Here is a 72,089-nt window from a genome sequence, read left to right on the forward strand (position 1 = left end):
TTTTCATAAACTGTTTAATAATATTGTTGTTACGTCTCCCCACGCTGACAAAATTGCGAAATTGACACCGTGTTATTTAGAAGCAAAAACATGAAATAGATATACCATATTGAAATAAAATTAATATTTTATTTTTCTCCAACAGTAATATATTCGTGCTTTGAAGACCGCAGTCATGATCATCAAGTGCGAAGTCATCAGTTGCCCATGATGTGTTACGGTTGCGACGTGGGCTTTCTACAGCCCCCAATTTGTAATGCAGCACTTACGCAGCGTTTGTAACCAGCACTTTAGTATTTAATAATATGCTGAGGGTACTTTTGCATGAGCAAGTGTGCAATAAGAGATATACCACAATATTTTGATGGTTGATCTCAGCTGTTCTGAACTACTGGTAGCAACACGATCTGTACTGTATTTTTCAGCATCGTCATTGTGACAGTCTGCATCACCCTTTGGCTTCTTGTATGATCCCACAAGACAGGCTGCGTCCCTGCCATTTCTTCCTCGGTCAGTTGCTGAGGTTCTGCAAACCCCGTGGAAGTCAACTGTCACCCGCCTCCAATGGGAGGAATGCATTGCTGCGGCCTTCATGATTCATGTTAAGCCGAAGCTACAACCTGAGCAGAAACAGCATAGGTTTTGAAAAGATTTAACACTGTATACCGTTGGGTGCCTGCCTTTACAATCCTATTAACACACAAGATGACGTGTGTACTTTTCATATATTGTTTTAGAAGTTGGTACTTGGACTGAACAGAAATAATTAAGGGTACACACTGTTTTATTAAATATGCCTCGACAAAATAAAACGCTGGATGAAAAATACGAGTTCAGCTACAGGGCGTCTATGAAGGCAAATGCACGCAGTCAAACTGGTTTCAGTGGTGATGTTTGAGCTGGTAGGATGTCAGAAATGAGATAGACGTCTTAGCCACAATAGTGTGAGAACTATTGCAGTGCAGCTGGACACATTAACTGGAGCTCTCCTGCACTTGCACACCAATGCAAGTGCAGTGCAATGCAAGTGCAGCGTGGTTCCTGCGTAAGAGAAGGGGTAGGTGATAAACATATAATGGTGTTAAGCCCCATGAAAACAAGCTTAGGTACTGTATTTCTTTTCTTTAGTTTACTTTTCGTATCTAATATATTCGTTCTAGATTTTTGTGTTCGAGAACACGAACTTCTTTTTTTTTTACACTGATCAGCTCAGACTGTTATTATTTATATTTCCAAAGAAACATTTTTCAGCTGGTCTGGCGTTGTGCAGTGAGACAGAGATACAGTGACCTAAAACTTACCTAATGAATCGTCTAATAGTTTGAATGTTCGCAACGAAGATATGTGAGATATATCTGCTACTACTTGTTAGCAATGTCTCTATTAGGAGCTGCCACTGCACAGCGACAGCTTATTTTTATCACAATAAAAAGAATGTGATGTACAAAAACTATGCTTTGTTATATGGTTATTCTGCGTTTTGTATTCAAATATAACATTCCATTTACCCGTGTATTTATGCAGGTATAATTCTGAATTGTTTTTCATGGTTGGTCACTTCCTCGTTAGGCTCGGAGGTTCATAGGCATGATTTGGTTATTAAACTGAGCATTTTGAAGCATGGCTACAGAATTGTTGCGTATTTGTTTATTTATTGATATATTTATTTATTTAAGTTATTTTCAAGGCCAGAAGGCTGTACAGAAAGGAGTGATGTAAAAAACAATATTGCAGTAAAATACAACCACAAATATTAACAAAAGGCATTCTTAACAGCCGTCCTGAAGTTGGCAGAATCGGTGATGAGCGCGACTGATGTGGAAAGGCGATTCCATTTCGTCCTTGTCCCACGCACGAATGAGTCGCAGTAACGGTTTGCGTGGAACAATGGCACCCCGGCTTTAATAGACGGAGGGGCGACGAGTGTTTCTTTGAAACGGGGGTTCAACTGAAAAACTTTGTGAAAAGGGAGAGACGGAAAATTTGCGGCTTGACGAAAGATAAGGTAAGTTAAGAGTTCGTTTCCTTGATGAGATACTTGCACAGCGAGTACAATTAGGCAAGACAAAGCGTGCACCTCGGTTTTGAAAACTTCCCCGAGTAGAAACTATTGAAGACTGAGTTGGATACCAAATGACTGAAGCATGCTCCAATTTGGAGCCAACTAAGGTTTTGTAAACAGATAACTTCAGGGAGGATGGGGACGAGCTAAAATTACGGCGTAATTACCCAAGCATGTGGGTAGCTTCATTAGTGAGATAGACAATATGCGAATGCCAAGAAAGGTTATTTGATATGTGTAGGCCGAGATACTTGTATGATGTAAATGACGTCGCAGGAACATCATTAGTAAAGTACGTGTGCATGGCAGCGTTACGACATATTCGCATGACCGTGCAGTTCTTTTAATTAAGTTGCATGCACCAATTAGTACACCATACAGTTACATGGTTAAGGTCTTCCTGCAGTCTTTAGGAATCGGAAGGATGAGTAATTTCACGCGAGAGAACACAGTCCTCCACGAATAACTTTATCGAAGAAGAAAACGCAGTCAGGGAGATCCTTAATGTAGTTTAAAAAGAGGAGTGGATCCAGGACTGGGTCTTCAGGAACGCCTGCTGGTACATTAGGAAACCTAAAATTACAATTACAGCTTATGACTTTAAATTTCACCAACTGCACTCTTTCCATGGAAAATCACAGCACGTTTTTCTTGCATTTCCTGGCGCTTTCCCCTGGCGGCAGCGAGGGCAGCCCGACAACCTAGTGAACTTTTGCTCTTATTTTTGCCGCTCGGACCGTTCTGGCGGTCAACTGCGTACCTAGTGCTCCGATATCAGCTTGTGCGAGGTGTGGAGACCACGCGTGACTACGGGTGAGGTCACGCCCACCAGGGTGAAGCTACACACAAGCTACGTGTGGTTTGTTTCCTTGTATATTTGCAGGTTAGAACCATTTTTCCCCGCAATCAGTGCACGAAACACTCTGATCTCTGCCTTAGTTGCTACCGATACCAGTGTTTGTGTGCTTTCTTTTATTGTGTATGCTATGTCTGATTCCGCCAAGTTTCAGGAACTCGGGAAGGAAATATCGGATTTCAAATCTAAGCTAGAACGCGAACTAAGAACTAAGAGAACTAAAGACAAGTCTTCACTTCTGTCATGAAGAACTCGAAAAGGTCAAGCATGAAAAAGATGAAATTGCAAAAGAAGACAAGGGGCTCAAGGCAATTCACACGACACTTGCAGGTGATTGCTCAGCGCTGTCAAAGAAGTTGATCAGCTTGAGAACCGCGTTACTGCGTCTGAGCAGTACTCAAGAAAACGCTACATTGAGACAAAAGGGGTACCTTTGACTGAAAGTGAAAGCTTTCCTAAAGTTCTGCGCAAAATCGGTGCTGCTTTAAATGAACCTCTCGCGGAAACAGAAATTGAAGTGTGCCATAGTGTGCGACAAGACATGCCGATGGAACTCTAAACATAATGGTGCAATTCATGTACCGCGTAACACGCGATTCTATCCTGCGAAAAGCTAAGACATGCCTGTCAACGCGGGAACTTGGATATTCTCCCGGTGCCCTACTGTATGTTAGCGAGCACCTTTGCCCAACGCGTAATCGCCTTCATGGCGTGGTGCTTGTGCAAAAGGAAGCGAAAAACTGGCGATTTGTTTTGACGAGCAACGGCAGGGTTTTGGCCAGGAAAGACGAAGGATCACCGGCCGTGCACATTTGAAATAACCACGATCTGGAAAAGATTAACGATTGCACATTTTGTTTCCCTCAATCTGCTTCGCAATGGCCCTGTCATCACAAGATGTCAATAATGCATTTCGAATTTTTAAAAATGTTTTCACTTGTTCTCACTTGAATGTGCGGTCCCTGGGAAACAAGGACGATGAACTCTCAGCTTTCTTAGATGAATTATTGTCAGTTTTGATATGATACTGTTGACACAGACATAATATTCTTCCAATATAAGCATTTTTAAACGAAGAGGTTATGAAAGCTTCTTCTTTAATAGAGCAAACAAGCAACGTGATGGTCTAGAAATACTCTCAAAATTGATTTACATTGGAAAATAGACACTTACGTTTCCATTATATCTGACGACGTAGAGTGTGTGACCCTAAGATCTGTCATATCTGTTTACATACTTATGTACCGGCCAATAAAGAGATGAATTGAACATTTCATTGAATATCTTGAAAGGCTTCTGAAATATGTAAATTAAAAAAAAACATGAAAAGAATTGTTGGTGGAGACCTAAATATTGAAATATTAAAATCTTGCCACTAGAAGAAGCGCGTTTTGCAGCAGCAGACTCATCTGGTTACGCTATTGTAACTAATGTGCCAACACGTGTTATATTCCACACAGATTGACCTTTTTACTACCAATATTGTCACGTGGTGGTGATGTTGAAGAACACACTAGCAATACCGTGAAAGACAAAACTAACTTTTGTTGGGCGAACCTGTGCCCACAAAAACAGGCTACACTTATAGCACAACGATAGCGGCGAACGCGGTCGGCGATCGTCGAAAATCTGATCAGCGGGTCAAGCACGTCAGCTTTTATGCATCAGTCGTCGAATGTTCCAGAGTAATCGCTGAGACCCGCGTGCCTTCCACAAGGTTCTACATTATTCGCGTCGCGCTCACATGCAATCAGATCACACAAGGTTCGGTCACAGACAGCGGATGGAAGCATCGATAACATTCCAGAAACCTCCGATACATGCAGGCGCGTCCTGCGCAGTGCGATAACACTTGTTAAACGGTGAAACATCTCGCCCAATAAAGACAAACAAGTACACGTGTCAATGTATACGAACAAACTCTGACAACTGGTGTCCTGTGTTGCGATACAAGTGACCCATTACCATTTATTTGTTTGTCAAAGGTGAAAAGTCAACGCATGCGCAAATGAATTATGTAAAAACAACCCAGAATATCGCGCCGCGACTTTATACGCCTTCTACGCGTGGCTTGAAAAGGAAACTTAGATTGACGTCTTTCACTTCTTAACTGCAGGTGTTCCATATGAGGCTTTCATTCTTGTTTTCAGGCGCATTCATTTTGAACATTTTAAAGCAAAAGATTTGCGAACATATATCAAAATCCGGAATCCATGGATCAACCGTGAATGTTTACGAAAAATGAAAAAGAAAACAAGATTGTTAAGAAAATTTCTCAAAATGAGGTTACCAGAGGATTTTAACAACTATAAAAATATCGAAACAAGCTACACAATTTTCTGAAAAATGAAGAACGCTGCTTTCTGCATGACCAGTTTAGTAAAGAGTGCTGTAAGGGCAGTGCGCAGTTGTGGAATAAACTCAACACTTTGCTTAATTGCAAACCAATCTCAGCAGCAATTCCTGAGTTAAATTTTCGAGGACATCTTATTGAGGCATCTGAACTTGCAGAATAATTTAGCAATTTTCTCACACATATTGTTACGGAGCAACCAACGGTGGCGTTAGTCAGAAGGAGACAATTTGACGTGTAAAGATGGATGGCGTCAGTCTCACTGTGGGTATGCGCCCCCGCCACTGACGAGGAGGAGGAGGAGGACGATGACGACGACGACGACGACGACGACGACGACAACAACAACAACAACAACCACAGTGTTTCAGCCCTCATTGACGCTGGCGCGCATGTATCCGTGATGAGTGCCCAATTGCGCCGACGCGTCAACAAAGTTCTCGCACTCGCTGCATCACGCACCCTCCGCGTCGTCCACGGAAAATAGCCTACCGTGCTTTGTTGCACGGTAGGCGCTTTGATGGGCCTCTTTGATTCCACATCTAGTGTCATTCAGCTTGAATCGCCCCCGGTTGCTATTGACCACCCCTTACACAACCACGGGTACCCTCTCCCGAAGACATACGCCTGTCGCCTCAAGCCACTACGCACGTCAATCTACTCTCCTTCCCATCTGTTCGTGACGGCGCCTATGTGCTATGTCCCACCGCTGACATACTGCTTGAGAGAAATTTGGCCGTCCCCCATACCGTCCTTGATGTTACAGGTAATGAGACTTCAATCCCTCCTTAATTTTAGCTGCTCGACTCAAATTCTTCCCAGAGGCATGTCTTTGGGCGACATTTCGCCTGTCAACCATTGCGAGATATTGGCTCGAAACGCCGAGATTCCATCGCCCTCTACAAGAACCTCCGATTCCACCTCTACACGTCAAATCGTCTTCTCACTGGCGCCACTCTTGGTTGCTGCGCAACAATATTGTGTCCTGTCCTCAAAATCAACGTGTGACTAAACATTCAATAAATAGAGAGCCTTTAGCTTGTGCCTTCACCTAACAGATGAGGCGGAAATTTGTGTTATATTTAACTCATTTAAGAATAGTAAAACACGCTATATCGATGACATACAGACCGCTCCGGTTAAACGCATGGGTAAAATAATAGATCCACTCTTGACTTACATATATAACATATCAATATCTCCAAGTTGTTTTCCAAAGCTAATGAAAGTAGCTAAGTTTAGCACGCTTTTTAAATGTAGTGACAAAAACGACATGGCCAACTATAGGCCTATTCCTATCCTACCTATTCTTTCAAAAGGTTTGGGGAAGGCAATTTGAAGGTAATTTAGAAACGACTTATAGAGTTCTGCATGAAATTCGAGTTGATCAGTTTATCGCAGTATGATTTCCTACCAAATAGGTCCACAGAAACCGCTCCGTTAAAGCAAAAAGAAAAAAATTCTAGAAGCATTTGAAATCAAAGTGTGTATTAGTGTATTTATTGATTACTCAAATGCCTTTGAACGCAGCAATCATCAAATACTGTTGGAAAAATTGGAATTATATGGCATTCGTGGAATCGCAGCGCTTGTCTTGCAAACTTGTCTTGTAAACACGGAGCAAATAATTGCTACACAGGATTCGGCTCGGCGTTGCTTTCACCCGTCGCTACGCGCACCTCATCGGCCAATCGAACAGCCCTGATTGTGATCACTGCCAGACGCCTGAAACACTACAACACCTACTGTGCGACTGCCCAGCATATATGCTGGAGCGAAGGACATTAGAAAGTTTCTTAGCCAGCGTTGGCAGGCAACCACTGTCGGAGGAAGCTATCCTCGGCCCATGGCCTGACACTGCAATTTCAATCCGTGCAACAAAAGTATTGTTGAAGTTTCTGCAGGACACCAAGCACGACGAGCGGCTCTAGCAAGACAACTGTCTCATGTACATAAGCACTCACCACTTCTCTTATCATCATCATCCATCCCAGTGCTTTCACTCCCCTTCCCTCTTCCCCAGTGCAGAGTAGCAGACTAGAGCGGACTAGCTCAGGTCGACCACCCTGTCTTTCCTATCAATAAATCCAATTCAATTCAAATACCTACAAAATCGTTGTCAGTGTGCGGCAATAGGAAAACATGTCTCTACTTGTCAGGACATCATCACAGGTGTCCCCCAATGAAGTATTCCGGGTCCATTAGTGTTTATTTTGTATAACAATGATATAATGTCTATTTGCGACAAATCGAGCTGCATATTGTATGCATATGACACAAGTATCATATTTACAAGCAGCAACACACAGTCCCTTATCCCAGTTATCAACAAAACAGTGGAATAGTTCAGTTCATGGAGCGCTGCAAACTGCTTATTAGTGAATCGAAAAAAAACTCCAGTAAAACAAAGGCCGTGTTATTTCATGTACGTCAGAGCTATTCATCATTATAACCTGTGATAAAGTTTGAGAACTTCAAAATTGAAAAGGTAGATACGGGAAGTACGCCAGGAATGCTTTTTTTTACATAAAGATGAGCTGGAATCCTCACGTCAGCTAGGTTGTATGTTCTTTAAACAAGCGCATTGGCATGCTAGCAAAGTTTCGCACATACCTATCTACAACACGCTGTTCTTATCACATATGAACTATTGTTTCTTGGTATAGGAAAACACCACATTGTCTAACATTAACAAACTTTACGTAATACAAACTAAAGCGTTACGTCATATGGCCAATGCAGATTATAATGCACACTGCCAAATTTTTAAGACGGCTTGAAATTATTCCTGTGCCTAAATTTCACGAATATTCCTCATGTATTTGACACAAGAAATCTGTATATAACTGTGAGAACGCTTTTCAAGACATATCGTCTTTGAGAACTAATACCGTTGTATATTTATTTCGTCACAGGGAATATTGGTGCGTTCCATTTTCCCGCACTGAACATGGACGACAAATGTTACGTCACGTACTTCCGTTTTTGTAGAACAAATTAATGTCGCAAAATCTTTATGTTGAAACATGCAACATACGTAAGTAACGTACGAGAGAACTTATTGATGTGAAAATTTTTCTTTGTCACTATTATTGTATATCTTGATATTTGGCACATTAATTTGAAGTTGTTCCTTTTTATTACGTTGATTAACATGTGAAGTTGTTTTTTTTTCATTTTATTCAGTAATATTGCACCATTATTATCTATTGTAATCTTGATTTAATCCTTGTTGCATGCCGTGTAAATGGGGGACTCCGGCGCTCCCAAGTGAATCGATTTTGACTTTTTGCCCGAGTATACCCGCGTTGCAATTTTGTAAATAAACAAAACTTCAAAATATAGCTGCATGAACTTAAGGAAAATTGCAAAAATTGAAGAGAGCCTACCTGCTCGTTTATAGAGAAGCTCGCCTTGCTGCGGTGTGCTTCGCCGTCCTTGGATTAGTGCAGTCAGTGACGACCTCCTCGAGTACAAACCGCTCGGGTGGACCTCGCGCAGCCAGAACCACATCCAGCAATCGAATACACAGGCAATACACGCAATAATGATAGGAATCTTCGCAGTTGCTTTCTTTACATAGGTTTGAAGTCCGTTGCAGTTATGTATCGCGCCGTGCTCGAACGCGTGTGGCTTCGCACGATCAGCCCCGAGAAAACGTGAATCTACTGGCACCGATAGTCCACTTTTGGAGCACTCGCACGAAGAATACCCGTATGCAGATTATCAAATGGCTCAAGGAGCAATGCAAGGAGCAAGGTGACAGATCACGGCACTAGCTGGTAGTCTTCTTGACAGGACGGCCGACCTGTCTCGGCGCCGCAGTGCAACTATTCCGTTGCCGAAGCACTCCAGAGGATTGCACCGGTCCCTATAAAGCGATGCCCTTGAAAATGCGCAGCATCGTTAACGAAAGAAAAGGTACGGAGGCAACTGGTGTCCATTGGAAAACGCCGAATATGACGTAAAGCATTTTGATTTTGTTGCCAAACCCAATAACAAACGCGCGCTATTCGGCTTTCTTAGATATGAGAAAATGATTCTGTTGACGGTAACATAGAATCTACAGTTTTATCCCCACCAAAACATGAAGGAATCTTTGGAACTTATTACTAAAGTACTGGAGCGTAGCATTTCTTCTAATCTTCCACTCCCTACGGTGATTTCTCCTTTTCATGAATATTTTACGGAGATTTCTGTGGATTAATTGTCAAATGTCTTAGGGAAAATTCCAACTGCGGGTCCATGCCCTGATGGGGTCACTTCGGCAATGTTAAAAATTTTAAAAGAGTCGCAAGAAGATCTACTAAACATCAAGTTATATTCTGAGAGGGGCCTAGATTCCACCAGAATGGAAAATTACAAAGGTTATACTGTTACTTAAGATCCGGGAGGGAGTTATACCTTAGACAACATCGGGCCAATCGCGCTAGCATCAAATTTTGTAAAGTTGATAGGAAGAGCCTTACATATTCACGTTATGAACACTATTAATAAGAGAATGCTTCTCACCCCATGCATATTTGGATTCAGCCCGGGATCCTCAGTATGGCCAGCGCATATTGACTTGGAATGTCGTAAAGAACCTGCACGGCGCCAAGGCCAGTATGCGGAATTGGTTACGCGTGTTATCAACAAGGCATACGATAGCGTTAAACACGGGATATCGGTAAGATAGCTGCGGAAACTTAAGTTCCACAAATATGTACAAGCATGGATTACGCAATGTTTAATCATCAAAAAATTTTATTGCTTTCACAAAGACTTCAACGAGTACATATAAGCGAGAAAATGGAGTTCCACAGAGACAGTGCTATATCCAGTAAATATTTACTATTGTGCGAAGCTGTGTCCCATCCCAACAGGACGTGATTATTCCACAAGTAGATGCTCCCCAGCATCTTGCAGTTGTATATGACCGCTCTCTTTCGTGGCGTGTGCGCATATATTTAATTGCAGCAAAGGACATTCGAACGGTGGGGTTATTACGTGGACTGAGCAGCAGTCGATCAGCGTTGCGCAGGGCCACCTTGTATCAATCTTGCGCCCTGTCCTGGAATTCGGGTTTGTGTAAAAATTTGGGGCGCTTGCCCATAAGCATCGCCCCCTTGTTTTTCTGGAAAAGTAGGCATTGTTGTTGAGTTTTATCATCATCATCATCATCATCATCATCATCATCATCATCATCATCATCATCATCCTATTCATGTCCACTGCAGGACGAAAGCCTCTCCCTGCGATCTCCAATTACCCCTGTCCTGCGCCAACCGACTCCAACCAACGAAGTGCACTACCTCTGCAGGCTTGGAGTGGCGCCTGACACCGGCGAAGATGCCGAGAGTGAGTGGGGCTAAACTAATCAAGGTACAGCCAAATTATGAAGGCCCACTAAGCTTGACCAAAGACACTCCCTCACTAGAACAGGAATTGGCCTCCCTGGTTCAGTATTCGGCCACAACCTCCCTAATGAAATGATCTCCTGATCTCCTCAGATTGAGTTTAGGGCTACGTAAATTTGTAGGAAATACTGATTATTTATTTATTTACAATACATCACAGGGCTTCCGAAGAAGCATTGAGTGAGGGAGTGACAGCGCGATGCAGATAATTATGTCAGCAGACCACTGAAGCAAAGCACTGGTGTGTCATCAATGTATTATACAGACCTGTTGAGTGTGCAATACAAGTGGGATCATTGCACAATATTAACATGTCTTCCCAGTCGCTCACGAAAATGGTTACGGTCAGTGATCACGACGAAGGCTTCAGGAGGATCCTTTCAAAGTGCAATGGTGCGTGGCAGTGAAGATGAATTAAAAGCTTGAGTCCTTCCAAAAATTAGTTTGATGGTCAGGTTATTATGTAGGCGTCGCGATGTGAGCGTGAGAGGGCGAATTGGTAAGCGACGAGACAGTAGGATATGAACGTATTTATGCAGTAGAGATAAAAGTGAAATGGCCCGATGGCTATCCAACGAGTGGAGGTCAAGCTATTGTTTAAGTTTAGTAACACTGCAATGGCGGTCGTAGTTCGATTTATAAATCGAGCGGCCCTATTTTGGATCGAATCTGTCTGGTTAACCAAGCACTTCTGATGAGGAGACCAGACTACTGATACGAATTCTAGCTGTGGGCGAGCGAAAGTTATACAGACTAATTTGCGTACGTTAGAGTTAGAGTGGCGCAAATTACGACGCGAATGACCAAGTGTCTGAGATGCCTTAGCAGATATGGTACTTATGTGCTCCTTCCAGGAGAGGTTAGTAGTTAGACTGATTCCTAAGTAGATGTATGAAGAAGCATGACGTAACACTATTATTTCTAGAATAAGGGAAGCTAGAAGTGGAGAGCTTACGGCCGAACGAAACTAGCTTGCTTTTAGTTGAGTTACGGGTCATTAGATATTTATCGCACCAGAAGTTAATAGCGTTACGATTGTTGTGAAGGGTAAGATTATTATTAACATATTTAATAACCCGGTAGACAATGAAGTCATCGGCAAAGATTCTTATACTGGGAGTTATGTTAGTGCTAATATCATTACTGTAAATTAAAAGCAGCAAGGAGCCCAGGAGGATACTCCGCGGCACACCATATCTTACGTCACAGAAGCAAGACGAAAAGTTATATGCGACTGTGAATTGAAGGCGACAAGATAAAAGCTTTCAAATGCACGACAAAGTTAAACTGTCAGTTCCAAGAGCTGATAATTTTCCATTAAGATGGCGATGTGGTACACTTTCAAATGCTTTAGAGTAATCTAGAATGATGGAGTCAGTTGAAAGGTTAAAAACCATGTTTCAATGTAGATCCGTGGTTAATTCCAGTATTTTTGTTTCGCACGATAAAGTTCTTTCGAAATGCATTCTGGTTACAGAAAAATAAATTATTGGACTCAAGGTGGTTGTAAAGGTGTGATGAAATAATGTGTTCGAAAAGTTTGCAGCAGATACGCGTCAACGAAATGGGCCGGTAGTTTTCAGCCGCCTCTCGAATTCCATATTTTATATGGGAATAATCTTAGCAACTTTCGAGTCGGCCACTAACTGTGAAGATGTAAATGATTGCTTAAATAGGTGGGATAATTTAGGACCTGAAATGAAACAGGTATTTTTCAGAGTCTTAGAATTTATGTTATCCATGCTACTAAATGTAGATAGCTTAAGGTTGGAAATCAGACAGCCTATGCCTTCCAGCGAAATTTCAATCGGGTCCATACAGCAAAGATCCGTTTCGGGAACAGATCACACACTGGAATGATCTGCTCGAGTGAAAACAGACGAAAAAGAAAATTAAGCTTTAATGCACAATCCTGACCAGAAAGTTGTGTTAGTTTATCGCGGTGTAAGGAAACACCGCTGCCCATACCAATGGAAGAAATCGTTCTACAGAAGATTTCAGGTTTAGTGGCTATGGTGGGTGGCTGTTAAGCACGAGGTCGCGGGATAGAATCCTCGCCACGGAGGCCGCATTTCGATGGGGGCGTAATGCGAAAACACCCGTATATTTAGCTTTATAAGTGCACGTTAAAAAACCGCAGGTGGTCCAAATTTCCGGAGTCCCCCCCTACCACGTGCCTCATAATAAGATCGTGGTTTTGGCACGCAAAACCCCATTATTTAATTTAATTTTAAATTTAGGGTTTGACATCAAGATAGAAGGCAGGCCATACGAGTCATATTTATTTATAGCTGTCTCTATAGCCTAAGAATGGGTTATTAAATATTCTTTGTAATCTGCCGAAAAGCACAGTGTTTCGAGACGTTTTGTACTCGCGTAAAGACGCTTCTTCTTATTTTTTAATTGCATGAGTTTCTTATTAAACTATGTGTTAGCTTTATCCTTAGTCATGTTAATTAAGGGAACATACTTATGCAACTTAACCGTGATTTTTTCTTTAAGAAAATCCAGTTGTCATTGACAGAGCGAGACAAAAATAAGGGCAGAAATATTCGATTAAGAAACACCGCTAACTCTGCATTTATTTCGTTAAAGTTGGCTTTATTATATTCACGAATATTTTGAATGGTAACTCCTGAAGATCTACGCGGGAAGTCAAGTTGAAGCTGTAGCATATCATGATCACTAAAGCCATATATATCGGCCCTACGGTAACATGATCATTATTTCGTAGGAGATCGAGGATGTTGGAACCACAAGTGGGTTGGTTAATGACTTGAAACAAATTGTAATCCGAAGTTGGGTTGATGAAAGCTTTCGTAGCACGGCAAGAGCATGACAAGAGGTGACAGTCAATATGCGGAAAGTTAAAATAACCGTAAAGATAAATATTATTCACAGGGCATCATTTAGCAGCCTGAGATGCAGCGACCGTTTCCAGGATCCAGGACGAGATTTGAGCACTCATCGACGCATATTTCGTCGTGCGGCCTTTGATCGACCGGAAGCTGACCAACGCACCTGGAGCACCGAGACGGTGGATGACATGTGGCGCTAGCCGAGTTGCTCGTGCGACATTAGGAGCTTGCTCGATGACGTGGGATCCGCGTTGAGGGTGTTCTACCAGTTCCAGAATTTCCAGAGCGGCTTCTTTGGAACCAAACGGGACGGTTTTGACAGCCTCGTTGAAAGCATTTGCAACTGCTACAGACGAAACCGCAGGAGAAGGGAGGCGATGGCCATCGTGATTGCTGCCTGTAGAAGTCAGCTTACACACAGGTAAGAGACAACGACGTTTCAGTTCTCCCGTTTCAATTACCCATAGTTATTCTTTTCCCGTATGGTCGGTAGTGCCTCGTAATCACAATATTTAAGTGAACACGACGTAGAAAAGCTTTTTGCAATGCCAAGTTAGGCTGTCTGGAGACTGTCCTTTAATGCTGATTCAAATAAGTTTTGATAGTTTGCAGCATAAAGCTGAAAGCCCACCGAATGACGCACATGGTAAATGCACACACTCTTTACGTTGGCCTTGAAGCATTTTGATAGTGGCGATTTCATTTCATTTCATTTATTATACCCTCACGGCCTCTGAAGGCTTTACAGAGGGGAGTGGGTTACAAGTGAATTCAAACAGTAAGTCTTGCAAAAGAAAAATATACAACATAAAAGTACAATTTGACAAATAATTCAGTAGGAATACAATGAGCAATTACGAAAGACATTACAAAAAAGGACAAGATATACAAGCACATTAAACAGCATTCTAGCAAGTAACGTTGGTTAAGGCATCACGAAACAAAAGATTATCACTGATGGACACAATGTTTGCGGGAAGGTGGTTCCACTCTAGTGATGTCCGAGGTACGAATGACTGGGAAAATGTATTTGTGCTGCTAGAAGGGACGTGAACCTTGTAGGAATGATCGATGCGACGAGATATGTAGTGTGGAGTATGGATGAGTACATCACGTAGTGTTGTGTGGTGAAAAATTTTGTGAAATAATGATAAACGGGAGACTTTACGTCGAGCTGCAAGAGATGGAAGAGAAAGGCTAGTTTTCATGGCTGTTACGCTGGCAGTTCTGTTATAATTCGAAAGAATAAAACGAGCAGCGTTATCCTGAACTAATTCTAATGCGTTAATTATGTTTAGGTTATTAGAGTCCCAGACTGATGTAGCGTATTCTGATTTCGGGCGTATTAGTGTTTTATGAAGTAATAATTTTAAGTAGTGTGCAGCCTTAAAAAAGTTTCGCCTTAAGTAACCAAGAGCGCGGTTAGCATTGCTCACTATATTAGTAATGTGAGTTGCCCAGGTAAGGTCGTATGTAATATGAATTCCTAAGTACTTGTACGAAGTTATCTGTTCCAAAGGAAGACAATTTAAATAGTACACCTGAGAGACGTTAGGTGTCCTAGATACAGGAATAGCTTTACACTTGTTAACATTTAATTCCATTAGCCATAAGCTGCACCAGATAGATATTATATCAAGGTCCGATTGAAGACAGTTAGTATCACAATCCGTAGTTATTTCTCTAAAGATAACACAATCACCCGCGAAGAGATGAATGTTAGAAGTTACTTGTGAAGGAAGGTCGTTAATATATATTAAGAACAACAAAGGACCGAGAACCGATCCTTGGGGCACTCCGGAAGCAACAGAGCGCATCGATGAATTGCAGCCGTTAGCACTAACGTATTGTGAGCGATGAACCAGAAAACATTCGATCCATTTTAAGAGATTAGCATCAATATTCAAATGGGTTAGTTTGTCGAGTAGAAGTTTGTGACATACTTTATCGAATGCTTTTGAGAAGTTTAGAAATATGCAGTCGGCGCATGATGAACGATCAAGAATTCGATGCAACTGATGAGTGAAGGATACGAGTTGAGTCTGGCATGAGTATGATTTCCTAAAGCCATGCTGTGCAGGTGAAAAAAATGAGTTATCTTCAAGAAGGTCGACGAGGCTTTTGAAAACAATGTGTTCTAGAAGTTTGCAGCACGTGCTGGTAAGTGAGATGGGGCGATTGTTGGTTGCTATGTTATTGTTTACATAGAATGGTCATCAAAGTTCATTAGGAATGTGTCAAGAAACGCATGTACCTCGTTATTGATGGTCCTGAAGTTTGCTCTACTATAGTCGACTATTGTTTTCTTTTTCTTGATATTTTTCGGATGGTTGGCACTAGTGGTAAAATGCATTGCACAATGGTCACTTAAAGGCTGAAGGAAGGTAATGTTGGAAGTTAGTTTGGGTTCAGTAGTAAGTACTAGGTCGAGAATGTTCGATATAGTAGCAGTATTCCGAGTTGGTTCAGTGACCACTTGCGAAAAGGAAAAAGTGGAACACGAATCTAAATATTCCTTCGCCTGAGACGAAAAATGGAGTAATGAAGGAGGCTGAGAGTTACATTTAATGTTCGGGAAGTTAAAGTGGCCTAACAAGTAAAGGGGCGATGTTGGAAAGCGTTATGATACGTTATTAATTACATCATGCAATACACTAAGGAATGTGGGCGAGGAAGAAGGGGATCGGTAGCATACGTCTATAATTGCCTTCTGGTGACGAATGTAAAATGAAGCCCAGACAATTTCGAGGTCAGTAGCAACAGAAATTCGCAAAGAAGGAATGTCGTTAGAAATGGCAAGTAGGACGCCGCCTCCACGACTCACCAGCACGATCCTCCCTATATATAACGAAGCGATGGGCATCCTCGAAGATTTCATTATTATTACTGTTGTTCGAAAGCCACATTTCTGTTAAGGCAACTATCTGTGGAGAACAAGTGTCAATCGCTGAGGCCAATGAAAAATATTTGTTCGGTACCCTTCTAATGTTGGTAAAAAAGATGGACACATGGTGTTGTGAAGACTGTCCACTTCCCCTCTCGCTCCGCTAGGTTAAATTACCTGCAGGAAGTATGTTCCTTGCGCGTTGGCCCTGCGACGGCTTTTCTGTCACGCATTTCGTTTCGGCGTCAAAAACGTATACACCTGTCATTCATAAGTAGTTTGTCGTATCTGAGTTTAAACGCAGGTGCACCGGGCTGATTTTTTTCCAAACTCGATAAGATTTCCCCGAGCGAGACGGGTTGCGGGGGAGTAATCTTCACTAAGAGTGATATTGCTTGTTTTGAGCTGATTACGTAGTGAAAGAACATTTTCTTTTATTTTGAAACTCGAGAAGTTTACAATTACGGTTCAGCATTTTCCCGGTCAAAAACTCCTAAGCCATGGGCGCGTTCAATTGAGTTGGATGAAAAAGATGGAAGTACGGTTTTAAAAGCAGATATAGCTTTGTTCTCGGTTTGTTCCCATGTTTGTTTAGCGTCTGGAATGTTGCGAATGATAAGGTTATTTCGCCGAGATCTGTCTTCAAGGTCATGGCGCGAGCCCGCAGAATTGCGTTTTCTTATTTTAGGGCCCCGACAGTGCTCTTCATAGTAGACAGTACTACACCCTGTGCCTCTTAATTATTGCATTTTTCTTCCATGCCATCCATCCGTTTGCTCAACACAGTGAATTTCGCTTCCGTGTTTTTTTGGCCATTCTTTATAGCTTTAATATCGGCGGCTTGTTCGGCTAAAGTTTTTGAGGAGTGGAGTGAGCGAGTGTGTATATCTTTAATAAAGCGAAACATTATCTTCATTTGTTCTGCAGGGTCGCCAGGCAGTGTTTTAATATCACAAAGTGCGTCCGTCCTAGTATTAGGCCCAGGGTTTGTCTCAGCATCCCCTGAACAGGTCAACAATAAGGCAAACGACGAAGTCAAGCATTCACAAATGGTCTCACACAACACCCGTGGGTACGTGAACAGCACTAAGAAGCGGTCATCACTTTTTCTCGCGTATAAGGAAAGTTCAGCACACACCAGCACAGGACAGAAGCAGAGGTTACGGGCCATGCCGAAAGTGCTGCTCGAGTGCCCACTGAAGGTGAAGTTTCCAGGGAAGCCGTTTAAATGTGCCCTGATGGATGATGCAGTGGTCGATGTGGTTGGCGCACGGAAGACGAGTCTTGCTGATGACACCACGGCAGGAAAATTCGTGTCGACGTCCATGTGAGCACAGGTTGCGTCAGGAAGATGCGCGGAATCGCATTCGAAGTCGGTGGGTGTGTCCGTTGATAGCGCCAACACGAGTACGATAGCAGCCTGCACCGGACAGAAGCAGAGGTTACGGGCCATGCCGAAAGTGCTGCTCGAGTGCCCACTCTTTTGCGCTCTTGAGTGCCCACGATTGATATAAGCCTGCGCTGGATAATCTTCTGACATTTTGAGCAAGTACTTTATTGGGCTGTGCCCCGTAGCGTTCTGTGCGGCCGCTTGTTGTAGCGTAGTCACTGTTTTTCTGCATATAATATTGCGCATCAGCGATACCGAAAAAAAAAGATAACAGAAAAAAATGGACTTGTTGGGCAGGTATAATATTGCGGTAAGGGGGGGGGGATGCCACGAAAACAAAGTCGGACGCTACAATCATATAGTTTGGAATTAAGAACTCTAGCCAGTGCTTGGCATTGTGTAGACTACGCTGCCATTGACAATTTGAAGTTGCGCGTACATGTGAAACCAGGAAGAGGTATACATGCATGGAGATAAGGTTTATGTTCGCGGGAGGCGGTGTGGTGCAATTGTTTGGTAAATGTACAGAATCAAATCCCGACCATGGACCGAGAATGCTGAAATATGCTGCTGCTTATATTTCAGCGAAATCTAGACGACACGTATCACTGCTACGAATCTGGTCAGAACTCATAGTTACTGGTACTTAAGCATTGTTTGGCGAGTACCCAGGCAAAATATATCCATCACGCGAAAAGGGTAATGCTTTGTATCTGTACAAAAACTGGATAATTTGTCAAGTGAACACATTTAATCGTTATGATAGTTTATATTTAGATTATTCGTAGCTTTATAACTGATAAGCAACAATTGAAAAGAAATGATCGGAGAGAATACCCGTATGATCACATTTATGAATACCCATAGGCATATATAGGATTCCATATATTATGCATGGGAAAGCCTATAGTAAGGGTGGGCCAAGGGAAATAGGGGGGGGGGGGGACAGTCCAACTTGAAATTTGGGTTGGGGCCAACTTAAAATTTGAAGGTTGGCCAACTTGAAAGATTGATGTGGGGCACCTTGAAATTTGCAGGTGGGCTAATTGAAATTACGGAGTATGCTTACGCATACTTAGACAACTCCGGCGAAGTTTTTGCATAATTTTTCTTTGGGCGAAGCAGTTTGGAAGAAATGTTGGGCCCAGTGGTTCCTGCAGGCAACAAGCGCCCAGTGCAGGAGCGCCGGCCTGTGACTTTGCCCGAGTGCTTCATTGCCGTCTCCGGTGTGCGGCCGCGTGTGCCTCTAGGCTGTCTGCTACTGGTCTCCTCCGAGGAAGCGCTCGACTCCGTTATGGAAAATGCGCCTCAGGTGCGTTGCTCTGCACTATGCTCCATGCTTCTCTTATTGTGATTAGAAAATATGGCCACTCCAGTTGAATGTTCACCGTTGTTTTTGCTGTCGCCATGATTAGTCCCAAGGCGATAAGATCGCGACCGCGCGCCCTACGGTGCAGTTACAAAGGGAATCTTGAACGCGCAAGAGGGGAGGTTTGCAGGAGGACCTGCAGGAGGTTGCAAGGGAGGGAGGAGCAGGAAGATGCTAGCATGCTAGAAGGACGACAGGTCAGCGCTTTTCTGTTCGTCTACTCCGGCCGCGGCTGCACATAGCATGGCTGAGCGCGCTTTGTCTTCGATGAAATCTGTGCTGGGGGCGAAGTTAGGGAACCCTAGATAGATGATGGCTTCGTGTGCGCTGTGTTCTCGCGCGCCTAGTAAGCGTTGAAACGAGAGGCAGCTCCAAGGGCGATTCACTCGTCACTACGGCCACTCTTCATCACGTCAGCGTCCTGATAGCAAGTGTCCGCGGTGATCTAGTGAGATATGTTACCGATTGCCTGCGCGCACTAGATATACCATGTTTGCTAATTTAGCTAGTAAGCAAATGTTCAGAGAAGTTTATATGGCCAGTAAAACTACTATACCTAATATTGCGTACAGCTGTCCAATAATTGCTATCGCAATCAGGGCTTCGCCTTTCTGGTGCAACTGCGATTTTTATTTTTTCTTCATGGTCTCTTGGTAGCGCTATGAGACATTTTATTGTTTAATTTTTAATTTCGTTTTTCAACTTTGAACTTGCTTTTTAAAAATCCTTCATGGAATATTCCTCATTCCGACCTTTTTAGGTGGGTTAGCTCGAGAAGCGGGTATCGCTTACACTACAGTAAGAAGTTTTAATCTTAAGATGGGCCAGTTAGCAAAATAATGTTATTGACTTTCCAAATATACGTTATAGGGTAACAGTGTTTTAGTTTTATTTAATTGTGAAAAATTGCCTCTTGAATATACCATAATTCTAATCCTCGAGCTGGACTGTTAAGAGTGGCGGACATGCATAAAAATCGAAATAAATGTTTAACGAATTCCGAAAATATCAATAATTAACTACCTAATAACTTTCTTTACAACGAATATTGCAATTTACGAATTGTAGCCAGTGACATTGTCAGGCGTATCAACTCGGAATGAAATTTCAGAATGGCACCAATTCGGAGATATGCGCCATTAAACTCGCAGGTAAAAATGCACTGTTGGTTCACGTACTACTTCAAAAAAAAAAAAGCTCTTGTATGCATTGAAGCACAAAAGTAACTGCAACGCCCATGAATTTCTTTTCACACTTCGGAAAATATCTAGAAACTGTTGTGATTATGGAAATTAGCTTCAAGTGGATGCTTCTTGCAATCTAACAGGCAATATTTGCCGTAAAGTAATTAGTTAAGAAGTTGATTCGTCAATTTCTGCCTATTAGTTGACTATGTGTTTTGATTTCGCGTTAATAATGTCCGCCTCTTCAAATAATCCAGCTCAGCGACAAGAAATGGGCTATCCTACGCAGGCGATTTTCAAAATTTCGGAAAACTTCAAAGTGATCATCCTGATAGCACACATGCGGCAAGTGGGAACTGTGTGTCGAACAGTGGTGAAGTTCAGTTTAGCACAAGTCGTAGATCAGGGCCACATTAGAGGTATCTATCCCAGACACGTACCCGAGGGGGGGGGGGGGGGCCGCCCGCCCCCCGCTCGAATTTAAGTGGCATACCCCTCACCCCCTCCCCGCTCACATCACCACTCCTCACACACATTCCTAAAGCGCTGAAAATCAATCTATTTGGCAGGCACCATTTTACTGCCTTTTACAGCGGGAGCTGTATATGACTAACCTTACATGGTTTTTTCGTCATCCGTCGAAAACAAGAATCAAGTGGGCCGATTCTGGTGATAGTGCAAAAAGGGTCCAAGCTCAATGGCACATACCCCTGTGGCCTCGGAAACCTGCAACGCGCCCTTCGAAATCTTCGGGGTCGGCCCACGTATGCGGAGCTCTCAGAGCCTGCTTCACCTCCTCCGCGGGTCGGCCCGGCATTGCACTACCGTCGGGCCGACCCGCGGCGGAAGTGAAGCACTTTGCTTTTTGTTCGAGTGCTTTGACTGTCGTCAGCTCTCGCTGCCATTCCATTTTCACAGAGTTGAATGGTTGTCATTTTTTTCACTACTTTTGGATGGCGGTAGTTATCGGCATCTCCTGGGGTGTGGAGGCCAGTTTTCTCATCGATTCGGTGCCCGCGCGATTAACTCGAGATGAGTTCCGTTGTCACCATCTATTTAACAACTACGCGCAACGATGTTGCTTTGTTAGTTCAACGTTCTTTGTTTAGACTGATACATGGACCAGGAAAGAGATTGGGTTCGTAGTCAGCTGGTCTGTATGTTCGTGGAACGAGTTGCGGCCGGAGAAAACGCCAGATGCGTCAAAATTTTCCTTTGCTTCATTATTTCCACGAGTGACGGCTCGCCGCGATGCTGGCAGATCCTCGGATGCATATAGCCGCGATATGGGTTAGATAAGGTAGAAAATAAAATAATGCGAAACAGTGTTCATCATCAGACCCTGCAATAACTTATAAAACCATAAACAATATGATTGTCACCTGTTACCTCGTCTGGCTTTTCCCTAATTGTATAACACTTTTCCTACAAAATTGGCAACTGGACAGAAGTGTCGCAAAGGGTTGAGAAATTAAGCGATTTACTAAGGGTGAGAGCCAAGGCAACAGCCAAACAGGAAGGAAACGCGAAAATTAACAAATATAATCCTTGTTTGTGAAAATATTTATGAGTCAACATCTCTTTATTTAAAAAGGGAGTAGAGAAAATGCCGCCGGAAGTGGAGAATGATTCCGAGTGTTTTTATTTATTTTATTTATTTACAGAATACTGCAGGCCAACTTGTGACCCAGGCAGGAGGGAAGACGTTCATACAGTAATGCAATTAAATACGTTCAAAGAAAGGAGTGCATATGAAATATGAAATACATTGAATCATATGAGGTACATTGAAGGATGATATAAATACATAAAAAACACATTCTACAAGCATACAATGCAATGGATTGAATTGAAAGGATAGAAATATTTACAGTACCAGTTTACACAGTTTTTACACAGTTTACACAGGTTGTTTTTGTTTTTTATGCTAACACGCATGAAAGTACTCATGCGGTCACACGTTTATTTGAAATGCAGGTTTTCAAGGGCATGCAATATGTTATTGGACAGGAATACATCGGTCGGCAGAGAGTTCCAATCATTTATTGTTCTAGGAAAGAAGGAATATTTAAAGCAATTTGTACGCGCGAAAATAGGGGTTATCTTGTCAGGGTGATAATTTCTGGTAGCTCTAGCTGGTAGCGGCTGGAGACAGGGTGAATGACCAAGTTGTAGTTCCCTTTTCCAAAGGAGGTAAAGCAATGTTAGGCGTGCTACCTTTCTTCGGGATTCTAGGGTGGCAATATTATTTTCATTAATCAATTGAGAGGGGGAGTCATAACGTCCATAACAATTATATATGTAGCGGACGGCAAGCCTGTTTATGTTTTCCAGGCTTCTACTGTTATCAGTAGAGCCGCTTGACGTAGCCACTTCTCTGCTGTGCTAATGTTGGTGTTTTCTTAACTTACCGCGGTGGGCGCAGTGCACTGGAACCGTAGCTGGTGCGCTGCGCTCTACGCGGTTGTACGGGACTGGTGGCCACGCATCGTTACGCAACTTGTCAAATAGCAACACGGGCTGGTTTTGGCACTTGAATTGGTAGAGCAGAAAACGAGGGATACAAAAGAACTGTGATTGTTCCGCAAACATATATATTTCTCAATAATTCTTCCACGGCTAATTCAAAAAAATGCTATTAGAAATCTTCATTTTTTACTTTCTCTTGTTTACTTGTTTTTCGCAGCGTTCGTAATGCTCTTCTGTTATGCGCGAGTCCATTTGATGCGGTTCCTTGTTTGCCAAGTAAAGAAGAGGTGTATCTCACAGGCGTACCTGTGAGGTACACCTTATTTCAATTCTCGTTTGCAGGTTTACGCATCTTTATGGAGAATGGTGGGCATTATTCACATTTTTACTATTACAGCCACCTCCCCCCCCCTCATTTGCATAGAAACCTTGGGTTGACCCTCCCCCTCCGGAAAAGAAATACTGGGTACGTGCATGATCTATCCCTTATGACAATGGTTGCATACAACAGTTTCCCACAAGCTACGCTTGCGCAGTTCAGTTCGAAGATAGCTGCAACGGCAATGCGCATTTTAGCAGTATTTGCGGACGAATGTCACCAAAGTTCTTGCTAGGCTAGGCTAGGCTCCGAATATTTGCTTAATGGTCATGATTTCATGGTTAGCGGTATTCATTTGTACAATAGCAACATGCACGTTATCGTAAAAGCCACCCGCTGCGGTGGCTTAGCGGCTATGGTGTTGCGCTGCTACGCAGCAAGTCACGGGTTCGAATTCCGGTCGTGGCGGGCGCAATTCGGTTGGGGCGAAATGCAAGAACGCCCGTGGCCCGTTCATTGCTTGTGGGGACGTTAAAGATGCCCCGGTGGTAAAAATTAATCCGGCGTGTCTCAACAAGGCATGCGTCGTAATCAAATCGCGGTTTTGGCACGTAAGTCCCCATATTCATTTATACATGAAGTAAATGTCGCGCGCAAAGCAGTGCTAAAGCTCTTTGAAATAGCTGTTAAGAGCTTTGTGCAATATTTTTGGAAGCACAACACGACATTACAGGTTTGTACACATGTACCGTTATGTCTTTTTCGCCTTCATACTAATTACCTTCACGCTTAGTTCCATAAATTGGTGTATGGCATTATTTTTGTCAATGGAAGTAATTTGTTGATGCTTGCTTATCCGGCCCCTCTCCAGGTTTAGGCATAACAATTATATATGCCTGGTGTGCGCACCAGGAGGTGACGATCGTGCTTGCAGATTATTACGGTAATGAATCTGAATTATTACGGCTGCCATGCATTAAAAGGCAGAGGAGATATGTCGCTTGCGTGAGTTGATAGGAAAGATCCTGTACTGCGGGCTCTGCGTTATCGCCGCATCGCCACATTCCATTTGCTTTAATCTCCGCTAATACTACAACTTTTTCAAAAGTTGCTCTGGTGGAACGATCCCTAGGCAGAGCTTTACAATTTCTAATGTAGAATAACGAAAATTTTCTAAGGGGCCTGGTAGAGACAGTCCCCTGTCGCGTAAGTAAAGGAAACGGTGCGCTTCTTGCTCGCGAAGTGGGTGACGTAAGCGTTGTGTCCTGAATATATAGGCAGGTAATTTAATGTGTATGGTACTGTTATGCGCGTGCAAGCCACTTTCTAGGATACCATTATCTGAACCCAACAGTGCTGTTGCAGAAAATTACGTATTGCTGGCAAAGCTAAGCACCGCTCAAGTGCTGGCCTCTGAAATAGCGCGGTCTGTTCACTGAATCCCGTTTTAAACATGCCTTGTGTGTCGGTTTCAACCTGGTCACAAGGTGTCGTAGAGCCGTGTCTTCCAGGCAGACTGAATGCTGGCATTTTTTCGGTTTCATCAGCCGATTCGAAAGTAAGCTCTAGTTATAGGCAGTCGTCGTGGCCACTTGCTCTTTTCCCAGAAGGTGGCCAACGTTTTCCAGGCTGCCCTGCCGCTGGACCCATTGTGTGTGAAGGCGTCGAATCTGTACTGGGTGGTTCTGCTTATTCCGGGTGAGCTGGTGGGGGCGATTCTGCTGCTGCGCTTCTCCTACACGTTGAGCTATGATCCGGCGCAGATTCAGCGAGAGACCTGTGAGGGCAAGCCACTCCTGTTTGCCCAGTGGCCGGAATACATCAATTATGGCAGGTATGTCTCGCGCTTTGCCAATGTGTGTGGCCTCTGTCTAGAGGCACTGTCTTTAGCAAACCGTCATAAGGGATTCTTGATGTTTAGAATTGCATTTGTAGTGGTATATGGGTGTTAGAATAATCAGCGAAATGGAGGTGTGTTCTTGCGGAATATACGCGGGAGGGAATGCGTGAAATACCGTATGCCGATAGGATGACTGCCGGCATACGTACCATTATTTAAGCGGTTAGCTTACGAAGGCTGGCATATATTGGAGGTCCAACTGTTCAGATTTTCCAGGGAGGAAGTTTTCAGTGTGCTTCATTTCTAATTTGTTGTTTTCACTGGATTTGTTTGTTTCTATGCGCTTCGCTCTTTAGGAGCCTATGCTTTGGTTGGCCACCGGTGCTTGTTTCTAAGAGTTGCTGATTATAGGTATTTGCCACTTAACAATAAGGCTCTTTCGGTTTAGTATATTTTCTTATGTGGGGAGCTCACCCACACACCATTTGTTGTTGCGAAGCGTCAACGCTTCCAACGGCATAGCTGGGCTATTTTCGCGCATAGAAGCGGTTACCTTATTCACTTGAGGCTCTGTTAGGTGCACTGTGTAGTTTAGCATCAGGCCATGTCCATGCTTAAGGCAGAAAATTGTTTTATTTTTAGCCAATGTACCTCCGAATCAAATAGGAATATTCGAAAAGAAGGGCATTGAAAATGTTTACTCGAGTGCAGTCTATTACAGCGAAGTTCTATATGGCTAGTTTTCCACGGATAGATGTCTGTAGACCAAAAACCGTCGGCCGATTCTGAAGACAGTGCGATACCGGGCCGACCCGCGGCGGAGGGGAAGCAGGCTTCAAGCACTCTGCCAACTTGCAACAATAAGTTCAATCCGTAACAGATATTTAACTGATAAGAACAGATACTGCACTTTGACCCTCGTCGACCACGTCTACGTTCGCACCGCACTCTCTTTGTCGGCGTCCCAAGCACTTGCGTTTCTCCTTTCCTTCCGCTCTCCCGTGGTGGTGGTCCCGTCGAAACGTCACGCGTATCTAGTTTCCTCCGGCTCCTCGGGCGGCGGTCCTGTCGTCCACACGAATATATATAAAAGTCATGGTAAATGAGTCCGTACTTACTTTCAAAATTCTTTGTCATCTCTATGTAGTATGCTAAACAGGTTCGCTGGTCATCCACTCCTGGTCATCCAATGGCTCACGATTTATTCGTATTTCACTTGAGGCATACGTTGTTATTTTACACCTAGCGCACTCATCAATTTAAGTCGAGTTTGACTTCTCATCCATCAAGTGTTACGCCATTCGTTTAATGCTGGATTTTTCCGCTGTTTTCGGATGCTGTGGCCCAGATAACGGTGACCGATCAATCGGTGATCTAGACAGTTTAGCGGACGATTCTTTTAAATAAAAAATTTACGCGCTAGATCCGCGATATGAATATGACGCTCGTCGTAGTGGAGGACTCCAGGATAACTTTGCCCACACGGTTTTTTTAACGGGCACCTGAATAAAAGTGCAGGTACGTTTCCGAATTCGCCCCAATCGGGATGCGACAATCACTACCGCGATGGAACACACGACTTCGAGCTCAGCGACGCAATGCCATATGCACTAAGCTTCCGCGGCGGGTGTACGAAAAAAATCCAATGCACGATGCTCTGTAACTAAGTCAGCAATATCTCGCTTATGTCATCAGAGACCAACACATATTTCAATGTGTCATCATCGAAACCACCAATCTGCTACACATTATTAGCGCCGACCCTTACGAGCTGCTTTATACCTATTCTTTCGCGCTTCATTTTGTGAATGTATGAAATGGCGGATTCGGAACAATTTCTTGATTATACTTGAAGGCCCAGTTGCAGTTGGCTTGAAGCTGGTGGTCTGAGCGAATCAAAACTACTGGAACATTCTACTTTACAGCGTAATTTCTTCGTAGATCGTTTTTCATTGCATAAGCACAAGTCCAAATATGGACGATTTCCATGGGCTCCCATATTTCGAACTTCGTACGAAAATAACAAGTTTTGGCCCACAGAAAACGGTTCGACTCATGCGTCATGTGATACTTGATGTGCAGAATCTGCCCGTTATATTTCCACTTCATTGCTTGTGTATTTAGTTATCTCTGGAGAGCGGCGTTCTTGGGAAAAGTATACGAACGGGCTTGCTATTCTATGCTGAAGAGCGAAGGCTGACAACGAATGATTAGGATAGCTGAGACGTCTTGTTTCGTCTATCGTTGTCATTCGGTTTGCGATGATTGATTAATTAGCTCCTAAAGAAATAAACCTAATGAAAAAAATTAGAAAAAATTTTTTAATTCTGCGGTGAATGTGAGACGTTTAAACTGTGAAGTTTAACATCCCGAAAATGCAAAGTCGTTTTTGGTGAAAGCCGTAGTGGTGAGTTCCGTATTATTTTGATACCCCTTGGTTTTTTAACGTGCGCTGAAAGTTCGGCGCACGAGATTTTTTTTTATTTCGCTCCCATCGAAATGGGGCAACTGTGTGCACAAATAGAACCTGTCACCTCATGCTTGGCAGCAGAACACCGTAGGCACTGAGCCAGCATTGTGGGTAGGAACTTTTTATTAATAAATATATAAATATTATAATAAATATAAATACCTAAATATGAATAAATAAAACCAGATACTCAGAGAGCAAGAGCAACAAAAATACAAACGAATTTTCACAAAAAGGACCGTCCACGAATACTAAGCACGCAAAAAGCGTACGCTTTTTCACATGATCCTTTGGATGCACTAGACACCGCAATAAAAAGGAACGAGTGTACATTTGGCGGCGCGATGTCGAGTGCTGCCGCCATGCGATCATGGGAAGCAGCCGGCTTGGTATTGGTGATTTATCTTTTTTGTAAAAATCTGTTCGTATTTTTGTTGCTTTTCCCTTTTCAATATGTTCTTGAGTTTATTGCGTTGACAAGGGAATAAATCGATAGTAGCAAGCAAAGCTCTGCTGTGCGTCCTTTTCTTCTTTGCGTCCCGTCAAAGTATTGCGGAATCCAACTTCTAGAATGCTATAACAACACGCCCAGTTTTCAGCCTTGCTCAGAGTACGGTTTTAATCTTCACTGCGAAAATGTCACCAGCATTGAAGCGATAAATATATAGCTTTCACAACGATTTATATAAGATGTTTTGTCCCCCTTTTCGCTAATCGAGCAGCTCGATGTCGCGCTCTTCTGGCACCGAGCTCAGCGCGAGGGACGAACAGGAGACACAGAACCATCGCCGGAAGTTGCGGACCATAGAGCGGGCCGGCCACCCTCTCTCCGGACATGTGAGCCTGACGATCCCCGAGATGATGGCCGTTGCTGAGCCCTGCATTGAGCTGCCTTTCACGAATGGCATCAACTGAGAGGAGCCCAAGCATCCTTACCTGCTTAGCGAATAGACGACGCTGCCGAGGCGGGCGACATAGAAGACGGCCTCAAGGCCCACGGTCTCGGTGCCTCGTTTCCACGGCTTGAGGGGCGTGTGCGCAGTCACCTGACGCGGTAGGCTCGCCAGGGCGAATATAAATTGCTTAATCATAGAAACAGTGTTAAAACAATTGGACTGAAAGGCATGGGGTTTTGAGTCCGCCCAAAAACAGGGACGCCTTAGGGAAAACAGCCAAACCGTCTGTCATTTCGGGAGCTTCAGTCGAAAGGCTGGCCGAAGTGCGCGTGGTGTGGTGCGCAAGCCGTTCATGCATTTGGTACATGATATGTCAGTGCAGTTGAGGACTTGGTCTGGTTTAGCTAGGAAGTATGACGGCTACACTCTAAAAGGACGATTTGTAATAAACATGGGTTTATTGTTGTAAGCGCGTGCCTACTTCTGTGATATCTTGCATGTGGAACACGACTTCAATTTATCTTCTCTCTGAGTCTGAAATTGGGGGGATAACGTCCAGAAACTGCACAGTGGGTTTCGGGAGGGGGGTAGCCTTAATCGGGGAAAATAGAGAGAGAGAAAGAGCGAGGGGCAGATGATAAGGGGTGTTTGAGTTTAATTTGATCAGGGGTTCTTCAATTAAGACGCAGCCAAAGCACAGCGCACAGGGGTTGTTGCATTCTGCTCCCAGTTGAATGCGCCCGCCACGGCCAAGAATAGTAGCCGTACCGTCGTGTTTCCTTCATATATCGCTACATTTTCACGTAACATGTTTTCTTGCACTATCGATGGAGACGTGGCTCAGGCCCATTACTATACATAAGTGCTATAAGCTTTTCTGTATGTTGACAAATTTTTAGCGATTTTCAAACTGACGGTCTCGTGATGCCCACAAATACAAAGGGTGACGTCAGTGGCGTAGCCAGAAAGAAATTTCCTTCGGGGGTTGGGGGGGGGGGGGGGGGCGGCTCAGTTTGCAGCTCGGCCTCCTCCTTATAGAAATAGTCGAGCGATCAAATACATTAAACATTAATAATAACTGCGTTGCCCTTGCGAAAGATGCTGCAAACGAACTCAAGACAAGTATGTATTTTTTCATAAAGGCAAATACTCGTATGTCTCAAAATTGTGCCCGAAATAACTGATATCAATGCTTCCATGTTTTCTGTATATTTAATAAGTGAAGCGAATGTCCCACAAACTATAGAACTATATCAGTTTGAAACCAGCAAAGCAGTGCATGCCGCTGATATGAAAAAAAGTCCATGAAATGTACAAGTTCAGGACAAATTTTTTAATGAAAATTTGCTAGCCTCTCGTCCTTTCTCTCATGTGCATCTGTCTCTCTCTCTCTCTCTCTCATTCAAGAACCTTGTTGACATTTTTGTATATATGCACCGACCAGGGAAAAATCTCAATGACGCTGTCCTTTGTTAGAATGTATTGCGCAGGAGCAGCTGTCAACGGCCGTGTATTGCGAGTAACTGCACCGAAATTAGTCGCAAGAGAGCACATATGAAAAGCAGGAGTTCTGCAAAATATACGAGGGCGATTCAAATGAAAGTGAGCCAATGCGAATATATGATAAACGGGGAACTTGATTTAAAGGTCGTACACATTTTTCCCCCTTATAAACGAGTCACGTAATTCCCGTCTGATAAAACTCCTTGGGTTGGTGCTTCAAAATTTTTGTAACTGACTCTACGTCATCGTCCGACACGAATCTGGTTCCCTTGAGCCGTTTTTTCAAGTGCTCCCAAATGTGGAAGTCGCAAGGCGACAGCTCTGGGCTGTATGGGGGATGTTGCAGCGTTTCCCACTTGAACTTTGCCAGTTTTGTATTAACCACAGCAGTGATGTGGAGAGAGGCAATGTCGTGGAGCAAGATGATTAAATTGCTCAATTTCCCACGTCGTTTGTTCTTGATTGCGACACGGAGCCGATCCTACGTTTCACAATATCGGAAACGATTGATAGTCTCTCCAGGTTTAGCAAATTCGATCAATCATGGCCCCTGACGATCGAGAAAAAAGTCAACAACACCTTTCCGGGCAAAAATCATGGCCTTTGCTTTCCTTGGGGTAGTGAATTCAAATGTTTCCACTGTAAGCTTCGCCGTAGTGTTTCAGGCTAGTAGTATCGGCATCATGATTCGTCCTCGGTCACAACTGCAGACAAAAAGTCGTCACCTTCATCGTGATACCGGATTAGATGAGTCAAGGCAGCGCCGAACTTCTCCATCTTCTGGCGATGGTTCAAACTCTTGGGCATCCATTGCGCACACAAGAGCTGATAACCGAGATGTTCATGAATTATGGTGTGACCCGAACGGTGACTGATGTTCACACTCCCTGACAATTCATCCATGCTTATCCTCCGTTCTTGTCTAATCAGCCTATGCAAGTGCGTTAGGGGTGATTGCACGGTGGGTTTGGCCCGGCCATGGATCGTCTTTGCAACTTTCATGTCCTTCTTTGAACCGTTTGCTCCAACGCTTCGCACAGGCCAATGAAATGCAATGTTCAACACACACGGCAGCCATACGGTGACGTATTTATTTTTGGGAAACATCTTCATCTGTCGAAAACCTCACCACACCACGCTGTCCAACTTCTGGAGTGTCCATATTGTCACGCAACCATGTTCAACCCAGTGTTCGAGAGCATTAAAGAACATTTATCCTCACCCTGCATGTCACTTTTGTTACTGAGATGCTCAAGTGCTGTGCGCATGCCTCTCAAATAATGAACCGAACCATTGTTGCGTGGGGCGGGTTGGCTCACTTTCATTTGACTCGCCTTCGTACATTAGAAATGCGAAGATACGAGGGGCGTTCAATAAAGATTTCCCCTGACCCACTTCCTGTGGACGGAGAACAAAGAAACTTTGCAGATTTATTAGTCCTTCTCTACATAGGCCCTCGCTTGCAGAAGTCGACAGGTTGCTCCAAAAGCCATGTTTTTCAGAAATCAGAGTGTCATCGTGTAGAAAATGCTTGCCCTTCAAGTATGACTTCATTGTTGGGAAGAGGTGGACGCCCGTTGGTGCCAGGTAGGGTGAATAAGGGGGATGCGGTAGAATTTCAAAGCCACAGCAGCGTGCTTTCGTCTGGGCAACATGTGAGTCGTGAACTGGGGCATTGTTTTGCAAAATGCGGACACCTTTGGTAAGCATGCCAAGTCTCTTGCTTTTGATGGCCTCCCGCAATTTCTGGAGCAGTGAAGCATAGTATGCCGCAGTAATCGTGGCACCCTTTTCTAGGAAATCCATCAAGACTACTCCGTGCTGATCCCAAAACAAAAAACTGTGAGCATGACCTTGCCCGCAGAGGGCTGGGCGCGTGCCTTTTTTGGAGGCATATCTTTGGAGGCTTGGACGCATATTTGGAGGCATATTGGAGGCGGTGAGTCCAAGTGCTTCCATTGCATCGACTGGACTTCAGTCTCCGGATCAGAGTGATGGACCCAGATTTCATCCTGTGTAATCAGACTGTTGAAAAAGTCCACCTGGCTTCCATGTCACCTGGTCAAAAGAGCCTGGGAGCATTCGACTCGTTCCTGGTTTTGGAAAGGTGTGAGAAGCCGGGGAGCCCAGCGAGCGGATACCTTACGCATATGAAGATGGTCCTGAATGATGTTTTTTCCTCGGAACCGACATTGACATTTTGGGCTAGGTCTCGAACGGTTACGCGGCGATTTTCCAAAATGGCGGCCTCCACTTGCTCGATGGTGTGTTCATCGATAGCGGAGTGGGGTCGCCCTGCAATCGGAGCCGTTTCCACCATAGTCTGGCCACATTTTAATTGACGATGCCAGTTGTTCACTTCATCATATGATGGGGAATCCTCCCCATAAACCTCTTTTATCTCATCGAACGTCTCCTTTGGAGTGCGGCCTTTCAAGTACAGGAACTTGATGACTGCTCTGTATTCCACTGCATCCATCATCACACCTCACACCACTTCAGCACCTGTAAAAGAAAGACCGTTATTAATTCAGAGTTGCACATTAGCACGCGACCTATAGTGACTTATGTGATTACACATGCGCAGTTTCAGCATCCTCCAATAAATAAAAGTGAGCCAGGGGAAATCTTTATTGAACGCATCTCGTACAATGGAATATCCAAATGTGAAGATACAGCTTGATAAAGAGCAAACAAGTGTCACGGGAAACAAAGTTCACTGTGCATATACACAAAACCCCCCAACAAAATATTTAAACATACGTATGTCTCCAATAAATCTACGTATCTAAGAAAAAGTCACTATATATGATGCGTCAAAGAAGGCAAATAAACATGTTGCGCAACCACAGATTCACAGATCACAGCTCCCCCTCCCTCCACTCCCCCGATGTATCGCGCGCGACGGAAGGCGGCGCGCTTCTTCTCCGCGTTTCTCCCTTGCGCACACAAGATTGCGCCACCATCATTGGCTCAGCCACGCCGCCCCCCCCCCCCCCCCCACTTACGCTTTCACTCGCGCATACAGTATGCGGCGCGCGGTAACGATGTTATCAGCCTTGGACTTTATTTAGGCGGAACATGAGGGCGACGGCAACGGCAGGGATGCGCCTGGAGTCTCCATATAGCTGCTATCGCAATGCTATCGCAATGCTATCGCAATAAGAGTATTCGTGAACTGAAGCGCCCCATGGCCCATTACTTTCCGCAAAAGAAGTAACAAAATCGAACTTTCATCGTGTGACAATTCGCTACGCCGCAACAAAGCCTTTTTTTTTTCTTTTGTGGGGCGGTGGGCGACGAAAAGAAGTAACGCAAAGGAAAGCGTGTTGGGGGGGGGGGGCTACAATCGAATGCCTACTTTGGGCACCCAGTGCGGCTACCGTAGGAATATCGAAGAAAACGTGAGACGCTTGGTCTACAGAGAACCATACGTATACTGCTCGGTATCCTACACCGGTGAGACAAAATTTTCCGGAGATGCTGCGCTCTAGCAAACGCGTTGCAATCCGTTGAGTCCCCGCAGTGCTGGTGGAGAGCGACTGTGCATTGTTTCGTTTTCTTGTCTGCTAGCCGGAAAGCATCCAAAAGTCTTCCAGGTGAAAATACAGTCGGCCAGAGAAAAACGAACGCGCATCGAAGTGCGCCTCGCGGTGGCCGATGCAGCACGAGAAAAACGCATGCGCTCTGGCTGCATCGGCAGCCTGCGGGTAGCGAGAAAAAAAAAAAGAAAAAAAAGCCTCAATGTGTCCTCACAAATAAAAGTCCAACTATAAAAATAAATAAGAACTTAGTTACCTTTGCTGGCTTTAGTGTCTTGACATGGATGCTTTGGCGCAGGTGAAAAAAAAAGAAAGCTATTTTCTGCGACATGACGGCACAAATGAACCATCACAACGCTTCGTCTCATGGGACCTCGCTGCGTGCTTTGTCAACGTGTCTGGTAGTGTGCTGATTTGGCTTGTCTCTTTGTATGGTGCGAGGTATACGATTTCAGAAAAGTCAATGCACCTTTGGCGTCAAATGTTTATAACAGCCTTAAACCGTCAAAGCTCCGGAATTGAAAATCTATAGCCCGGCTTTGGAAATATCAGTGCACCTTTCGCATCAAAAGTTTATGAGAAGTTTATATCCATAAAGTTTCAGAATTGAAATCCAAGCGCTCCGCAGATTCTGCGGCCTCCGCGAGATGCCGAGACGAGCCCGCTCGCCATCAAAACGCCCTTGAAACTTTGTGCTCGGATGGGGCTCCTTGCTTTACGATATGTGACTCCCGATGCGTGGGGTTGCCGCGAAATTCAGCCCGATTTGGCAAAGTTCATGCTAAAATGTCTTTTCGAGCGTGAAAAGGACATTCTAGACAAAATCGAGCCTGATTTCCGGCGCCGGGAGTTGTTTTGGTCGGCTGTGCATGACAGCACGAAAACATTTTGGGAAGGGGGGGGGGCTGAAGCTCATAAGCCACCCCCCCCGGCTACGCCCCTGGGTGAAGTTATTGTGTTGCTTTCACAATTTTACAAACGGCTTCAACATGAGAAACAAGAGCTTTTATTTTTTTACTTTATGGCAATATGTCCCTACTTATTCGTTCAGCCAACGTTAGTTACTTTTCCTCCTTTCTTTATATTTTGGCAGGGTGCTTTGACGCAAAAAAATGCAATGACATCTCCCTAGACATAAACGTGAACCTTTCGAGTTACCGCGACAAAGATCCTAAAAATATAAACCAAACAGGAGAAAGAAGTGATCCTAGAGGAAATCCCCGCCTTCTTATATATTTACGTTGAAATATCACTTTGAAAAAAAGTGAAACTCCATATCTCTTTGAAATTTACAATTGCAGGCAAATATGTATCGTGGAATCCATGAACGGTGTCATTGCATCGATAATATTGCCATTAGCGCAGAGCAATCAACATCACGCTCGCTAGGTCTATGTGGACAGGCTAAATTGGGCATCCAGGCCTACAAATATAACTAGGCCTCAGTACGAAATCATCAGGCACCAATTTCGTAATTCCTATATTCAAAACCTTGCTATTATCCTAACTACATTTGATGTAAGCAATATTGGTCTACTCTTGTTCATATCATTGCTGGATTCCTCTTTATTATGTAACATAATTCTACCAGTCACCATTCTAGTGGAGTGCAAGCAGTCATGAGAAAGGAGAAAATGTTTAATACGTGCTAAGAAACGAAATCACAGAAATTCGATCATAACCATGGTGATACCATAGCGTCCAGAGCAGGGTTAGACGTCGTACTAGCAATCTGAAGTTCTTTTTTTAGTCACCTCGCTCAGTCATCTACATTGGAAGCGTTCATTTCGGCAAAAGGGAAATGGATCTCAAAGCTTTGAGCGATATGCTATGGAAGGTCAAATAATCACGTTGGGAATAAAATAATTAGGTCAACGTTCTTTGTCAGAGGAACCATGTTGCGAGATTGAAGAAATGGGCATATAGGTCTTTCTCGCGGCCGGTCTTTGAAAGATTGCTGCAACATTGTCCATCATAAACTTCTGCTTTTGAAATCGTCTGCATAAATGTGTCTGTAGCAAATTTTCTGCTGTTCAATTTGTCTGTGACCTGATTACACAGAAGTTCTTCTAAGCTGCCTTTGAACGTTTGTGTGCGCGCGCAAATTCTGGATTCCACGAAGGGCAAAAAGAGCCGCCCTTTGTTGTTGACAATGGGAACTGCGATTCTTTCACCGATCCTTTCAAAACAGTGCAAAGTCGCATTACCTTCATATACACATTCAAATGTGACTGCGACTTCAAAGCCAATCTTAAAACCTTTTTATATTTTTTACAGGCTACTAAGAATACTATGCGCACATTTGAGGAAATCAATTTTCATCTGGTTCTTTGGCTGACCTTTATGAATGGCTCATACCAACTATCCAGGTAAAACACGGGGAATGCGGGAGAGGGAGATTCAAGACCATCGGCGACGCGAGAACAAGGGGAGAGCAAGGGCCGACGTTTCGAAAAGTGGACTTGTACCTTCCAAAGTTACATATACTCTCCAACTATAGAAGATTGGTCAGAAATTGGATGGGTTAGCAACATTAGTCAAATAAAAAAAAGACACCAGCAGAAACTTTTGATAAGCTCAAAACAGAAGTAAAATAACACAAACCGCGCTCCAATGCAGCTTTATTCTTCTAGGTTATATGTCGCCGCAATTGGGGTCTAGCGTGCCTCACGGGCGCATCCAGCCGCCCGTCGTTCTTGTGAATGTAGCGCTGTTCGTTGGTCTCGTCACAGGAGGCATCGTTTCCTTGTGGCTTGCCTCACTGTGCGCGGGATTGGTTAAGTATCGGGTAGTATTTCGTTATTTGGTTCCAGCTTTTGTTTATTTCCAATTTAAGCTTTATTCAGCTTTATTTGCAGAGACACATCTGAGGTTGCATTGATGTCCAGGAACTCTTCTGGGCATGGTCGTTCCCCCTGGACATCCTCTCTCAAAGCAGGTGAATTACCTTTGGAAAACCATTTCTCCTAAGCGACGTGAGGAGCATTGCCGTCGCGTTAGTGCCCTCGGGTAATGGCTCTATGAGATTGAATAACCCCAAAGCAATTCAAGAGTAACTTCATGCTTTGACTCCTCACTACCGGATCATCACCGATGCCTAGCAGGTGGGTGTAAATCTGGGATCGCGTTGTTGCACATGTGGGGAGAGCCAATTTAATACAGGCTGCATTGTCGAAGTGAGAACTGTTGCCTCTGTCAAGGTGGACACACCGCAGCCTATGCAGATTGTCCCGTTCGTGTGCAATAAATGCAAGTGCTCGAACTTATTGACGAGAGGAGGCGCTTGAGGAGAGACGCTATGAGAATTGTCGAAGAAAGGAAACACGGATACGATGGCGTTACCCCACGTGAATCCGATTTCACGGATGCGACCTTTGAGTAGACCGTTCAAGCCGCAGTTGAAAAGGGAATGACAAAAGCGATAGATAGATTAGTCGCCGGCCTCTCATAATGCTTATGCGAGCTAACCAGTGCTCAGATGGCTAACCTGGTAAATATAGTTCCATCTCATCCTCTTGAAACTTCCAAGCCACACACTCCGGAAGAAGCAAGCAATATCAACAAAGGGAGTTCGCTTCCTTCAGATAAAAGCCTTGAGATATTTAAATTTTCGGCAAGTTCAGACCAAAATTACACTTTGGACTCGATGCTCGAGCTAAAAAACGTAGCTGGTAACCATTAAACCATGCTTTTTTCTTGTCACCTCAGAAAAGAAACAAAAAGTCTTCACCTAATAAAGTCCTCAAGGAGGGTAGTTTGGAGAAGGTTGTTGCTAATGCAAAACTATGTCCACTATAGGATCTTTAAAAGTATTGCATTGGAACTTTCGTTCAGTTTTTGCAACTTCCACAGATTTGTCGTGTTTCACTGCTCAATTAAGTCGAGATATATTCATTTTACAAGAAACTTGCCTAGCCTCAGAAAAATGTTTTGGTGTCAGAAATTATTGCTATTTTTGTTTAGATTGGTCTACAAGAGGTGGTAGATTACTTACATTAGTATCAAGCAAAATTTTCTACAAAGCAAAGATAGTACTAAAATTTCTGTCCCTTGTATTCGAAAATTTTTGAATTCAGGGGACAGAAGGGTATTACTGGGACTCAACTATATTTCGTAATAGCCTTAAGACTACCTTTTTATCGTTCATTTTTCATCGTGAACGTAGACTATTCTTCAGCGGTTCACAACCCACGGCCTCTGAATAGTGTAGTTTGTGCTAGAGGAAATGATGTTATATTGGCGGATGACTTCAACATCATCAACTGGCTTGGGGTGTAAAAACAAATAGGGGCGGTACTCGACTATGGCACTGGTCACAGGACAATAATCTCTTATGTCAAAATTCAGAACATCCTACTTTTGTTAGAGGTCTAGCTGCTTCCACTCTAAATTTGACTTTTTCATGTGTACGCCTTTGCATATCCTCTTTGTCGACTGTGAACTATGCCACAAATAGTGACCACAGTTTCGGTGAGTTTTGAGATTATATGCTTGGTAACATTCTTATTGTCTCAAGCGCGAACATACATTAATTACAGTAAATTTCAATGCATTTTGCGGTCATCAATGGTTACCCTACCTGAAGCGAATACTAAGCAAAAAGCAGTAAGCATTTGCTCTCTCTTATAAGAATCCTGTAGAAAAGCTGAATTTCAAGACAAAGTCAAAGTTAAGTTCTTGTTGCGCTGGTTGAATAATGACTGCTTGCAGGAATATTATAGATGAAGGAAAGCCGCCTGGAAGAAATGGTTACATAACAAATGCCATAAAAATTGGTCAGACTATCACTTCGTTTCAACTTCAACTTCAACTTAATAATCCTTCTAGTACACACTAGAAACGTCCCCCTGGGCTAAAAGATGCCATAAGCAGCTTGACTGGACCCAAGAGGCGTTGCACATGGCAGAACGACAACAGAGAATACTTTGAAACATCAAACATATAACATCAAACAAAAACAATTGTAACATTTTCAAATATAAGCGTATTCACAGGATAATTATCTTAGCATACAGAAACGAAAACATTCAAGGATATTTGATAAGATTAAGAAAAAGAATCATCAAAGGGCACCACACAATTAGAATCATTATACATGAAATATATATGTTTACATGTGAACAAAACACATCTGCAATTCCCTGCGAGAAAAATTAGAAATGTCAGTGTAATTATTAAGCATTTTTGGTAAATTGTGTTTAATAGATTGTGATTTGTATTCAGTGCGAAAACGTGGTACATACCAAGGATCAGGGTTTCTTTGATGTACTGGTATTTTATGGCGCTGCAAGGCCGCTATATGTAAGCCAATTCCTCAATTCTTCTTTTGCAAAATAAAACATATGTAAAACGTGATATTCGTAATAGCGGTCTACCCATACAACTTGGTATTTCTCTGACAAAGCTGTTGTCGTTGACAAGGCATTGGTACTGGCAATGTGCCGGAGGAGTGCCTTTTGTAATGTAATTATTTTATTCATGTTTGTTAGTGTTGTGGTCCCCCATACTAAACTACAATAATCAAATTGGGAGGTAAACAATGCATGATAAATTTGTAACTTGGTTTTTACCGGCATGAGAGCTCTACAGCGAGCCAGCACCCCGGCTACTGCGGAAAATTTACTGCGAAGTTGATTAAAATGAGTATCCCAATTTAGATGATAAGAAAAAGTTGTACCAAGTATTTTATGTTGGTTAACTAGCTCAATATTGTTATCTAAATAAGTTATTGAATGTTGCAGTTCAAAAATTTTATTTCTTGCTATAAAAAGAACAGCTGTCGTCTTAGCAGGATTAATTCTGATTCCATTTAACTGTGACCACTCAGATAGATTACGTGTAAGCACATTAGATCTAATAATTAGTTGTTTCGCATCCTTTCCAGTAAAGACTATCATCTGCATATATAAAGAAATCAACTGTAGCATCAATATTTACTAAGTCATTTACATATATGTTAAATAATAGTGGGCCCAAAACACTTCCTTGTGGCACCCCGTTTTTAATTGACAAGAAAGAAGATTGGACATTATCGATACATACACATTGAGTCCTATTTTTCATGTATGACCTGATCAAGGCGAGGGGACCATCACGAACTCCATACATAGAAAGTTTATATATATGAATGTCATGATTGAGGCAATCAAACGCCTTGCTGAAGTCAATGAAAATTCCGAGGGCGAAATTCTCTTCGTCTATAGCTAAAACAATATTTTCTTGCAAGGATAAAAGAGCTGTGTCCGTAGATCTTCCCTTCCTGAAGCCAAATTGCGCATTTGTTATAACGTCATGCTTGTGGAGAAATTTTGTTAGGCGTGTAGAAATAATTTTTTCCAGTGCTTTGGAAAAAATTGGTAGAACAGATATTGGCCGGTAATTGGAGACTATTTACATCACCGTGTTTGAATAACACCGATATTCTAGCTCGTTTCATACGATCTGGGAAAGTAGCTGACTCTATTGCTAAATTGAATACGTGAACCAACGCACGAGTGAAGGACAACTGTTCCATAACGTAATTTATTGGCTTGATTTGTAAATTATCGATATCTAATGTTTTGCTGTTGTTTAAATTCATTATTGGTGTAACACACCTCATATTCATTTGTTGGTTCCATAAATATAGTATTAGGAATGCTATTATTCAGCGAATAAGCAACTTGGGGGTCATGGCTGCACGTTACGCCTGCGTTCACAAAATGAGTATTAAAGTGGTCAGCCAGCGCTTTACCACTAAGTTCACGATTAATAACAGTTATCGATTTGGGTATATTACTTTTAGTTTCACGACCTAAGACGCTATTTATTACTTTCCAAACCACATCCGGACGCTTCTTGTTAATTTCAGAAAAAACACGTTGATAGTAATCTATTATCGCTTGCCTTAGTATTTTATTCAATCTATTTCTTTCTCTCTTAAATTCCTTAAGTTTAATTTCTGATCTCGAGTGAAGGAAAGTGTGATAAAGGCAGTTTTTGCTTTTTATCAGCTTGACGTACTCGTTGGTGATCCACGGCTTTCGTATCTTTTTTGAACGTCTGACCTGTCTGAAAGGAAAATGCGCAATGTAAATGCGCACAAAAGCTTCAAGAAACTCGTTATATGCTTCGTTTACGTTCTTTTTTCTTAACACAAAATTCCAGTCGTGCGTGATTACAGCCTGACTAAATAAATCCAGTGCGTGGTTGGAAATATGTTGATAAGTAAATAATTCGTTGTGTTGTTTGTTATTCATAGAATACACTACAAAAACTGGACAATGATCACTAATATCATAGGAAATTGTACCTGTAGCACTTACAGGTGTATCTATATTTCTAATGAGAAGGTCGAGGGCAGATAAAGTGGAAAGAGTAACCCTGGTTGGTGTAGTAATCAGATTAGTAGAGCCAGATGAAAGTAGTAGGCTGTTTATGTTGTGTACATACTTATTGTCCTCCAAAATATTTATGTTGAGATCACCTACATAGAAAAAATGAACATTTTAACTAAGCAGAATTCCAAAAGTTTACTAAAACAACCTAAAAAATTATCGATACTGCCGTTCGAAGGGCGGTATATCAATGACAACACCTTCTTCGTGTTTTTGACAGTTGGCATGTCGCAGTCAAGACTTATGAATGAAAATTTTGGCACCCAGGTACATTTACCCTCCTATTCTTAAACACGCCTTCTCTCAACTCTTCTCCTCGACTCAGCCAACTCGTGGCGACGCCCGTCCTTCAAAAAAAAATTAAATTATGGGGTTTTATGTGCCAAAACCACTTTCTGATTATGAGGCACGCCGTAGTGGAGGACTCCGGAAATTTCGACCACCTGAGGTTCTTTAACGCGCACCTAAATGTAAGTACACGGGTGTTTTCGCCCCCATCGAAATGCGGCCGCACCCTCTGCACCCCACAACGCCACACTAGGAACTTTTGCTAACTGAAATATCCCGCCAATAAAAAACTCTTATGATAAACGACTGCTACAGTCTGCTGGAGTGAAGGTACGGAATGGTATTCCACATTACATAAAGAACTCGCAGAACTTGCTGAGAGCAATGAAAAAGTATTATTTCGAAATTATTCACTCTGCTTCTTAAACTGATCCTTGTCTTCTCTTTTGCTAAAGCCATGTACAACTATTACTTCATACCCGCCGTGGTTGCTCAGTGGCTATGGTGTTAGGCTGCTGCGCACGAGGTCGCGGGATCGAATCCTGGCCACGGCGGCCGCATTTCGGTGGGGCGAAATGCGAAAACGGCCGTGTACTTAGATTTAGGTGAACGTTAAAGAACCCCAGGTGGTCGACATTTCCGGAGTCCCCCACTACGGCGTGCCTCATAATCAGAAAGTGGTTTTGGCACGTAAAAACCCCGTAATTTGTTAAACTATTTCATCAGGTACTTCTTGTGTTTATTGCAAAGTGTTGCAATATTCCTGCTCGTTGCTAACTTTTGACAAATACTAATAATGATACCTATACAATTAGCTTTCGTTTTGCAAATACAGGTACTAGTATTACTAATTATTCCTGTATTTATTGCAAAGTGTTGTATTCTTTGTTAATATATTTGAAACTCTTTACTAGCGTTATTTTATAACAGTGTCGTATAAGTATATTTTTAAATGGGCCCCGTACTAGCCATTGGCTATGGGACCATACAGATTGTGCATATCTAGTATAATGAAATGTATGTTGTTTAATAAAGAAAGAAAGAAACCCGTGGTAAAGTTTGAAAACTCCAATATTGAAACGGTAGATACGGTAAATACGCTAGGAATACTTTTTAACAAAGACATGAGCTGGAATCCTCACGTCAGCTCGGTTATATCTTCTTTAATCTAGTGCGCTGGCATGCTAACAAAGTTTCGCTCATACCTATCTACAACACACTGTTCTTATCACATATGAATTTTGTTTCTTGGTATAGGCAAATTAACATTAACATTAACCAACTTCACGTAATACAAACTAAAGCGTTACGTCATATGGCCAATGTAGATTATAATGCACATAGTGCGAAATTTTTAAGACATTTTAAGATTATTCGAGTGCCTAAATTTCACGAATATTCCTTATGTATTAGATACAAGAAATCTGTATATAAATGTGAGAACGCTTTTCAAGACACATCGTCCTTGCGAACTAATAACGTTGTATATCCATTAGGCAACACGGAATATTGGTGCATTATGTTTTGCCACACTGAACATGGACGAGAAATGTTACGTCATGGCCTTCTTACGTGACGGCCTTCCGGTTTTATTGAACAAATTAATGTTCCAAAATCTTTATGTTGAAAAATGCAGCATACGAAACATAAGAGAATTTCTTGATGGGAAAATTTTTCTTTGTCAGTATTACTCTATAACTTTATATTTTGCAATGTTAATTCCAGTGATAAAGAAGCACACGCCTTTCTTCATTCCTGCTTACATTTTTCTCTTGCTCAACTTATTATTAGTCCTACCCGTCGATCCGCTGCCACGGCGAATATCCTTGATCTTGTCCTAACAAATAACCCTGACGTTCTTTCTGATATACTGTATTTAAATGGTTTATCCAATCAGTACACTATCACCGGGCGCATCACGCATCCGTTTACTGACAGGAAAACTACCATTAAGCGAATTCATTGCTTCAATCGCGCTAATTTTAACATAATTAACTCGGAACTACACACCTTCTCTGGGAACTTCCTGGCTCAGTATTCATCACGCAGAATTGAACTAAACTGGCTGTCGTTCAAAACTACCTTGTGTCCCCTTGTTGATAAGTATGTGCCAATTATCACCATCCGACATCATAAGAATTCACCTTGGTTCACACATTGTCTTCGTCGTCTTAATAATAAGTAAAACCGTCTTCACCGCCAAGCAATGACCACAGGTCTCCTGTCAGCATGGAGCAAGTACATGAATTGCGATAAAGAATATGAGTCCCTGCTTAGAACAAGCCGTCGTAATTTCTTCAGTCACGACCTGTCTACTATATGTTAACCAATAATTCGCAGATATTCTGGCGCATCATCAATACGAGTTCCTATCCTGATGTAGTACTAGTTAATGCTGACGGACAACCAGTCACTTAAACTGAGTGTTCGCAGCTTCTGAATGATGCATTTTCATCAGTGTTGACCAATGAAGATATGACTTCCTTGCCAATATTGGAGCCATTGCCTAGTATTTCCATGCCAGAAATTGTCATCAGTGAATCTGGTATTCTTGCCCTGTTGAATAACCTCAAAATTACTACTGGCTCTGATCACATTGGTTTCAAAATAAGCTACTTAAAAACGCTTCTCTAAACCTTTTTGAAGTGTTGTCAGCCCTGTTTTCACAATCATTATCATCTGGCATTATTCTTCATGACTGGCGAATAGCCAAAGTAATACCAGTTTTTAAATCGGGTGATCGCTCTGTTCCACTTAACTACCATCCTATCTCATTACCTAGCAACATATGTGAACTTCTCCAGCACGTCATACATACTGAAGTCATCAACTACCTAGAACACCATGATATAATTTTCAAGTACCAGCACAGTTTTCGCAGTGGTTATTCATGCGACACTCAACTCGCCGGATTTACTAACGATATATTTTCCGCATTTAACGAAGGATTGTAAGTTGATGCAGTGTTTCTTGACTTCTCTAAAGCTTTTGATAGCGTACCTCATCACAGGGTTCTAATCAAATTAACACACTTAAATATTCACCCAAACGTTCTTGCATGGATTAAAGATTTCCTCTCCAACAGACAACATTTCACCTGTGCTAATGGCTGTAACTCTTCTTCAGGGCAGCGTACTTGGTCCCCTACTTTTCTTAATTTTTATAAATTATCTACCCAAATGTGTCTCATGTCGAATTCGATTATTCGCAGATGACTGTGTTATATATCGTAATATTAGTAATGACGCTGACCCCCTTTCACTACAAACTGATGTTGATGCGATGACCAGTGGTCCTCGTGGCTAATGTCCTTAAATACGTCTAAAACCAAGCTAATGTGACTTACCAATCATTCCACTCGACTTCCTGCCCCCTACTTTCTCAATTATGCTAGCGTAGAACTTGCGCCAACTTACAAGTATCTTGGCCTTCATCTTCACTCTGATTTTACTTGGCTTTACCATATTAGCACTTAGCACTTAGCATATTAATCTTAGCATCAGCTAACCTAGCATTTGGTCTTTTTCAGCGTAACATCAAGCACGCACCTTCACACTTAAAAAAAGCTTGCTTATATCACGCTGATCCGCCCAAAAATTGAATATGCTTCTGCCATATGAGATCCCGATCAAACATACATTATCAACAACATTCAATCTCTGCAATACCGCGCTATTTCCTTCATCTTTTCCGATTATTCATGCTTCACCAGCTTCACATCATTAAAACAACGTGCCGAGTTGGAACCACTATCACGTCGACGCCAGTTTGCTCGCCTAACCTTATTTCATAAACTTTATCACCATTCCACGCCTTCACGATGACTTCTTTTCAGCACCCCCTGCAGTCATCCCGCGCCGTGACCACGCTAACAAAGTAAAACGCATAACGTGCCGCTCATCGCTCTACGCAAAATCATTTATTCCTCGTACAATAACAGAATGGAATAACCTACCATCACCCATAGCTACTGAAGTTAACATACCATCTTTCCAGACCTTGTTGTAAGAAAACGGTTAGTGGTAGCAGATTAGTCATTACTTATTGTTATATGTACATGTTAACATATTGTGTAAAAAAGTTCTTGCGATTTCATGAATTAGTGCGTGTACCCCCTCCCCTGTTCATATCTATTTACTTTATGTTCCTTGGGTGTGTGTTTACATCATGTAGTTTTATTTCGTGTGATATATTTCATTTTTGTGTCCCCCCCCCTTATGTAATACCCTCGTATGAGGGCCCTTAGGGGTAATGTAAATAAATAAATAAATAAATAAATAAATAAAAATAAATAATGTCAAGCTGTTCCTTTTGTATTACGTCGTTTAACATGTGAAGTTGTTTATTTCCATTTTGATATAATCCTTGTTGCATGCCATGTATATGGGGGGCTTGGGTGCTCTCAAGCGAATTGATTTTCACTTTTTGCCCGAGCATACCCGCATTGTAATGATACAAATAAACAGCAGTTGAACTTGAACAAATAGCTCCACGAACTTAAAAAAATTGCAATAATTCAAGAGGACCTACCTGCTCGTTTATAGAGAAGCTCGCCTTGCTTCGGTGTGCTTCGCCGTCCTTGGATTAGCATAGTCGGTGACGATCTACTCGAGTACAAACCGCTCGGGTGGACCTCGCGCAGCCAGAACCACATCCAGCAATCGAACGCACAGGCAATGCACGCAATAATGACAGGAATCTTCGCAGTTGTTTTATTGTCATAGGTGTGAAGTCAGCTGCAGTTATGTATCATGCCGTGGGCTCGAACTCGTGCGGTTTTGCACGATCAGCCCCGAGAAAGCTTGAATGTACTGGCACCGATAATACAGTTTTGGAGCACTCGCACGAAAAATACCCGTATGCAGATTAGCAACTAGTTCTTGCTCATGCAAGGAGCAAGGCCACAGATCACGGCACTAGCTAATAGTCGTCTTGACTGGTTGACAGATTGGCCTCAGAGCCGCAGTACAACTATTCCGTTGCCGAGGCGCTCCAGAGGAATGCACCGGTGCATAAGACGATGCCCTTGAAAATGCGCAGCATCGTTAACGAAAGAAAAGCTACGGAGGCAACTGGCGTCCATTGGGAAAAACCAATAAGGTGAGCGACAGATCGCAATACAGCCATGTTTACGCACTAACTCAACTCAAGGAGCGTTTCAAGGTAGCTACGGGGCTATCTTAAGACTCTCGAGTAAAACTCTTGAGGTTTCCTTCGCTCAAGGCGAAATGAATTTCGAGTGTAGAGTCGGGTAGAGGTGCGTTTGTGAATACAGTGGTTAACGTACTGTGTCGAATGCAAAAGATGAATATGACATAAAGCATTTTGATTCTGTTGCCAAACCCAATAACAAACGCGCGCTATTCGGCTTTCTTAGATATGAGAAAATGATTCTGTCGACGCTAACGTAGAATCTACGGTTTTATCCCCACCAAAGCACGACGAAGTCATTGGAAGGTCTTGTTGAAGTGCTGGAGCATCGTTTTTCTTCTAATCTTCCTCCCCCTACAGTGATTTCTGGTATGCATGAAGATTTTACGGAGATATCTGTGGATCAGTTGCCATTTGCCTTAGGGAATATTCCGACTGCGGGTCCAGGCCCTGATGGAGTCACCTCGGCAATGATAAAAAGTTTGAAAGAGTCGCAAGAAGATCTGCTAAACATCAAGTTATTCTCTGAGAGGCGCTTAGATTCTAGCAGAATGGAAAATTACAAATGTTATACCATTATTTAAAGTGCGGGAGTGAGTTTTACCTTAGACCACATCAGGCCAATTGCTGTAGCATCAAATTTTGTAAAGTTGATAGAAAGAGCCTTACATATTCACGTTATGAACATTATTCATAAGAGAATGCTTCTTTCCCCATGTTTAATTGGATTCAGGCCGGGGTGCTCAGTATGGCCGGCGCATATTGACCTGGAAAGTCGAATACAACCTGCACGGCGACAAGGCCAATATGTGGCATTGGGTACGCATGTTATCATCAAGGTATACGATAGCGTTAAACACGGGATATCGGTAAGAAAGCTCCGAGAACTTAAGTTCCATAAATATATACAAGCATGTATTACGCAATTTTTAAGTAGCAGATAATTTTGTTGCTTACACAATGACTTTTCGAGGCGTACATGTAAGCGAGAAAAAGGACTTCCACAGGGGGCAGTGCTATCTCCAGTAAATATTTAATATTTTGCTAAGCTGCATCCCATCCCAACCGGGCGCGCATACTTATGTGTACGCGGATGACACAGCGTTCTTAGCATTGACAACTGACATTCGCACAATTTACGAAACCATGCAAACGTATTCATTTGTTCTATAAGATTGCCTAAATTACATTCATCTGGCTCAAAACATGAAGAAGTGTTTATTGCTCGTATTTCATCTGAAGGACCCAGTACATGTGTCTCTGTCGTACCAGCTCGATATTATTCCGCAAGTAGATGCTCTCAAGCATCTTGCAGTTGTTTATGACAGCTCGCTTTCATGGCGTGCACACATATTGTAAGGAAGATGACGAACATGCGCATAGAGTCAGCAGCATCGGAGCCTCCTATCTTCAGTGGAACCGACGACAACGACGTTGAAGAGTGGCTGTCGTCCTACCAACGGGTGAGCGTTCACAACAAATGGAATGACTCGGACAAACTGGCTCACGTGTCATTCTACCTCGCGGGCGTGGCCAGTCTCTGGTTCAGAAATGATGAGAGGGATATCCGAACGTGGTCGGCGTTCGAGACGTCCACTACAGAAGTATTTGACCGATTCACCGTCAGGAAACTCCGAGCCGAGCAGCGTTTGCGTACACGCGCACAGGACACGGGTGAGACATTCACCAGCTATATAGAAGACGTGCTAGATTTGCGCAGGCGCGTGAACGCTGCCATGACGGAAGCGGAAAAGATGAAGCACGTCATGAAGGGAATCGATGGTGACGCGTTCCAGATGCTTCTGGCCAAGGACCCGAGCACTGTTGGCGACGTCATCAGCTTGTGCCAGAGCTATGATGAATTACGTAAGCAGCGAGCTTTGACACGGCGACATCCCACACCAAATGCGGCGTCACTCTGCAGCCTGACCACCGGCCCATAACAAGCTTCCCTGATAACTCAAATCAACGATTTCGTCCACGTAGAAGTGGCACGACAGCTATCCCTGGTGTCCGTCACTCAGGAGTCTGCCAGCACTTTACCGTCTCATCTCCGTAACGTCATCCATGAAGAGGTCGCAGAAGCGCTGCCGGCTGTTCACCAGCAGGATATCGTGACTACACCAGTCACTTATGCTACAGTTGATGCAATGGCCCCTCGCACTGTGCCCGTGCGTCGCTTCCAGCAGCCTGTGCACCGCCCTCCTCCTCCCAACCCCGGAACCACCACTGCCGTCGCTAACCCTTGGCGTACGCCGGACAATCGCCCTATATGCTTCGCATGTAGGTGTCCCGGTCATGTCACAAAGTTCTGCCGCCGCCGATCGCAGGCGTTCGATGACGATCACCGAGCGCCCTATGTGCCGCCTGATTCAATTACGGACCCTTCGACCCATCATCAGCTCGCTCCCAGACTAATCACCGTCCTCGCTTCGAACGCCTCCGATGATCCTCTCCCCGTCGCCGATCGCTTTCCCCTATGCGTCGACGACCCGTCTCTAACGAAGAGGGAAACTAGACGACGGAGTTCCTGAGGCAAGAGCTGCGCAAGTGTCGACATGCCGAAGTCCTCCTCCTTTACCTGCCAATGTCACTGATGGGTTTATCCAAAATGTCGCCACAGTCGCCCTCGTCGATACCGGTGCCGCTGTTTCAGTTATGGATGCCAGGTTTTGCCGTTCACTTCGTAAAGTGGTGAAGTCTCTGTCTGGATTGTCGCTTCGAACGGCGAGTGCTCAACCCATTTGCCCTACTGCTGCTTGTACTGCCCGTGTGACCATACAGGACGTTTTGTGCACGATTGAATTCATAGTTCTTTCATCGTGCTCCCACGCCGTTATTCTAGGATGGGATTTTCTCTCAAGCCACAATGCCATCATCAGTTGCGCTCGGGCTGAGATTGAACTTTTCCGCCTTGGAGACCTGGCCTCCGTCGATGCTCTTCCTGCCGCTAAAATTGTCGTGAAAGAAGACACCTGTATTCCCCCGTGCGCTTCAGTATTCGTACCAGTATTCTGTAGCACCATATCCGACGGGACGGTCTTCTTCATGCCCTCTCATCACTTCGTAACCCGAAAAGCGCTTCCTTTGCCCTTTGTAGCTCTTGACCTTGCCGTCGGTGTCAGCACGATGCCCATTTACAATCATCTTTCATCGCCGCTATCACTGCTCCGCCGGGAATGCCCTGGTTACGTCGAGTTGGTCGATTCAACACGAGTTGTCTCCGTCCTCGACGCAGTGCCTTCTACTGCCGTCCATGAACTGAGTGCCCTCTCCGTACCCGACTCAACATGGACTGGTGTGTTCGGCCCATTCATCGCCGAAGATCTGACGCACTCGCAGCGATCTGAACTTCTCGCAGTCCTTCAGCACTTCCGCCGTTCTTTCGACGTTGCGCAAACATCTCTTGGCCGTGCATCGACGGTCGAGCATTACATCGACACTGGCTATCACTCACCGCTGCGACAAAGACCATATCGCGTGTCCGCTACGGAACGGCGCGTCATTGCCGACCAGGTCGATAGCATACTCCGTCGAGGCGTCATTCAACCTTCCCAAAGCCCATGGGCCCCTCCCGTGGTTCTCGTCACAAAAAAGACGGTTCCATCCGCTTCTGTGTTGATTTTCGACGGTAGAACAAGATCACGCTGAAGGACGTCTACCCATTACCACGAATCGGTGATGCTCTGGACTGTTTGCAGGGAGCGGAGTTCTTTTCTTCGCTGGATTTGCGGTCAGGCTACTGGCAGGCTCCGATGGCAGAGGCCGATCGCCCAAAAACTGTATTTGTTACACCATACGGCTTGTATGAATTCACCGTCATGCCTTTCGGATTTTGCAACGCACCTGCTACGTTCGAAAGAATGATGGACAATGTTCTCCGTGGCCTGAAATGGAAAATCTGTCTTTGCTATCCTGACGACATTGTGGTGTTCGCCCCTGATTTCGCAACGCACCTGCTCCGCCTCCAGCACGTACTCACTTGCTTGACCAACGCCGGGTTGCAACTTAACCTGAGGAAGGGTGGATTTGCTGTTCGTCAGCTCACAATTTTAGGCCATGTCGTGTCAAAAGAGGGCATTCGCCCGGATCCCGAGAAGCTACGTGCTGTTACTGCGTTCCCAAAACCTACCACTATGAAAGAGCTCCACAGTTTTATCGGCCTCTGCTCTTACTTCCGGGGATTCGTTCGAAACTTTGTGCGAATTATATCGCCTCTCACGCAGCTCTTTGGTGGCGCTAGAGACCTCTCATCATGGTCTCCAGCGTGTGACGACGCCTTCAAAACCTTGCGCCGTCTTCTCACGACGTCACCCACTCTTCGCCATTTTGGCCCTCAAGCGCCAAACGAAATCCATACCGATGCAAGCGGTGCAGGCCTTGGCGCTGTGTTGGCACAGCGTCAACCTGGCCACACATAATACGTCGTCGCATACGCGAGTCGCACGTTAACCAAGGCGGCGACCAATTACAGCGTTACAAAAAAGGAGTGTTTGGCCATTGTATGGGCGCATGGCAAGTTTCGCCCATATTTATGTGGCCGATCGTTTGACGTAGTGACCGACCACAACGCACTATGTTGGCTGTCGACGCTCAAAGATCCATCGGGCCGCCTTGCCCCCTGGGCATTGCGAATCCAAGAATATGACATCCGCGTGGTTTACCGTTCCGGGCGAAAGCGCTATCCCGATCGCCGCTTCCCCCGAAGGCCAGTGACTTCTGCGAGTGTACTTTATCCTCTCTGGACGTTGACACTATCGCTGTTGCACAGCGTAATGATCCCTGGACTGCATCTCCGCTCGACCTTCTCTCGGATGCGTCGAAAGTTCCGGCGTCACGTACGCTTCGGCGTCAAGTTCCTCATTTTGCGATTCGAGACCAGCTACTATATCGACGCAACTATGCCCCAGAGGGACGCACTTGGTTACTCGTCATTCCGAGAATCTTGCGATCAGAGCTCTGCTCCTCGTTCCACGTCGACCCTCAGTGTAGCCACGCGGGAGTCTTCACGACCTGCGAAAGACTTCGACACCGCTATTACTGGCGCGGAATGTACAATTTCGTTCGAAGGTTCGTCCGCTCTTGTCATGAGTGCCAACGCCGGAAAGCGGCACCGCACAACTCTGCCGCTGAACTCCAGCCTTTACAATGCCCATCCCGACCCTTTGATCACGTGGGCATAGATCTCTACGGGCCACTTCCGTTGACTCCTACCGGCAACAGGTGGATAATCGTTGCGGTAGACCACTTAACCCGCTATGCGGAGACTGCTGCTCTACCAAATGCTACAGCGCAGGAGGTCGCCAATTTCATACTTCGCCGTTTTCTCCTTCGTCATGGAGGTTCACGTGAACTTTTAAGCGACAGAGGCTGCGCCTTCTTATCTCAAGTCATCGAACAACGGCTTGCTGATTGCGCTATCATTCATCGTAAATGCACTGCTTATCACCCACAGACTAACGGTACCACGGAACGCTTTAATCGAACTCTTGGTGACATGCTCGCCATGTATGCCTCACCTGATCACTCTAATTGGGACCAAGTTCTTCCGTTTGTCACCTACGCCTACAACAGCGCGACTCAGGCCACTACCGGATTCTCACCCTTTTACCTTCTTTACGGCCGTCACCCTTCGCACACAATCGACACCATTCTGGCCTACTGGCCGGACCAATCCGTATGCCTGCCGATCTCGGAAGCCGCCAGACACGCCGAGGAATGTCGCTAGCTGACCCGCCGATTCACCTCGGATGACCAGAACCGTCAAAAAGCCGTTCACGATGCCCAGAACTCGACTCCCACTTTTCCCCCGGGCGCTCTCGTCTGGTTGTTAGTGCCACACCTCACGCCTGGGCTCGCTTCAAAACTCCTTCCGAAGTACGACGGGCCATACCGCGTTCTCGAGAGAACATCACCCATTAATTACCTGGTAGAGCCGCTAACGCCGCCGTCCGACATGCGACGTCGTAACCGCGAAGTCGTTCACGTTCAGCGTCTCAAGCCGTATCACCATTCTACCGTCCTTCCAGAAAACTAAGTCGCCAGGATGGCTTCTTTATTTCTGCCGGGGCAATTGTAAGGAAGATGACGAACATGCGCACAGAGTCAGCAGCATCGGCAGCATCAAGCTCGCAGCAGAGGCTCGAGCTCGGACACTGCTCGGTACATCCTAGGACCGGCGGTCGCTACGAACCCCAATAAATATCCTTTATAATATATTTAATTGCAGCAAAGGACATTCGAACGGTGGGGTTATTACGTAGACTGAGCAGCAATCGATCAGCGATGTGCAGGGCCACCTTGTATCAATCTTGCGCCCTGTCCTGGAATTCGGGTTTGTGTAAAAATTTGGGGCGCTTGCCCATAAGCATCGCCCCCTTTTTTTCCTGGAAAAGTAGACATTGAGATTGAGTTTGGGGGTACGTAAATTTTTAGGAAATACTGATTATTTATTTATTTACACTACATCACAGGGCTTCCAAAGAAGCATTGAGTGAGGGGGACACAGCGCAATAAACAAATAATTATGCCAGAAGACAACTAAAGCAAAGCACTGGTGTGTAACCAGTGTAATTTACAGACCTATTCAGTATGCAATGCAAGGAAGTGGGAAGAGAGAAGAGAGAGAGAAGTGGAGAGAGAAGAGAAGCTGTGGGCGAGCGAAAGTTATACAGACTAATTTACGTACGTTAGAGTTAGAGCGGCGCAAATTACGACGCGAATGACAAAGTGTTTGAGATGCCTTTGCAGATATGGTAGTTATGTGCTCCTTCCAGGAGAGGTTAGTAGTTAGACTGATTCCTAAGTAGATGTATGAACAAGCATGAGGTAACACTTTATTATTTCTAGAATAAGGGAATTTGAAGTGGAGAGCTTACGGCCCAACGAAACTAGCTTGCTTTTAGTTGAGTTACGGGTCATTAGATATTTATCGCACCAGAACTTAATAGCGTTAGGATTGTTGTGAAGGGTAAGATGATTATTATCATATTTAATAACCTGGTAGACAATGAAGTCATCGTTAAAGATTCTTATACCGGAAGTTATGTTAGTGCTAATATCATTACTGTAAATCAGAAACAGCAAGGAGCCCATGATGATACTCCGCGGTGCACCATATATTACGCCACAGAAGCAAGACGAAAAGTTATATGCCACTGTGAATTGAAGGCGACCAGATAAATGTTTTCAAATACACGGCAAAGTTAAACTGTCAATTCCAAGGGCTTATAATTTTGCAGTAAGATGGCGATGTGCTACACTTTCAAATGCTTTAGAGTAATCTAGAAAGATGGAGTCAGTTGAAAGGTTAAAAACCATGTTTAAATGTAGATCCGTGGTTAATTCCAATATTTGTGTTTCGCACGATAACGCTTTTTTTCCAATACATTCTGCTTACAGAAAAAGCAATTATTGGACTCAAGGTGGTTGTAAAGGTGTGATGAAATAATGGGCGTAATAACGTAAAACTATTCTAAATTTTTTTATTCCAATTATGCAATCAGCCCTTCGCGATTGGTCAAATACTTTTTTAGATCACGTCCACTTCACCTGTCTTTCACGCAACGTCACGAAATCCGCGATAGCTCCCCATCTCATATAACGTGTGCACACTGATTATGCATGACTGGACCAAACAAAAGAAAAATAGTTATTTCTGATTCGACGCCTTTTCCCCATTAGCCCTCGGCTATTGGTCAAAAGCTTTCGGGCGGAACCCACTTCACGTGCCTGTCACGCGACGTCACAAAGCCGCATGAACTCACCGCGTGAAAGTAACGTATACGCGTTAAAGATACATTACTGTGTCGAACAAAACTGAATTTTCTTCTGAATAGCCGCAGGCTGCCCCGTTCCGAAAGGAATAAAAGATGGCTGCCGCCGATCGTTCAGGCACTGGCTACTCGCACCTGCCGGAGAGCATGGCTTATTGCGTAGAATGAAACCTTTTGCGTGGACGTGTAACGTTCTCGAGCACTTTCGGCACGTTTACGACCTCGCTCTGCCAACTTTTCTTTGATGAGGATCCGTCTTAGCTTCAATCTTAACCTTCCGTTCCACGCCACCGTGATTTTTGACCAGCCCCCTCAAGCCAAGTGAGGGAAAGCGGACCAATCGCAGACGCTGGCACCACCCTCTTCATCCGGTTATCGATTTTCAGTGCAGTGGCTCGGCCCCATCGAATCCCTTTTCACTTGAGCAAGTTCCTCGCGTCTTGTCAGCCAATTACATAAGACAAGCCGCTCAGTGTAGGTAATGTTATTTATTTTTCAAGCAAACAAAAGTGACCTCCTATGAACGAGGACAGCGTTTGATTGGTCTATTCAGACAACCCTGCGGGTGACCGCCCGATGCTTTCGTCGGTGGTTGCGCAAATTTGACGTCTGGAGATTGGAATAAAAACATATTAGAATAGTTTTACGTTATAGGGCCCAATGTGTTCAGAAAGTTAGCAGCATATATGCGTCACTGGAATGCGAAGGTAGTTTTCAGCCGCCTGTCGACTTCCATTTTTAAAGATGTGAATAATCTTACCAACTTCCCAGTCGGCCAGTAACTGTGGAGATGTAAATGACTGCTTAAATAGGTGGGATAATATACAACCTGAAATGAAACAGGTATTTTTCAGTATCTTAGCATTTATGTTATCCATGCCACTGAATTTATATAGCTTAACGTTAGAAATCAGACAGCCTATGCCTTCCAGCGAGATTTCAATCAGGTCCATGAAACAAAAGTCCGTTTCTTGAACGGATGGCACGCTGGGATGATCCCCTCGAGTGAAAACAGACGGAAAAAAAAATACATTGAGCTCTGATGCACACTCTAGACCAGAAAGTCGTGTTAGTTCACCGCGGTGTAAGGAAACACCGCTGCACACACCACTGGAAGCGATAGTTCTAGAGAAGATGTTAGGTTTAGTGGCTATGATGTTGGGCTGCTAAGTACGAGGTCGCGGGAGGGAATCCCGGCCACAGAGGCCGCATTTCGATGGGCGTGAGATGGTAAAACACCTGTGTGCTTTGATTTTGCTGCATGGTAAAGAATCCCAAGTGGTCCAAATTTCGGGTGTCCTGTACTACGGCGTGCCTCATAATGAGATCATGGTTTTATTTGTTCATTTGTTTATTTATTTATTACATACTGCGGACGCGAAGTCCATGCAGGGTGGATAATACAATATTAGGCCACAAGAAGTAAAAGAATGTCAATACAACAAAATGCTGCAACAATACGAGAATAATGCTGATAGAAAAAGTAAACAATCGTGATACAAGTTTTATAAAGGCAAGTCATTCCAGTCTTTAATGGTGCGTGGAAAGGAAGAGTATTTGAATAGGTTGGTTTGGGTAAAATATGGGGTTAGTGCATTTTGTTGATGTTGGCGAGCAGGCCTCGTTACTAGTGTACTTACATAGAATGCCGGGTCGAGTGCCAATTTGTTATCAAGTAACTGAGAAAGAAAGTCAAGCCATGATTTTTTTCGACGCGATTGAAGTGTAGTGTAAAGGGGGTTTATTCGGGTCGTAGAGAATCCGCGACCAACGCAGCAACAGCAGGTAGGGCTCAGCGAGAGAGCGAACTGGGTACGAGCCACGCGATGGCAACGGGGCTTTTCAGCCTGCAGATCTTCTTCGTCACAGTAGGAATATTATTAGACCTCATTAGTTCAGTTGGTGAGTCGAATATCGAAAATTTGTTGTAAACAAACCGGACAGCCTGTCTTTGGATTCGTGCAAGTTTCTTTATGTTACATTGATTGTAGGGTTCCCAGATAATACAGGCGTACTCGAGCTTCGGTCGAATTAAGCAGTAATAAGCAAGCAGTTTAACAGAGGATGGGGCGTGTTTAAGCTTGTATTTGAGAGAGCACAGCTTACGGAAAGCAGAGAAAGATATATTTCGCACGTGAAGGCTCCAGGACAGGTTGCTGCAAAGGGTGACACATAAATATTTATAGTTAGTAACTTGTTTATGTGCAGAGGAGCCTAGCATATAACTATAAGAGAGACATGCTTTCTTGCGGGAAATGGGAAGAAAAACACTTTTTTCAACATTCAAGGTCATCCCCCATTGAGTGCACCAATAGAAAATTTCACTGAGGCTATCATTTAGGTCATCTTGGTCACTACGACAATCCACAATCGTCCGCAAACAGCCTTATTTGAACATTCGGTTTTACAACGTCAACAAGGTCATTCACGTACAGGAGGAATAACAAAGAGTCCCGTACACTTCCCTGTGGTACCCCAGATGTCACTGGAAGGCAGACCGAGAGACGCCCGCCTACATCCACGAACTGTTCTCGATTGCTTAGGTATTCAGCGATCCAAGAAACAAGTACCTCTGGTATGCCATAGCTCTTTAGCTTAAATATTAGTTTACAATGAGGTACCTTATCGAAGGCTTTACTAAAATCCAGAAAAATTAAATCACATTGGTTGTTATTTTCAATGAAAGAAACAATAGTGTGAATGACCGTGATTAGTTGTGTTACTGTAGAATATCCCTTTCTGAAACCATATCGAGAGTTGGTTAGAATTTTGTTCTCATCAAGAAATTTATTGACGGCTTTTGCAATAATATGCTCAATTAGTTTACAGCAACTTGACGTTAGTCAAATCAGGCGATAGTTTTCTAAAAGTAGTCGGTCGCCTTTTTTAAAAATGGGCACCACACAGGCTGTCCTCCAGTCCTTCAGCAAACTGGAACACGACAAGGAAGCATGAAATATGATGACAAGGCACTTTGCGAAAGGTTCGGCATATCGGCGAAGAAAAACATTTGGTACGTTATCGGGTCCAGAAGAAGTCTTAGTTTTCAAGTTCAGTAGCATTGAGAGCACTCCAGGGTAACTAATAATGTTTGAAAAATTTGTAATTGCAGTGTCTGTGGCAGCAGGAAGGCCATCAGTTGCAGCAGAAAATACGCTGTTGAAGTATTTGACGTAGTAGTTCTGCGGAAACCCGCAAGGTGGAGAGAAGTAATGAATAAAGGGGAAATGCAATCGTAGCAATTGCTACGAACGGGTGGATGTCTGATTTCCCCTTTATTCATCGCTGTTGAAGTATGTATTGAATTGTTGGGCAATGCCTCTCTGTCCGTTAATAATACCGCTGTTAGCCGAAAGCTATGAAACTGGTTTATTTTTCTCACTCAAGTAGTTCCAAAATTTAGCTGCGTCGGTTTTAATAAAGCTTGGCAGCGTTGTACTGAAATAATGTTCCTTTGAACTATGCAGTGCTCTTGCAAGGCTTCCGTTGGATTCTGCTATTATGTTAAGTGGTGCGCGGTTCTTCTTTAATCATTCACTTTGCGTTGTAAATGAGCGATGTCTCACGTCATCCACAGCGTTTCCTTGTGTACGTTCTTTAGTTTGTTCGGGGCAAACTCATCAAGGCAATATCGGCACATGCTCTTAAAAAGTTCCCATAAAACACCTACATCACCGCTATCAATATCGGTAAGACAGGGCTCCAAGTGATTAATAATTGATGCATCATCCGGACGTGAGTAATCTTTGTAGTAATGCAGAGCAGTTTATTTTTGCACTTTATGGCAAGAAATCGGCATAGAATCATTGACTAGTTTGTGATCAGATAGCCCGTGTTCTGTGTGTACAGTGTTTGGCACGCAAAACCCCATAATTTAATTTAACCTTATATTTACGGTTGGACATCAAGATAGAAGGCAGGATATGCGAGTCATATTTATTTATAGATGTCTCTATAGCCTTAAAATGTGTTATTAAATATTCTTTGTATATTGCGAAAGAGGGCAGTGTTTCGAGACGTTTTGTACGCTCGTAAAGACGCTTCTTCTTATTTGTTCATAGTATAAGCTTCTTATTAAACGATGGGTTAGCTTTATCCTTAATTATGTTAATTAGGGGAACATACTTATCCACCAGAACCAACATGTTTGCTTTAAGCGGCCCGCATACTCCAAATTTGTGACGACGGCGACTCGTCATCGCCCTCGCAACCCCAAAATTATACGGTCTTCCTCCTCTGGACCCCGGAACACACCGATGTCCCCCTCGCGGGCAACGAGGCGGCCCACGCCACGGCTCAAGGTCTCACACGCCGAGCCGCCGCTGATTATGTGGCCGCCGCCTCCGGCCCTGAGAGCGGTGCATCGGATCTGCCGGATCGCGACACTACAACAGAAATGCAGCAACAAGAATCACAATGGGCGTTGGGCGATCACCTGACCACGTTCAGAGACCTCACCCAACACTAGAGACTTGAAAGACGCACATTCTCGCCACCACGCGATAAATTAAACAGGAACGAGGGCGTAACTTTACGCTTGCTCCAGACACACACCTACCCTAGCCCCGCCGTCTTACATCACTGCTACCCGGGTTTATATCCAAAAGATGCCTGTAAAGTTTGCGGACAGAGAGCAACGCTGCGACACATGCCCTGGGAATGTGCCGACAGCAACGGTAATGAAACCACCTCCGTTCGCGACGCGTCCATAATCGCGGCCGTTGCCAGAGTGCGGGAAGCCTCGAGCTCGCTTCTTCCCGACGCCGCCCCGGCTGCGGGAGCCGCCGGGGACCTTCTCCGTCGGCGTCACCGCCGCTGGGAGGCGGCTCTCAAAAGTTCAGAGCTGGCCGACTAGCTCTGGGCCGTCCGGCAAGCCGAAGATGCCGCCCGAGTCCAAGGACTTCGAGCCGCCACCTGGGGCCACCACAACAAAAACTGTCGGACCATTCATTAATAATGTTTCTTCTTCTTTAAGAAGAATCCAGTTGTCATTTACAGAGCGAGACAAAAATAAGGGCAGAAATGTTCGATTAAAAACTCCCCTAATTCGGCATTTATTTAGTTAAAGTTGGCCTTCTTATATTCACGAATATCTTTAATGTTAGCTCCTGAAAGTCAAGTTGCAGCTGTAGCATATCATGATCACTAAAGCCATATATATGAGTGAAATCGGCCCTATGGTAACATGATCATTAGTTAGTAGGAGATCGAGGATGTTGGAACCACGAGTGGGTTAGTTAACGACTTGAAAGAAATTGTCATTCAAATTAAGGTTGATGAAAGCTTTCGTAGCATGGCAAGAGCATGACAAGAGGTGACAGTCAATATGCGGAAAGTTAAAATAACCGTAAAGATAAATATTATTCACAGGGCAACATTTAGCAGCCTGAGATGTAGCGACCGTTTCCAGGATCCAGGACGAGATTTGGCATCTAGAAGCGAGAATTCCTTCTTTTGTAAGTCGGTTTCGTGTACTTGTGCAGACACTTTTAAGGGCGTACGAATCACCTATATGACGTTGCAAAACAGTGTTCGTTTCTGAGCCTAGCCTGCTTTTCGATGTACATTGGTCTCGATTCCATACACCTCAAGTTTATTTTGTACAAACTCTTCTTGATCCGTTGAACGTTAGGATCAGAGAGGTAAAGCCCATTTGCGACGGAGATAAATTGTCTTCACATACAAGTTGACGATGTTTTTCCAAGCAAGGCGATACACCTACCGTACCGAATGTTAAGAGCTGCTCTGTAGGATTCCTTAGTGAAATGACAAACAAATGTTATCATACCGACTGATGCCACGTAGAACGAAGAAAAATATCGTATTTATATATTCAGCACTATTCTCGATTGGTCATTTTCCCTGGGGCTTCCAGACTTTGTACTAATCTTTCTTGCAGAAGTTTCAACGGTAGTGCTGGCCCTTCGTAAATGAAGCCCATCAATATATTATGTAGTCATTGTAACTAATTCTTTGTCCTTGTGTACTTCACTCACATCTCCTATAATGAATCTCAGGTTTTGCGAGTATATAAATCAGACACGTACGCAGGATTTTTCTCCGGGGGGGGGGGGCAACCCAAGGTTGCTTTTCTATGGAAATGAATGAATGAATGAATGTATAGTTTTTATTGGCGCAAGGGCTTCTATGGAAATGAGGGGGAGGTATCTTTCCTAGTACAAATTTGAATAACGCCCTCCATTCGCCATAAAGACGCGTAAACCTGCAAAAGAGAAATGAAATGAGGTGTATCTCGCAGGTCGTACCTGTGAGATACACCTCTCCTATACTTGGCAATCAAGGATCCACATCAAATGGACTCACGCAGCAATGAAGCGCAGGAAGAACACTGCCAACTACAAGCAAAAGTATAAAATAGAGAGTTCGATAGTAGGATACAACTTAAAGAACAACAGCTGGCAACCAAGGCACACGGACCGCACGGGGTTGTGTTACTCCACCAGCCAATCACAGAAGCAAACAAAATCGTCGTCATGCGGCCTTTCCAAAATGGCGTCATATTTGATAGCTCGGAGGCATCTGCTGTTTTAACGCGACAGCGTTAAGGAGCTCGTGTCACAGAAAAGCCGGTGTCGTCGGCGTCAGCGGCGTTGGCCGTGAGCGATAAATCCCAGAAGGCACTTCATAAACAAAAAACATCTTGCAAGATGGGCTGGTGGGAATCGAACCAGGGTCTCCGGAGTGTGAGACGGAGACGCTACCACTCAGCCGCGACCTTTTTTTTTTCGTTTTAATTCCTTTTATTTCCTTTTTTTACATAGCAGGTACCATGCACGGAAGCGTTCTTTCTTCACAGCTTTTCTAACACACACACACATACACAGAGAATTGCACATCTATATAAGTATTCATCTTTGCTGCAGGCGCTTCTGCCACACCTGCCATCGCTTGCTAAACTCATCTTCGCCGCCCAGCAGCGAACTTGTATACGAAAAAGCATCACAAAAGTGCGTCCACGCAGGTTTTGCGTTTTCTAGTGCTAGGACGTAATCAGTTCGGGATCTCCAAATTGCATACAAACCTAGCAATAACGGGGTTTCAACACTGTTGTTATTTTTGTCATCTTCCAGTGTCAGATATTTTACGTTATCCCAATTTGGGTATATCTGCACGTCAAACACAATTCGTATGTTGTGCCAAAATAGTACTGCATTTGTACAAAACAAAAATACGTGCTGCAACGATTCTGGATAGGGAAAGAGCGGGCAGTCCGTTGACCACGGCACGAAGAAACCCTTGTTACGTAGCCATGTTTTTACAGGTAGAACTTCGACATGTAACCTAACAAAGAAATCCTTAATCGCTGTTTTTACAGGATATTTTGGTAGACGCTTGAAAACGTCAGACTCCAGCTGGCTTCCAACTCGAGACCGATATAGGGGTGGTGGGAATAGCATATCTATAGTGTTCCAGTACAGACTCTTCCGTTTTACATTTTTTAGGTACTCTTGAGAAAAACGCTGCTCGAAGAAGCTAGCTGCCTGCTCCACCTCCCTGTAGAATTTTAGGGTGCGGGCTCGTGGGACTCCTTGGGCACCTTCGATCCACTCGCTTAAGTACCCCCCTCCTAATTGTTTGAAAGAATGACGTATAATATGATGGGTTTGGTTTTTGAAAAAACGGTACCTGTGAACTTTGAGTTTTACCTCTACGTTTACCAGCCCTAGGCCTCCTTTTGCCTTACTTAAGAATAAATTACTGCGCCTCATGCGCTCAAACCGTGACTCCCAAATATATGTTGCGCAAAATCTATGCACTCGATTCACCTGAGCCGGCAAACAGGGCATCACCTGCGCTGAGTACCATATAGCTGGAAAGAACACAGTTTTACATACAAAGGTTCTGTTCATAAGCGGGACCGTTCTCCCATGCCACTGTTGCACTTTTGCCGCGAGGGTACCACTTCGAATTGTATTTTGTCCATTCTGTAGGTTGGCAGAATTAAAACACACACCGAGGTAGCTGATGATTTCAGACGTCCACTTCACCTCTAGGAAGGTGGTTGGTTTTAAGTCCCAGGCACCTAGCCATGCACCCGCGCACTTTTCTCGATTCACTTTAGCACCAGAAACTTTACAAACGTCCATGACATGCTGCACTCCTTGGCGGATTTCCTCTCTGGAGACACCCACAAGCGTAAGGTCGTCGGCGTAGGCGAGGACTTTCAGAGAAGTATCTGCGAAACTGAAGCCTGTTATGTTGCTGTCGTTCAGAATTGTTCGGCACAAGGGTTCTAAGTACAGAGCAAAAAGAACTGGTGACATGGGGCATCCTTGCCTAACGGATCTGTTGAGCTGTATGGTAGGAGTTGTTTGTCCGTTGATTACCAGTCGCGTCGTCACTTGTCTGTAGCAGACACCAATATATTTTAGAAGTCAGTCCCCAATGTTGCAGGCCTTAAGCAAGTTGAAGAGAAAGTCATGCGTTACTCTATCGAAAGCCTTGCTCAGATCCACTTGCAAAACCGCTGCCTCGTTCCTTCAAAACGGGACAAAATCGCCTCTAGTGAATGCGGTGTTGCCTTAGAAACGTGCCGTAGAAAGTTATACTGCGGTGTATATCGGTAATTATGGCCATGTAACTTATAGAAGTCGCCGTTTCACGAGTAGCGAAGTACGTTTCCGCTACATTTCTTCTGCGCTCTGCGCACACGCAGAGCCATCTTGCGGCAAACACAGAAGACCCCATCCTCGCAATGTACGGCGCTGCCCCGACACGTGGCGCGCCACTCGCCCCATGATCGCGTCCGCCTTCATGGCGCGTCGGGGCCCGGCTATCTGTGCCGATCGCGACGTTTGGCTGGCGTAGCGCGTTTGAGTAGGCGGTGCGAACGGGGTGCGATAACGCTATCGCGTTCCACTCTTGAAGGCGAAGCTTAAGCGTCCTCCAATTTTTTGAAGAGTCTTTTCATCGACGGATGCAATGAGGTGTGCAACCGACATGGACAAAGTGTATGGAGTCTGAGCATTTCACTCTTTAAAAGTCTACCTGCCGTGGTTGCTTAGTGGCTGTGAGGTTGAGCTGCTAAGCACGAGGTCGCGGTACTGAGTCCCGGCCACGGCAGCCGCATTTTCGATAGGGGCGAAATACGAAAACACCCGTATATTTAGCTTTATAAGTGCACGTTAAAGAACTCCAGGTGGTCCAAATTTCCGGAGTCCCCCACTACGGGTCGCCTCCTAATCAGATCGTGCTTTTGGCATGTAAAACCCCACAATTAATTAATTAAATCTTGAAAGTCTCCGCAACAGTTCATTTCACTGCAGAGCCCGCTTTACTCATGAAACTTCACTGCCAACTGAAGTGAAACTTGACAATAAATAGATATAGCGAAGCAAGCATTTTATTTCAGTTAAATAAAGAATTCGGCTTTCGGCATTTCATATTATAGGCGAGGGAAAACGTATAAAACTACGCACTAATAATATTATTTTGGGGGATACCGCCTTATTTGGGTAACAGGAAAAACTTGAAGTAGGAATTATTTTCAGCTTCGCGGAGGAACAGTGGCTGGTGGCTATGAGTGCGTGGGCGGGGCTTCACTGCAGACTTAAGTTGTATCTGATTATAGCAGCGTTTTTCTAAATTATCTCTGGAAGAATTATAGAGAAATATATATTTGCGGAAAAATCACAGTTCTTTTGTATCCCTCGTTTATTTTTCTACCAAGTTAAGTGCCAAAACGGACTATATTGTTATTTGGGAATTTGCGTAACGATGCGTGGCCGCCAGTCCCGTACAACCGCATAGAGCACACGACGCGGCGGCGCTAGACGTACTGCGCCCAATGCGGAAGGCTGGAAAAACAGCTTCGTAAGCACAGCAGAAAACTGGCTACGTCAGGCGGCTCGACTGATAACTGTAGAAGCGTAATTAAAAACATCCGGAATTGTTCTCCATTTAGGGCGGCGTTTCCACTACTTCCTTTTTAAATAAAAAAGACGTTGATCCGTCAATATTTTCATAAGCAATGGTTAAATTTGTTAATTTTCGTTTTTCGTTCCTGTTTGGCTGTTGCGTTGCTGTCTCCCATAGTAGATTGCTTAATTTCTCAACTCCTTGCTACTCTGATTTCCAGTTGCCTATTTTGCACGAAAAGTTCTGTACCATTAGGAAAATACCAGAAGGGGTAACGGGTGACATTCATATTGCTTATGGGTTTAACGGTTATTGCAGGGTTTGGCGATGGTTTCTGTTTCGCATGATAATATTTTCCACCTTGCCTAACCCCTATCACGGGTATGTGGGTCCGAGGATCTGCCAGCATCGCGGCGAGGCGTCACTCGAGGAAATAATTAAGCAAAAGGAAAAGTTAAACGCATCTGGCGTTTTTTCCGGCCGCAACTCGTTCCATGAGCATACAGACCAGCTGACTACGAACCGAATCCTTTTCCTACTTCAAAAACTATTCCAATATGTTTTTATTCCAATCTCCTGACGTCAAATTTGCGTAACCACCGACGCAAACATCGGGCGGTCACTCGCAATGTTGTCTTAACAAACCAATCAAATGCTCCCTCGTTCATAGCAGGTCACTTTTGTTTGCTTGTAAAACGAATAACATTGCCTGCACTGTGCGGCTTGTCTTATCTAATTGGCTGACAAGAGGCGAGGAGAACGCTCAAGTGGAGAGGGATTCGATGGGGCCGAGCCACTGCAGTGAATATCGATAATCGGATGAAGAGGGTGGCGCCGGCGTCTGCGATTGGTCCGCTTTCTCTTACTTCGCTTGCGGTGGCCCGTCGACAATCGCCGCGGCTTGCAACGGAAGCTTAAGAATGACGCTAAAACGGATCCCCAGCAAAGAAGATTTGATGTAACGAGGTCGTAAACATGCCGAAAGTGCTCGAAAACGTTACACGGCCACGCTAAAAGTTTTAATACACGCAAATAAGGCCATGCTCTCCGGAAGGGGCGAGTAGCCAGTGCCGGACCGATCGGCGGCGGCCATCTTTTATTCCTTTCGGAACGGGGCAGCCTGCGGCTATTCAGAAGAAAATTCATTTTTGTTTGGCATATTAATGCATCTTTAATGCGTACACGTCACTTTGACGCGGTAAGTTTTTCCGGTTTTGTGACGTCTGTGAGAGGCAGGTGAATCGGTGCAGCCCGAAACCTTTTGACCAATAACCGAGGGCTAATGGCGAAAAGGCTTCGAATCAGAAATAACTATTTTTGTTTTGTTCTGTCAAATTATGCATAATAAGTGTGTACACGTCCTATCAGATGGGGAGCTATCGCGGTTTTCGTGACGTCGCGTGACAGACACGTGAAGTGGGGGTGGTCCAAAAATGTTTTTGACTAATTGCGGTGGGCTGATTGGAGAATTGGAATAGAAAAGTTTGGATTAGTTTTACGCTATAGCGCCCTTGGTCCCTGGATCAGTCTAAATAAAGAAGGTTGAACTAACGAAAGAACAGCGATGCGCGTGACCGTTGAATAGATGGTGACAACTGAACGCATCTCGAGTTAATCGCGCGGGCACCGAATCGATGAGAAAACTAGCCTTTACACCCCAGGAGACGCCGATAACTACCGCCATCCAAAAGGAGTGAAAAAGGCAGCAAAATATTGACCGCCGAACTGCTGTGAAGTCTCAAGATTGATGCAGTGGCGCTGGGGAGTGGTGACGTGGGCGGGAAGGGAGGCGGGCGGGCGGGCCCCCCTGGCCCCACCCCCTTGGGTACGTGCTTGATATAAATAATCAGTACCTGAACGCTTATCGAATGTCCATTTAGTCTGGGCGCCTGGGCATAGAGGACTAGTTCTAAATGAAACTGCAGATTCATATGCGGAGGCGTTGATAGTTGGTCCTGCCATTCAAATTCTCCCTGCATCAGGCTGAATCATAGTTGCAAGATTTCGGAGGGAAATAATGCGAGGATTGTCTGTACCATCCATAACAAATTCCTCGTATCTTAAACGCTCATTTTACCCGTCGAGAAGTAATCTATATCAATCGAGAAAAAATCAAGTATTAGAAGGTTCACTGTGGCATATCTTCTTTAAATTTTTATTGATACATGACTGATCTGGCTGCCTCACGGATTTTGTTATGTGTGTAGGGAAGATGAGACCTTGTAACATTTTTTAATTTTTTGTCGGCGATTTATTAGATAATGAAAATGAACCCTAGAAACACGCCACTCCGCCTTCTTGGATTAGATTTATCTGTTGAAAATGTGCTTTCTTTGGGTGCCTCTACACCTGGACATAGCGACTAGAAGGTTAGCGCTGCCATCCAAGATTTTCTTTTAGGATCAAGGAGATTTAAACTCTGAATACAAAATTTTTAGCCTCCTTTTTTTTCACCAAAACTGAAGTTGAATTGCTTTATTTTTTTGTTTATGGTAGAATTTCTATTTTCATATGATCATGCAGGCTCTCCAATCTCTATCTTTCGATTGTTACTTACGTAATATAAAATTTGGACCACTTATGTTGGACTTCGACCTACCCGGTTCTTGGCCAATCCCCCAGATTGGGTACGGGTCAGTATGTCACAAGTATCTGCATCTACGTCTACGCAGCAGCAGCTCCCCCCGGTCATCGCCGAGAGGAAGAGGAAGTGGCCTTAGGTCCGCCATCATTTGCTGTTTTCACGGGGCAGTAAATGGTGTACCGCATGTAAATTAGAAATCTCCATAACGAAATTACGCTGCGACATCCCACCACTAAGTTCTTACTTATACAGGTCTGGTCTGGCACTATTGTCTCTGTATAGTAGCTGCCAGGAACCTGAAAATATTTACCACTTCCTGCTATCATGCAATAGATTCAGAAATCGCAGGAAAAACTTCCAATTTCCATTCCGAAAATTGAGTATTTCTTTAACTGCTCAAAGCATCCTCTCCTTCGGGATTCTTCATTGGGCTTTAGCCACAGGAACATCTGCGTGACCATATGCGACTATCTCTGTGACATAAGAAGGCTACCATGCTAATTCCAGAAATCGATATTTGGATAGCTAATTAAATCGCTGAAATTTGCTGTTTATATATGACTACATCTATTTTTGTTTCTGTATCTGCCAGGTAAATCTATTTCTTAATGATCATAAAAGTTCTACCTCACCTTGACTTCTTTTTCATTTTTGTTGCTTTTTCTCCTCCTTCTCTTTAACTTTTCACCGCAGGCTTCTTGGCGAATTCCACGTAGAGGGAAATAGCCTCAAGTGAAATAACAAGCAAGCAAGCAAGGTCCGCAGAATTCGCACTGACGGCTTAGCTCTGGTGGTTTGACTCACTATCGCGTGACCTTATCCTTTTTTGCTCTTGTTTTACGTATTCTCCCTTTATCATTGCCCATTTCAGCCTAAGCTGACGTCCAAGAACTCCCCGGGGAGTGGTTTTTGCTCCTGGGCGGCATCTCTTCCCACTCATGAGATACCTTTGGATTTCTTCCCACGCAGCGGTGTAACCAGTATGACCGCGGCACTTGTTGCTTCGAATCGAGGCTCCATCATATTCAATAACCCTCAGGCTATCCAGGAGGCTCTTAATGCTACTACTCCATTTTACCACATCATCTTGAACGCAAGGCAGTTTGGCCGTCGATGCCTTGTTTGTAGGTCGCCAGACTAGACATGCGTTGTGGATTTCCTCAACTGCACATCTTTTGCGGCCACTCCGGTGAGTGCATTTATCCCTACTCACCTCGCGTACACCAAGGGTCTAACTAAAGCTCAGGTCTAACTCCGACAGAAACATTGGAAAAGTTAGCTGCGGCTGATGTAATGCCGTATATCACTGTAATCGAGTCGTAGAAAGTAACACGAAACCATCAGAACCAGTGATAGCCGCTTTTGCTGGCACTTCCTGCCCATCAAAGGTCAAGGTATGGCCCCTTGTATTCCGATTAGAACCACTTGCCCCACGTCCGTTTCAATGTCGCGATTGCTGGCGATTTGACCATGCAGTCGGCTGGTGTAGCTCAGGCCAATGGTGCTGCACATGCGGGGAAAGCCACGCTCCAGGTGATTGCACTTCCGAAAGCGAGCGATGCTGCCTCTGTGATGAAAAGCACCCGTCTGATTACTCGAACTGTCTTGTGCGTGCCAAAGAAGGACAGGTACTCGAAATTATGGACAAAAGACGTTGCTCCTGAATATTGTAAAAGAAAGAACATTTGGCTATGCTGGAGTTGCAGCTATGTAATACAGCACCTGACTCATCTCTTACTGCAGCCATAGAAAATGCTGCTTAAAAGGCCGGGGTTAACGCAGTGGATCAGCTGTTAGCGAAACTCGGTGAAAGCATTGCACAGGCTATTTCTTTGCTAATGAATACGCTAACGCAAGCTACTGGTGTTTGCTCATTAGTAAATCAGCTCATAGGTTCGGGACAACAATCTAGCTATGTAAAGAGGGGGACAATTGTCTCTGGAAATGGTACAGCGTCTACTAGCTCCCCTTCCACTCACTCTGCTTCTGACAACCAGACTATACAAGCTTCAGAAATGAAAGACGCAGAATATAATGCTCGGGCTCAAAAAAAAAGAGCTATGTAGGCTATCAGTGAAGATTATTTCTCATTTCCCCCTTCGAAGTCTAAGAAATGTCAGCCTAAATTCACTTTGAAGGAAAGTGTATCGAAGAAGTCGCTTTCGACTGCAGCACTTTCTTCATCATAGGATCATTGAAGGTTCTTCAGTGGAACTTCCGCTCAATAATATCAACTTCCGTAGATCTGTTTTTGTTACTAGCCAACTTAACACAGATATAATAATATAACAGGAAACTTGGTTGACAACTGAGACAAAGTTCCGTTTAAAATTTTACAGATCTTTTCGGCTAGACCGCCCTACAAGAAGGGGTGGACTAAATATGTTTGCATCTGCTAAGATATGTTATAAAGCTAAAATTTCATTTGAATTTATGGATTCTAAGTGAAAAATTCTGACTGTAAAACGCATTCTTCCTGGGTGTTGCCCACTTTATATTGTAAATACTTATTCTCCTTCAGATGCGCTGGACACTCGCTCTCTTGGTAGTGTTCTAGCTAGCTGTGGATGTGATCTTTCATTTAGTGGGAATTTCAATTGACATCATGTTTCATGGAATTTAAAGACAGATTCGTGCGGTAACCGCTTGTGGAAATGGTCACAAGAGAATAACCTTGCATGTGAAAATTGTGAATTAACTAGAATTGTGCGTGGCCAAAATCAGTCTGCAATCGGTAGCACATTCTCTAGGTCGTAGTCTTTCTGTGTCTTCGTTGTCAACTGTTGACTGTGCCGCTAATAGTCATAATATTCCACTATTATTTGAAATATCGCGTTCTATTACAACCACTGATTAGCAAGTTCGAACTTTTGTAAACTACAATACCTTCATGAAGTCTTTGTGGTCTGTAATTGTGTCCCTGGCTAATACTTCCAATGAACAAAATGAGAAGATTATTTGTTCTGCCCTCAAAAAGTCTAGCAAGCAATCGGAATTTGCAGTTCGATGTAGTAACGATTATTCTTACAGTTTTTGCTGGAATACTGACTGTTCACGGAATTATAGAAGAAGGAAAGCAGCCTGGAAAAAGTTCCCAATAACCAATGTGTGAAAAATTCGAGCGATTATAAATTCTACAGAACTCTTATTAAACATACAATTTATAAAGCAAAAGATTACTACGATTGGAAACAGTTCAATTATCAATCAAAACCTAAATCAAGCGTCCAGTTTTCAATTTTCTTCGCAGCAGATAAATACTTTCGCGTTCCAGTAACACAGAGGATGTTTTTCACTGGAGATGAAATGACGCAGACGTTGGAAGAAATCGCAAAAGGTTTATAAAGTCAATTCACTTTCTTCTTAGCCCCAAGTATCGAGTTACGAATCTGGTCAAATGATTTCACTGAGATCACTATGCTGGGACTACACTCTAAAAAAAGTTCACACCCTTGGGGCTGTATTTTGTCGCCGAACAATAATCGTCATCTGTGTTGCCCGTATTTCCTTTCTTTAATGCTGCGAGCCCGGTACTTCGTAGTCTCGAACGGTTTGGACGTGATCAGCTTGACACAGTACTCTCGACAGGAAAGTAGCGAGCGCCGAGTTTTCCAGAGAGGAAACGCAAGTAAGGCAGATGACGATTATTGTTTGGGGACAAGATAAGCCCCAAAGGGCGTAAACCTTTTTAGATTAGATTAGATTATGGCGTTTTACGTGCCAAAACCACTTTCTAAAAAAATTATGGGGTTTTACGTGCCAAAACCACTTTCTGATTATGAGGCACAAACCACTTTCTGATTATGAGGCACACCGTAGTGGAGGGCTCCGGAAATTTCGACCACCTGGGGTTCTTTAAGGTGCACCTAAATCTAAGCACACGGGTGTTTTCGCATTTCGCCCCCATCGAAATACGGCCGCCGTGGCCGGGATTCGATCCCGCGACCTCGTGCTGAGCAGCCCAACACCATGGCCACTGAGCAACCACGGCGGGTAAACTTTTTTTAGAGTGTAGCTACGGCAGTAGAAATTGTGCCATATTGTGCCCCTGATGCTGTCAGATTCATCGAAAAAAATGTTAAAAATGTTATTCAAGGGATCCCAGATGACCCTTTAGACTTGGTAAATATTCTACTGAATTTTCGTGGATACCTTCCACTTAGAAACTCTTTAAAAATATTCCAGTTCATAAAAATAATGGTGATGGATTCATTCCTGATAATATTCGACAAACTGCTCTAAGCTCTAATTTGGTTAATTTAATAAAAATTATTCTGAATGTTTGTCTTACGAAATTACCAGAGGACAAAGTTGCACTGAGCCCTTGCTAAATTGGATTTAGATCTTGCTGTTTCATTTGGCATGTTCATGTAGACCTGGAAAGCCGCATGAAACTAGGGGCTCTATAATGTAAAGTTATTCCAAACTTTTATATTTCAATTGTGCGACTAGCCTTCCACGATTGGTCGAAAATTTTTCGAGCCACGTCCAACTTCTGTCTGTCATGCGACGTCACGAAAACCGCGATAGCTCCACATCTGATGTCACGTGTACACGCCGAATATGCATGAATAATCTGAACAAAAAAAGAATTATTCCTGATTCGACGTCCTTTCGCCATTAGCCCTCGGCTATTGGTCAAAATCTTTCGGGCGGCGCCCCCTTCATTTGTCTGTCACGCGACGTCACAAGAACGCGAAAACACCACGTCAAAGTGAGGTGTACGCGTTAAAGGTGCATTGACATACCGGACAAAACTTAATTTTTTCCTGAATATCCAGAGACTTCCGCGTTCCAAAAGGAACAGAAGATGGCTGCCCGCCGATCGCTCAATCGCTCAGGTGGCTGCCCGCCGACTTGTATGTGCTTGTGAGCATGAATTTATTTCCTTATAATGAACTTTTTTTGTCTGGCAGTAAAACATTATCGAGCCTTTTCGGCACGTACGCGACATAACTCTTCGAAGCCTTCCTTGCTGAGGATCCGTTTTAGCCGCATTCTTAACCTTCCGTTGCACGCCGCCGCGATTTTTGACCAGCCACCGCGAGCTAAGTAAGGTGAAGAGGACCAATCGCAGACGCCGGCACCACCCTCTTCATCCGGTTATCTATTTTCACTGCACTTGCTCGGCCCAGTGAAACTCCCTCCACTTGAGCGTGCTCCTCGCCTCTCAATCGTTAGTCAATTTGATAAGAAAAACCGCTCAGCGTAGGCAATGTTATACGTTTCGAAATAGAATGAAGGTGACCTTCTATGAACGAGGAGAGCGTTTGATTGGGCTGTTCAGACAACGCTGCGGGTCACCGCCCGATAATTGCGTCGGCGGTTACATAAATTTGACGTCAGCAGATTGGAACAAAAACAGATTGGAACAGCTTTACGTTATAGGGTCCTCGCACGACACCAGCGACAAATCGCAGCTCTTATAATTTTAGATATATCAAAAGCATATGATAGTGTAGAACACGAAGTTTTACTGAATCGGTTAACAAACCTTGATTTTCCAAAATACGTAATAAAATGGTTTAGTAAATTTCTGACGGAGAATTTTATTGCTCTGTGAGAAGATTTTCTTAAAACTGACTTGGAGAGTCGCGCGGTGTTCCGCGAGGAGCTGTCACTTCACCTTTATTGTTTAACAT

General features: G+C 43.9%; 1 pseudogene; it reads right to left on the bottom strand.

Annotated features, from left to right (window-relative positions):
• Positions 1–25,752: 25,752 nt before the first annotated feature.
• LOC126548686 (U2 spliceosomal RNA) lies at positions 25,753–25,921 on the bottom strand (annotated as a pseudogene).
• Positions 25,922–72,089: the final 46,168 nt, after the last annotated feature.

This window comes from Dermacentor andersoni, chromosome 1 (genome assembly GCF_023375885.2).
Source record: "Dermacentor andersoni chromosome 1, qqDerAnde1_hic_scaffold, whole genome shotgun sequence".
Lineage (NCBI taxonomy): Eukaryota > Metazoa > Arthropoda > Arachnida > Ixodida > Ixodidae > Dermacentor > Dermacentor andersoni.